The sequence below is a fragment of the Cydia amplana genome, chromosome 15 (assembly GCF_948474715.1).
Source record: "Cydia amplana chromosome 15, ilCydAmpl1.1, whole genome shotgun sequence".
NCBI lineage: Eukaryota > Metazoa > Arthropoda > Insecta > Lepidoptera > Tortricidae > Cydia > Cydia amplana.
In genome coordinates, this window is record NC_086083.1 from 15,058,449 (window position 1) to 15,130,537 (window position 72,089).

Below are 72,089 nucleotides of genomic sequence, written 5' to 3' on the forward strand. Positions count from 1 at the left end.
CTATTTTTTTATTGACACACATCAAACATAAATGTAGGTAGGTAGTTTAGCCAACTACTACTATCACAAAAAAAAATCCAGTAATTCAACACCTAGTACAAACAGCAAACAGTCACCTGCAATAATTATGTTACTTCGAAGGCCGCAAAAATATGTGACACGCTCTTATGGTTCTATTACAAATAAGATCGTGTCACATATTTTTGCGGCCTTCGCTGTGTAACATATTATTATACAGGTTACTGTACATTGGTGGACCTTATTACAAAAGGCATAGGGTCTACCGATGTACAGTTAACAGTGTGGGCGATGGTGGAACGTCTATGCAGCGTGTAAATAATGGTCGTCAGGCAGATCGGACACTTCCAGCAGCAAATTCTTGAAGTCAGGGAACACGCCTTGGTATCGGAACGCGCGCTCAAAGTCAGCTAGGCTGCAGCAGTACGTGAATCCGTGGTGTACGTTGCGCCAGTGTCTGGAAATAAGACATAGTATAAATAAGTTGTGATAAAAAAAATACCGCGGGGTGGCCAAGGGGTTCAAGGCCCGTTAGCCCGGATTACTAAAGACGCCGGTTCGAATCCGACCTTCACCACTGGAGGGCTTCGTCACTTTTTCTTTGATATATGACATCAATTTCAGTTTATAATTTAGTAAGCTTCAATCTTAACTTAAATAATGGATCGAAATTTTAAATGAATGTCACCTGTACTGCACCATCCATTCGGCATTTTTGCATATATCTTTGCACAGCTGGTAGCTATGCGCCTCCGCCAGCTTCAAATCAGGCACGTTCACTTGAATGATGACCAAAGAAGTCTCGGTGGTCGGGTCTTGGACTATCTGGATTGCAGTAAGGAAGATATTATATTATGTTATGCTGTTGTTTATCAAGGACAAATAAGTTTTTAAATAGATCAACAGTAATTGTAGGCAAACAGAATAAGTTAACCGCATCACACTCAAATAACCAAAGAGAGTTGCTTGCTTACCTTCCACAAGTACCTCGGAACCTGTACATCTTTTCCCCTGCTATGGAGAACCACATTCTTCTGCCTCGAGTACGCGTCAGGCAGCTCAAGGTCATTCGCTGTTCCAGTGAATACTTGAAGTGTCCGGTCCGAAGACGTCACCAGATTCCTGACACGGCGTTCCACTTCTTCCCAATTCTGTACAATAAAAGCTAGTCACAGATTTGTTCTTGAATTTGGACCCAAAAACAGTTCAAAGCAAAATGATGGATTGTAGACTATAGACATGAATGAAAGAAGATTGGAGAACTATTAGAGATAATAAATCCTTTAAATTTCAGTGAGTAAGAAAATTAGTGCTTGTGAAAGATTCTGCGCAAAATGTTCATTTTATTGATCGGATTTACATTGTTGGCGAAGTGGCTTATCTTCTTTGTATCAACATTCCACTTACCTTAAATATGAATTGAGTAGACTTCTACTGCATATTATGGCAAATAATGAGAGGGTGAGAATAATATAATAAAAAACTACACATAAGGAAGATTAACTGCTGAATATTCTATGACATAAAATGCCTACCTTGGAGTCACAAGTGCCCCAGTGTGGCGCCACATTCAGATGGGTGTACGTGGCACCCTGCAACCCTGGAGCAACGTCCATAGGATTTACCAACATCCTCTTCGCAAAACAACACCCGTCACCTCTGTGGAACTCCTTATTCAAAATCGCTGAGGTCTCTCCATTCTGATTAGCACAATCGTATAGACCATCCAAGTCCACTGGAGAACCATAGTTAAACCATACGGTATCGTTATTAGTTACAGAATTAGCTAGCGATGGTTGCATGTCTAGTTTTGTATAAATGGGGTTCTTTGAGTCCTGGTCGAGGCAAACTTCGTAAACCGTTTGGAATGTCGCTCTTGTCTCAAAGCCAACGTTCAATATTTCAGCTTTTCCTTTTGCACACCGTCGCCCTGTTCTTTTAGCGATTGGCTGCCACATCTCTCTGCACTTAAAGTCTGAGTAAGCGAAGTGTCTCCCAGATAAGTCATGCAAAAATTGTTGTTCCTTTTCACACGTCACGATCATTTCCCTTAAAGACATCGGTTTGAAGTATGAAGGGCACACCAATTTGATCTTTTCGTCTTTAGGTATACGCATGTAGACGCCACTGGTTTTAAAGTTAGGCACTTTATTATAGAGCGTTAACATTAATGGATCGTTTTTACTAAAGCGTGTTACATCCAGCAGGCATTCTGAAATAGAAATAAAGTTAATACTTAGGTAGTATAATAAACCAGGCTTAACTATTTAATAGGGAGTATTTTTCAAGCTTCTCTACACTGCGACGTTTACACTAGGCGGTTTTCGCTACATACGCGATGCGTCTACTCGTTTGCCTAATGAAAAAAAAAACTTATATCATAGATGTCGTACCGAATGACGAAATGACAAATTCTTGCTTCGCTGTTCCGTAGGAGTTGCTGACAACGCAAGTGTACCGTCCTTTGTCGTTGTCGTTGTACATTTCCAAGTCGTATCTGTACTCTTTGAGGCTTATCTCTCTGTCATCGTGGTACCATTTCACCTGTAAGTAATTAAACATGATTTAAAACAAGGTCAACTAAGTTTTACCAATTTAGTTTAAACCCTTTCTTGTTTTGGAGGTCAGTAAATCAATCCAGTACCTGCATACTCCTACATCGTATTAGGTTGTATTAGTTAAAGAAATAATATATTTTTTGTGTTTCGTTCTGATTTACAAGTAACAGTTATATAATGTCGCACTGTTTATTTAAAAATTATGTAGGTATAATTTTAATAAAAATTTCTTGTTTGCTGAGGATGGTTGAATAATAAAGACCTAAACATAAGAACCAGTAAAGCAAATCAAACTAACCTTAGGTTCCGGAACTCCAGTAGCAGTACAGTCCATGGTGGCAAGTTCTCCGTACTTGAAGGCTATGTTTTTCTCGTCATCAGGATAATCAAACCGTGGTTCGAAGCCGACCTCGACCCTGGTGGAGTCGCTCTGTGCTGGTCGGTCCACGGAACTGACTCGGCACGTGTACGTGCCTGAGTCTGATTCGGTCACGTCGTGCAGTACTAGATCAGAGGAAGGCAGACGTTCGCCGTTCTGAAATATTTATTAATTTAATGCGCTGTCACATAATAAATAATAGTACTAGTTACAAACGTTTCAGTCTCTAACAAAACGCGTCTATTACGAGAGATATAAGCGCAAGCGCGAGCAGGCGTCTGTTCCGTAGCGGTGCGCGATAACTACTACTGCTAGACACCAAAATTGGTGTGGGCCACATGTACCTGTAGCGAGCTGAAGAAATCGCGCAGTAAGCCACGCCTGACGCTGCTAGTTTCATTGGATTTCAAGTTTTGGAGACTATACATCTCTAAGGATAATTTGATAGTAGTTTTTTTTGTGAATTTCATCATTGATTGTTTCCGGCGAAGCCTGTAACTGATCTGTTTTGGCGAATTTTAAACTACTTTTGGATAATTTTTCATGTTTCTTTAGAAGTAAAAAAATACTTTCACAGGACTACTCAGTATGACTTTGGCTTTTAATTTCAGCAAAAAAAAATATACCTATCTCCGGAAAAAATCTGCATGTCTGAATATGGCAGAGAAAAAGTGTAATTTACCTTAAACCATAATATTCTGTCAGTTTTTTTATGCGGAACACTACAAGGGATCATCGCCGATTCTCCTTCTTTCAGCTTGAATTCATTGGTAATAAATCCTGGATCCAGAAAATCTGTAACAGTAATATCATAGTTTAGTAGGTATTTCGGCTTCTACCTGATGATGATGATGAATTTATTTATTCGTATTGTATAATTTTTCGGTCGTTTATAAAGATACCTATTCTAAGGTTCTGTATCCATTGGATTACGTCATTGTCGAGGGTAAACAGTAGGGTTTCCGTCGTATTTGCTGAGTGGGAGTTGCACTTTGGACTCTATCCATCAACATGGTGATGAATGATGATGAATGATGATGATTAATGCTGGTTGATAAAAACTCGTTCAGCGGTTTAAGCGGAAAGACATAAGAGACACGCAGACAGATAGTTACATTCGCATTTCGCATCTCGGTAATATCAGCAGGGATTTAAAAAAACGGACTGGCTAGATCGGTTGTTTTATCAGATTGTGTAAAGATTTGAAAAAATCGTGCTTCTAATACAAGATGGTGCAGTATGGCTCCGTACATATTCAAAAATGATTTCAGTTACCACAAAACATAGGTATGCCGAATTTCTACAGCTTACGAATTTGAGGCACAATTAGTATCTGCGACTAATACTATCAATAAATCTTTACCTATGATATGATGTATTGATAGTTGCGCCTAAATATTGAAAAGTAAACTTAATTGTTCTGTAGATGGAACTTCTTTTTTCCATTCTTCTTTCTCGTGAGAATTACTAAAACCAAAATTTTTCCTTACCAATTCTATGCGACTATTATTCAGGGTGTAGCTTTAAACAGAGTATTTGCATTGCCGGCATGAATAAGTGCATCAGGGACAAATTTAATACTTCAAATCCTAACTTTTAAGGTATTTCATGAGTGCTTTTACCTATAAACATTTCGTATAAATAATATACATAGTTCAATTGAACTTACCATCAACAACAACACCAAAATCTTCTTGTGTTTGCCCATAATCATTGGAAGCTTTACATGTGTAAACCCTGCTAGACGCTTTGTCAACATTCTTGATGATAAGACTGCCTTCTGCACTGATATCAAACCATTCGGAGCCTGGAAGCAAAGAAAGTTACAAGTTGATTAGGTACATATACAATAAAAGGCTAAAAGTAGCACAGCGGGTACCAACCAAGTAGTCGTACCAAATTCTGTACCGACTTTGACAGTGCAAGAATAAAGTGTGGAGGTGTCATTATAAGTGTCGCATCTTCACAGATATGAGGTTTATGGTGATATTTACACACTTTGCCTTTACCAGGCGTGGCTCACTCCGCGATTTCGTCGCGTCGCTACAAGTACATGCGACCCACACCAATATTGGTATCTATTAGCCATAGTTGTTGCCGCGCACCGCTACGGAACGGACACCTGTCGCCTGTCGTACCTAATATACGCGATTTGTTAGTAAATTAAGTTTCGAAATAAATTAAAAGTGGAAAAATTCACTGTCTTGGGTGGGACTTGAACCCACGACCGAGCTACCAAGACCGTACCCAATTCAGCGAATATTTCAACCATATATGAGCCCTAGGAGGTTTAATTTTGTTAGTAAATTACCTGAAGCAATATGGTACGGTCCCATTTCCCAGGTGATGTCCGGTTTTGGATTGCCGGTGGCATTGCATGGAATCAGGAGTTGCATGTCACCTACTACCCCTTGGAACTCTTTTGCCGTGTAGTAAATTTTAGGAGGCGCTGTGGGCCGAAAGTTTATTATATAATTATTATATTTCTCGGAGGGAAAGGTAGAGACCATGGATTTCCACTTGCTACGATCCTGACATACTCTTTCGCTTCCTTCATTGTCATAATATTTAATTCCTCAAACACGCTCGCCGGTTTAGGGTGCTCTTGACTTGTAGTATAATTTTACAATAATAGGGATTTACATTTGTTAGGTATGCTTTTAGCTTAAAGACGTATATCAGTCCAGTTATGTGTTTTCGTTTTAGAAAGCTTGCGTCACTACTGGCGGGTACGTGTCTAGAAAATCTGACTTTCTATTAATCAAATTGTGAAAAAGCAGACCATCAATTTTACTAATAACAACACTAACTGACCGTTAATAGGTCTTATGTCTTTCCAATAAAGTTAATGAATTGGCAGTTTACATTTACAATGGTGTACTCGTATTATTATTTGAGTGCTTACCTAAAACTTCAACTTCGTACGTAATATTCTTTGATCCTCTGGAGTTTGTCGCCACGCAAGTGTATTCACCACCCTGTCTCAATAGTATCCTGTCAAACTGTAGCCTTCCTGTAGCGTCGCTTGGCCTAAACAAATCAAAGTGTCCCTTTTAATTCTATTAAGATTTAGCTTCTATGTCTATTTCTTTGAAACGCTTATTGGCTTACATCATTTGAGGGATTTCAGCAGATTAACTAGTGATGTATGTAATAGTTTATTTTTTACTTGTTAAAGCACAGCTTAGTGGCTTGGTCTCTTGAACAACCACATATTTGCGACGATTGCTGAAGTGACCTTAGTTAGGGTGGAGTCGGGACACCCATAAAGTTTTTCAGTGCTTAAACTAAGACTTCTAGACCCCTAGCGTTGGCTTATTCGTAGGCCAAAAAATACGCATCGCCATTAAGCGTGGGAAAATGTAACCAAACATATAGGCACCTTTCCACAGAAGACAGATCTGGGGGACATCATAGGTGGGTATATGTTTTATTTTATAATTTTATTTACTCGTAGTTTTTATTACATTTTAATGTAGTTTGGTATAAGTTAAAGATATTTTAGATAAGTTAATTATAACTTGTTATAACTCAGTTTTTTTTTAAACTCACTCCAATCGGCTGGGCCTGACTTTAGCGTCTCTGCTGCGGTAGATCCATGTTAAGCTGGGCTTGGGAGAACCGTCCGCTCTGCACGGCAATGTTACCATTGAACCTTCCATCTGCTGCAGGAAACTGTTCTTTGGAGACTCGATATCGACTGGAACTAAAATAAAAAGTAATTAATAAAATTCAAGTAGGTACTAGGTACTTACTTAGTTTGTTATCCCTAATTTGCTCTTGTGACATCGTAGAAATTATGCATAAATCCGCACTTGGTTGTCTCATTTACTGAGAATACTTGCTACATACATCGAATTCAATATGGCGCCTTATGGAGACCACCAAGAGGTGACCAGAGAGCTGCCAATATTTCGTTCAGCGGATCAGCATTGCTATTCAGCGGGGAAAGTGCGGCCAGCGACCGCACCTTACGGCCATTATTTTTATTTATAAGATTTTTATTATATTTTACCTACTTGTATTTCGTTATACTACACTCACCATAAACATTTAGCTTGTATTTGATACTGTCCACTCCACGTGTGTTGCTCGCTTCGCATTCGTATTCTCCCTCATCTGATGAAGCAGCTAAAAACCTGAAAAACAATGGGAAATATTTTAAACTAACAATACTTTGTGAAAACGAATCCAAGTTTCTGAATAAACAAGATCGTGCGCGTAGTTCTAAAAACTCACGCACAGCTAAAAGATCTTCTCGTCCCCTACATGCGTGGATACAGAGATTATCCATACTAATATTATAAATGCGAAAGTGTGTCTGTCTGTCTGTCTGTCTGTTACCTCTTCACGCTTAAACCGCTGAACCGATTTAATTGAAATTTGGTGTGAAGATAGTTTGAGTCCCGGGGAAGGACATAGGATACTTTTTATCTCGGAACTCGCCCCTTAAGGGAGTGAAAAGGGGGGTGGAAATTTGTATGGGAAATCAATAACCGCTGAACCGATTTAGTTGAAATTTGGTATGGACATGTTTGAGTCCCGGGGAAGGACATAGGGTAGTTTTTATCCCAAAAATCTCCCTTTAAGGGAGTGAAAAGGGGGGTGGAAGTTTGTATGGGGAATCGTTATAAAGCAGATTGGGTAAAAATAAGCTACCCAAATTACTAACTCCACGAAGTCGCGGGCAAAAGCTAGTAGAAATATAAACTCACCTAAGCGTCCCATCCGCGAATATACTATATCTTGCAGTGCTCGGTATAGGCACCCCATTGAGCTTCCACGTGATGGTTGGTGTCGGCTCTCCGATGGCAGGACACGGTAATGTTACAGGTTCCCCTAGGTCCGTGGTCATAATAGACTGGCGTGGTCTTGATATTGACGGCTTATCTATAGCAAAATATATTAGAGTGTGGTCGGAAAGAGAAGAGTCGTGGAATGTATTTTTTTTTTTTAGGGTTCCGTCCCCAAAGGGTAAAAACGGGACTAAGACTCCACTGTCCGTATGTCCGTCAATCTGTCTGTCACCAGGCTGTAATTCATGATCCGTGATAGCTAGACAGTTGATTTTTTCACAGATGATGTATTTCTGTTGCGCTTTAACAACAAATACTAAAAACAAAATAAATGTTTAAGCGGGGCTCTCAATACAAAAAACGTGATTTGTTTGGCGTTTTTTGCGTAATGGCACTGAACACTTCATGCGCGAGTCCGATTCGCACTTGACCGGTTTTTAATAAGTTAATGTTATTACAGTCATAATATACAAAAGTGTGACTTACATTCCACAATCAAATCAATCTCATGGGAGTCCCAATGCATCACATTGTCTGCAACACATCTGTACGAGCCCGTATGAGTGGCGTCGATGTTTTCCAAATGTATGGTATCCGAAGTCTCATTCATGGGGGGGTAATCATTAGCAGCAGCACTTTTGTAGTACCAATGCATCCTTGGTTGTGGCTTGCCTTTAGTAACTCTAAAGAAGTAATAAGTTTTTGTAGAAATTTCAATTCATTGTACTGTTTTTTCAATAATCAACTAATAGTCATCGACACATTACAAACCCAATCACAATGAGGTTACGCACAAAGTTATTATGGTCACCTCCTGTCTCCATCATCAGACAAGCTAGGCTGTGCCATAATAATAAATTGTCACCCAACTTACATGAGTGTGTGAAGTGTCAGGGCTATAACCGCGAAAATCGAAGTTCGCAAATTGCGGGCATTTTTCTCGGTCACTCTAATTACGCCTTCATTGGAGTAAAAGAGAAAGATCTGTGGGCGTTTTTTTTTTGTTGTCCCCTACACTTTTTTTTCAAATTTGGGATTTTTTATGTTATTTCTACTCAGAATCACGAGCTCTTTCTAACCTAATAGGAGAAAAAAAGTGTCCTAAGGTTTTTATTTCCATTCCGTCACAATTTTTCATAGACTTTGTATGGCGGTCACGCAATGGAAAGATCGAAAAATGGAAATTTTGGGACACTTTTTTTTCTCCTATTAGGATAGAAACAGCTCGTGATTCTGAGGAGAAATAACATGAAAAATCCCAAATTTGAAAAAAAGTGTAGGGGACAACAAAAAATGCAATTTGCGAAAAACGGTTCTCGCGGTAGCCCCTCAGCTCAATCAAATGGGAAGTGGTTCTTAGCTTGTAAGATTTGATTACAGACAACGGGGCAAGTAAAACTATGTAAAAGCTTATAAAAATGCTAAGTATTATTTACTCAGGAAATAAGTGATTTATTTGCCATTAGTTAAATATACCTGAGTGAGCTTAATTTTTAAAAGTAATCACTCAAGAACGTTTTCATTGTACTTAACTCATCAGTAATTTATTAAATCAAATTAAGTTATTGAAAACACTTACTGGCATCTAATGTCAACTGCGGAACCTTTCAAAGCCGTGATTTCAGTTACTTCCTTGCTTATTTCTGGCGCCTCTGAAAATTTAATCGTTGAATCTGCCTCTCGCACACAATAGTTATTTGTACAACAAGTGATCAAAGTTTGATATTTCTTCGAGTGCTTATTTTGAGTCCCGTGCAAGCGAAAGATTCTATAATAGATTCACGAGCGTAGCGAGTGAATCTAATTTAGAATCTTGAGCGTAGTAAGGGACTCAAAAGCGCACGAGATGTAAATAACTTTGATCTCGTGTAGTACACAACATTTTTCACCTCAGCGCAGTGAGAACATACCTATTAGACAACTTGAAAAATGTAATCCTTCTTCATCACTTAATACCTGCACTCATGTTTTCTTAAGATATACAAACAATTAAGTTTAATTACCGCAATGGAACACAAAAACAAAACGTAATAATAAATTCCAGTAAAATAATATAGAAATAACAAACATTAACTGACACTTCAATCGCCAACTTTGACAACAATAAAAATCTTTGTAAGATACGGTCCGAATTGCGGATACGTACTATTTGTCAACTATGGTAGAAATTCTTAAAAGTAAAATAATTAATTTTGCGTGATGATCTGTGTATTTTTTGAGTTCGTTATTTTAATTGTACAATAAAATACCTAAAATATAGTATTTTATCAGGTTTTATGAAATCTTAAACTTTATTTTTATTTATTAATTATTAAGAATTCATACTCGTACGTGGTTTGGAACGATGCGGTCTGAAGTTTTTCGGGGGTCTATTATAAACCGTGAATATACCGTTCAATGTCGTTTTAACTTTTTTTTGTCTGTTTCTTTGCTAACAGTGTGAAAGGGACAGAGATAATAGAACCCAAGTATTTCGAACTTTTATTAGACCCCGCATGTTGAAATGACATTTGACAATCAAGGTCACTTGAATGTCATTTTGTCTCACTCAGTGAGCAAAATCGCATTTTGCTCACTGTTTTTAAGAATCAAAGTACCCTTGTTCGAGCTGCTGAGGTGAAAAATATTTATTAATAGAAACTTTATTGTAAGAAATACAACAATGTACATATGACGAAATACTACACGGTACCTATCCTCTACCGGTCAACCACAGGGCCAAACAGAGATCAGTACAAATATGTAGAATAGTTAAATATGTAATATAAATAGGGAACTGTAACTGCCGCGCAACAAGAAGTTGTGTCGTGCCGAATTCCTCATTTGGCCTCTATATTTGAGGGGTCCTCTAATTCCTCATGGATCCCATCATCAGAACTGAGTTAAGATAAAAATGAAACAAACTTGAAACGACAAAAATAATAATTTTCCAATTCGGTTCAGAAATTAACGAGTTCTGAGGTAACAAAGTAAAAGAAAAATCATATAAAAACTACTAACCAACACCACTAATCTGCACTGTGAACGGATAAATCTTCCTTTTCCTGGCATTTCTCGCCTCGCAAATGTAGTTGTCGGCCATGTTAGGTTCCATAGAACGGATAGTGAGAACGGACCCGTCTTCTGACAGTTCCAGGTTTCCATCTGGTTTCAGTGGTTTGCGACCTTTGTACCATGTCGCGTTTGCTGGTGGATAGGCTTCTACTTTGCAGGGTATTTTCACTGACTTCTGGTATTCGATGGTAATATCTAAAAGTAGATGAAAAGTGAGTAGATGTCGTCACAGCTAATTGTCCATAATAAGTGAATGTGTCGTGCCCACTGGCCAGATCATAGAATATGATCATTTTATTAAATGCCATGTTAGAATTGACGAATTCATAGCTACTTTAGGTACTTTACAAGATATTTTACTCTTTTTACAGTAATATTGGGAATATGAGGTCTAACATGGAATGAACTGCAAGAAGAATAGAAGACTATGGACAAAAAATATTTGAATAATTTCGTATCGATATCCAATAAATACAATAAAATGTACCTCTAGGAAAAGCCAGGACTTTAAAGTAGCTCTTTATTTTAGTTTGAACAGTGGTTCTGCCTTCGCCACTGCCGACACTGTTGACAGCTTTGCAAGTGTAAGTGCTGTTTTTTGTCACATTACTTATTTCCAACACGCTGATGTAGTCGTACGGCAGTTCTATGGTTGACTCCTAGAATTTAAAAAGTAGGTATAATCTTCAATTAGGCACCAAAAATCTTACTGATTTCCAGTAAATAATATAAAATTTCTAAACACCATCGGCGCATATGGCACGTTGCCCTTACCCTTGGCCTTAAATTCTTATCCAAATCTCAAGGATGGGTGGATACAAGATCCACCTTACTTTTCTTTGTCGAAAAAAATCTCGTACCCGAGATTCAGTTTGAAAACAGCGGCAGAAAACTTTTCCGGGTATAAATAATCTTACGTTAATGCGGGAATGAAATTTGTGTGGCCAAAATCCATACATTCACATTAATATTGTACATTTTATACAAGTCTGTTCAGCGGTGCGGTGGTTGTAGCTGGTTCGTAGAGGTAGAAGAACAGAAACTCCGTCTTGTAGCCACAAATATATATTTTATATAAAAACAGAAAATTAACACGTACTATTCGTATAGGTGTAAAAATGTGAAGGAAATGTTACTATGGTTTCTATGGTAAAGAAAGTAAAAAGTTTTGTTGGACTTGCCAACAAAGTCTAGTAAACTTACGAAATGCGACAGGACGACAGATTTGTCATCAGACTCCCAAATGACGTCGGGCTTGGGATAACCACTGATTTTGCACTTCAACTGCAGCGCTTTGTCGTAAACAGCGTTAACAATATCCTTGCACTCTACCACGGGAGCTTTTGTCTCTACTTTGGCTGTAATTTTTACAAACAATTTGTAAATATTGGTTTTTATATTGATATATTTTTGAAGATATGTGAACAGAGAAAAAGCTTGTCACTTATCGCTGAATTAATGACCACAACCACTTTGTCAAAAGCGAAACAATCAAGAAGAAAGGACTAAGAATAGCGTATGAAGACACTCTTGAGAATGCATCAGACTTGATAAAAAATTAGCATTAGAAAACTTAAATCTTACAAACAAGAAGTAGGTAAGTAATAATGTCGAAGATTCTATAAATAATAGGAAAATAAGAGATTTCTACAAATAATGAAACCCAAGGTGAAACGGTATGTAAAGTAGACTATTTCATTAATCAGGAATGGACCCTTATCTAAGCAACCCTCATAAGAAACGGTTCTCGTCTTTAGTTTCCTTACCTGGCCTAATTTCTTGCGGTTTGACCGGTGTTAAACTAATTCTCGTTATAAGGGCTTTATTGTTGAAATCATATCCGTTTATCTGAAAATCAATACGTTTGAATTAACAAGATTCAGAAAATTCAATCATAACTTAAAGAAAAACAGCGGAGATAGCCAAAAGGAGAACTACCTATATTTCGTCACTTCATTAAAGATAAAGATAAGATAAAAGATAGTTTATTCAAGTAGGCATAATTACAATGCGCTTATGAACGTCAAATAAAGCTAGGTAGACCGGCTCCAACCCTACACCTCTGCCCCGAGAATATTTAAATCCCACCTCAATTGGAGGAGGGTATCCCAATATGGGACCGGCAATACCTCGGCGGGATACATCTTTAAAAAAAAATATACATCTTATAATTAACATGCATTACGAGAAAATAAGGAAAAAAATACAATTTAAATTACTATAGAATTGAATAATTTTACGGTTTAGACTCACTTGTTTTAAGTCACTCGCGCGACATGCGCGTAAAATTATTCAATGTTAGCATGTCTCACAACAGTTTAAATACTATGGAATTCATGCAATTATACACATAAAGTGAATCATACAATACGTAGCATTTTACAAATATAATTACATTCATCTCTATCCGTCGGGTACCTAGTAATCGTCGTTCGCTATTTGACTGACGCGCGTCATGACATGACATCCCATTCTTTATTTTTGCGGGGTAGCGTCCACACGTCGGTCTATAATAAATAGGTTGTAGTATAAATTGATCTTACCGCAACTTTGAACATATGATCTGGTGGCATAATCTGCTCGGTGGTGTAAAACTGTTCGGTTTTATCGACAAGCTTCAGTGGTATTGTCGAGATCACATTGTCATTCATATCCAGTATCTGAACACTGTGCAGTGCAATGTTTCCACCGTCAGTGGATAATTTTATGGAGAGGTGAGATTTTACTCCTAGAACACACACGTATTTTATTAATAAAAATTATTCTTCGCCTCACTCTGAATCAACTAAGATAGTGCTTTGCCTTTCTGGCAGTGAAAAATTATATCGATAATTGATACCTATTGGGCTGCTTGAAGTTTGAATGACACGAAATTATGTTAGTTTCGGCCTGCAGGAATTCTAGATGAATTCAAGAACTACCATTACCATACCACTATCACCATCATCACCACCATTGGGTTGTTTAGGCAGCGTGACACTGAGTTGGTTTAATTTCGTGATATAACACACCATAAATTTCGGTACATTCAAATACAAATATGAATTCAGGGCAAAACTATCACATCAGTCACTGCTGACATCAGAAACAGTACCTCATCAAGAATTGCTTTATCTTAACTTATACTTAAATACCTGGCACAGGTCTCGTTACGGTATCCTTGATGTCTGAAGGGCTGACGGTGGAGAATCCATGCTGGAAGTGCACTGTGCTGGATCCTGACACGACCACATGCGTCTCGTCCTCACTGCCGACTTCCACTGTGTACACATCGGGTGTAACACCAACTACTTTCACTACCTGTAAAGTAATTAATTGCTAACTTAAATTAAGTTTTTCTTTTAATCCATCAACTTATTCCATTGTTTTAGGGTCACCAACGACTTTTCATCGAATTCAAACTGTCGTAAGGCATAAGAACATAACTAATTTTATGGTTTAATTCAGATATTAGTAGGTACGCAATGCTTGAAAATTTAGAAGTCCAGGCCAATTCCAACATACACTGACATCAAAATTATATCAAGTTTAGATATCACTGTCATCTCTCCGGAACATGATTGAATAATATGTAAGTTGTGATCTGTAATTTTTCATTACCAATAAAGGATGTCTATGTCTATGTCCATGTCGCGCGACTGACTGAAAATATGAGAGTTCAACCGCAAACTTTTCAACTATAAAACATGTAGCTGGTTGCCAATTGTGGAATTCAAAAGCATACCTAATCAAAACGTTTACACAAAAGGAAAATTTAATTGTAGATAGGAACGTACGGCTATTTCTTTAAGTCTGGTGATATTTGTAGTGGGCCACTTGGTGCCCCCAGAGTCGGTCACGCTGACCGCGGGGTTTCTTCCCGATACGGCAATCACTAACTCTTTTGTGTCGGCGTCCACGGGAATCTGAAAAATAAATTTTTACTTCTAAGGTATTCCTTACTTGTCCTTACCTTAGTAGTAGAGGGTTTAGGAACTCAGAACATAAGTCCCCTTCGACGAAAAAAAACTAAAGTAATCATAATAATAAATCAGCCCGAAATAATAAGGCCTAGTTTTTCCTCTGAAAGGACAGGTGGACATCGTATATCAAAAACGTCCGGGAAAACTGTCGTCTTTTCTGTGAATATTAAAAAGTTAACGATTTTGATACTGTTTTCTAAGACTTTTAGCATATAAATTTAAGAAGTAGAAGGTATTAACATGCCTGTAAGGATAAAGTAAAAAATGTTAGTCTTTAAAGTTGGATTATTTTATGATGTCCACAGAAAAGACGCACAACCCTAACTTATACTAAAAAAGTTTTTAACCCTTAGTGAGCCGAGGCAAGTTGTGACAGAGTTAGTTAAAAATAAAGTGATCAATGATCATATTTAATTTTAATTATACTCAATGTGGATAACGAATGTTCCGAATTAGATAAGCTATCTATAGTTTATTATACGAATTATAATTAAAAACATAATTCTTGGAAATGTTGTTGCTTCTTGTTTACTCTTTAATACGAGATAACAAATCGGCTTCGATCAACACGGAAGGGATGCGGCATTCGCACTATTTCCCCTCTGCCTAGGTACAAGATCAACTGATCTAGCGCGGGTAATAAAACTAGTTGCGCTCGGATTTTTAACTAGACCGAGTCCAGACGCGCGAGTGAACACAGCAGCAGAAAAAATGCCTAATTGCTCGGTTTTTTGTTGTAAAAAGAGGTCGGGGACATAAAAATTTACAAAAAGAAGGTGTTACATTTCACATGTAATATTTTTTTACATGTCATACGATTAATTACATTTAAACACAATTATTATGTTTTAGTCTCATGTAATTGCTGGATTTATCGATTTTGCTCGCCCAGTACAAATTGCGGATCGGTCGAGGGACAAATCCGACTTCTCATCTCTCAGAAAACAATAAAATTCTTTGACGAAAATGTGTTAGTGTGCGTGTTGTGACACTTGTAACTCATCCGTACACAAAAAGAGATCGAGGTGTGCAAGATTTGTCTGTGTAGGGTGTCATTTTCTATGTATTTGTGTCGTCATTACAGATTGGATTTTGTATGCAAGTGTGTGAGAAGTACGACTGTGTGCACGTTCCCCCCCGCGAAAAATGGCAGAATGATTTGAATGTCAAGATATCGCTTGGGCCTATCCCTTCCGACCTGTCGGAAGCCCGTGTTGATCGAAGCAAATCGGGGTTTTTGTTTGACATCATCAAAATAATACCACGCGTTTACATACCGCGGTATAATTTCCATTTGACAAATAACAATGGAGTGTCTCAAATTAAAAACAATTACGAATGTTACGAGTACAAGTGCGAAAAGTAGGAAATTTGCAACGAGTGGCGATAAATTAAAACACTGCCTAAGGGAATGTTTTAAACCGACACGAGTTTTCGTTCCTCATTATTTTATATAGGCTTATCATAATTTAAAGAAATTAACAATAAAATATCTTTAACTTCGGTTAAACAGAAACCGAAAGTAAACCTAGGTTCTGCAGACTGAACCTAGCTAAACATTTACCTGTTTAGTAAGAAATCGGTAAAATACTTACGTCAAAGGTATTTCCATAGCCTGGAGGAAAATCTTTGCTTTTCAGAACATTATTTCGGCTTTCTATAGTTTTTTGTACATACTTCAAAATCTGGAACCAAAAAATACCAACTTAAATATAAGTAAATACATATGTTGTTACTGAAAATAGTGTAGGATTAGTAGGTAGTTGAATATTTATGGTATTTATTGGTATCGAAAATCAAAACAATTTACTAAACCAGAAACTACGTCTCTGACACGCTGACTAATCCAGTAAATTTGTCGAATTTTGTAACGTGGCTCTTCTGCGTCAAATCCGGTAGTTCTGATTTTTTGTTGGTCCAATAAGTCTGCAAAAAATCAGAACTACCGGATTTGACGCAAACGCTAAATGTATAAATTTACTGTATTGTACCAAATGTCTGTGATTTGATATAGTAAATATAATACACTCATGGACAAATTTAGAGGAACGCGAAAAAAAAGTTTAATTACTAATTTTGTAAAGGAAACGGTGATTACGTGATGTTTTGCTTTCTGTTGAAAACGAAGTGTCGGACGCCTCGGTTCTCACCCGGACCCTCAACGTGAGTCGACCTTAACTCTTCCTACTTATTTTTACTTATTGCTTACCTCTCGAATTTCACTTTTTTCTAAGTGAAACACTTGTCCGTTGGTAGCTTTGGCGAGCTTCTTATAAACCAAGTATTGAGGTGCCTTCTTATTTGAACAGTATCCCGTGAGTACGAACACAATCTGTCAAAAGCAAATCATAAATATAACATTCAGGTATATTTGTAAGCTCTATCATGAACATTTTTTTTATATAACTAATAAAAATATAAACGGACTAAAACACGATTTTACGATACCATATAATTAATACGATTGATATAATCTAATGTAACCTAAAAAAAGAATATTATCCTGAAAGATTTAAGTATTTCTGATTGAGAGTTTTAATGGTCATAACTGCATCAAATCCTGTGCCTTGGTCTGGAGTTAACAACATAGGGTTAAATTGTACTGTAACTCCAGGTTTAACCGGTTAACCCCGTGTTAGTGGCTAACTCTGGATGGCGCCAGAAGCCCTTAATGTGCTAAATGTTATTTACTTTCGGAAAACAAATATATACCTACATTAGAACATAAATCTTTGTATGATCAAATTTTCAAAGAACACAATGCATTAAATAAAACACACGTCAGCAGTCATTTGAATATAAGTAACTCAAGTGATTCTTTATCTTACCTTACAGTCAACAGAGAGCGCTTTCATCAGCGCCGATAAGAGTTCATTCCTAATTTATTGTCATAATTAGTTAAGGTCAATTTAGAGAGGCCGTCTATAAAGGAAGATCTTCTACAACCCCTTTTATCGATTTTAAATCTTGTGCAACCTAATTATGAAGGTCGGCAGAGCAGGAGTGGAAGTTCGTCCTTTTTGTGTCAAATACGAGAGTTTTTGCCCTATGACGGTCTCTCCAGCAATACATTTTATATAATGCCGGGCTTCTTCACATTGACCTGACTTAGTTTTAAAGTGGACTCTAGACTCATTTATCGAGCCGTGGAAAGACAACGCCAGTTAGAAGAAAAAATGTTTGTTACCTGACATCCCATTTTCTGACTAAGAGCTTCAATTTCATCGTAATCGTTATAATCTTTGGCCGAAGCGTCAGTAAACACATATATGGAAGACCCTTCTCGGCTGTTCTGAAGGCCCATTTTGATCCCAGACATGGCCATCTCAGGACAATCACCACCTCCATACACACGTATACCAATTAAAGCGTTTTTAAAAACATTTCTCTCTTTAGTTTTGGCGCGCAGTTTGTTCATATTAGCTGTAATAAACCCAAGCTATAGCTTAATTTATTTTTTGGTTCAAATAAAACAATTTAGATAATGATTATTAATAAATAAATATATAAAAAAGTGCACAGAAGTCTAGTATAATTTGTTTCTATTATAAAGTTCGAAAGAACTCGTGATTCTGAAAATAAAGACCTATAATGAATTCAGATAAAAAAAATTACAACATCGGAAATGCCTAAACTGAGCAATTCGTTTAAAAAAATATTATTAAATTTACGAAATAATAAGTTTACAATGTAAAGATGAAAAAGATAAAAGTATGTAGCATACAACTCACCGGGATCGTTAAAAGTCACCAGCACAAAATCTTCAATTTGCGAAGAATTCGATCGCATCACGGTATCAAATATTGCATTTGCACCAATTTTCACTTGTGCTATATCATTACCCATTGAGCCAGTATCATCAATAACAAAAGTTAAGCTACTTTTGACATCACCTACAGTTCCATCTATTCCTAAAAGGAACAAGCCTAATATTATGAAATATATTTTCACTTCCATTTTGAATTAAATTCCATACTACGTTCACTGTTTAACAATCCCGATTTGTGATTGACACTATTTTTGAGCCTGCTTTTAAAGAAGACGATACACCAGATATCAGTATGGTTGTTTAATTAAATAACGACATAACTACTTTAAATGTGTATAGAAATTACGACTCTGTTACAAGACCATTACAGCCATATTACTTTATAATATGTTTACCGTATTTCAGTTTTCTTTAGACGACACTGACCTGAGATACCAAGGGTACAATCCTAATATCGTATTCATAAAAAGTTATTGCTATCGACTTCTTACCTACCAGACTGATAATATGTAGGAAAGTGACAGCTAGATAATTCATTTAACGTTGTGTTCAATGGGTTGAAGTTGTAGTGGTATATGGGGATTCCCAGAAATCATACGTCAAGGTTTAAACTTAATACATTCTAGATGGGTACTTTCCGTTAATTTATAAAAAAACATCAATTAAAAATTACGCGTAGGTACCTATAATGTATTATTAGGTTGTGTTATTTATTAAATGTTTTTATCACATGAATTTATAATGATTAATGACAAAAAAACTCGCAACATTATGACGAATACGTCAAAGTAGGTAGTACTCTAGTACTATTAGAATGAGTGGCGAATTTAACCGTGCACAAAATTCAAATTTTAGTTGGTGTTCGGCGCTGCACCAATCAGCGCGAGCGGTTGACGTTGATTGGTGCTCACGAAATGCAATCAGGTGTGGGCTCGCAAGCTCGCGAGATGCCTGATGACACGAATAAAAATCGTATCAAATTAAGATGAAAAACCGAATCGGCCTCCGGGCTTGGGTCAAACACATTTTTGAAAAAGGTCACTTCTATGGACAATGTGTCTACAGGAAAGACTCGAACGAGTTAAAATGTAAGTACTATAAAATGCGTATGAGTGTGACCCTTAACGACAATGCACTGGCATTATGTTTCTATTTGTCAGCATTTACTGACCCACTGCAAAGATTGTTTATTATGAAAGTATGTACCTATGCATGCCAAAATGCTTAGCGTTTCAAAGCAAGTTGATGCTTTTTGTCAACTTGACAGAACTCCAAACCGGGATGGTAAGATACAGGGGGGCAATTTAGACTGCGGAATAATATGAACTAATCGAAATATCTTCCATGTTCTACATTATTAACTAGAGTCAACACACAACACATCTTTTCGCTATGTGGACATATATGGCACTCTAGATAATAAAGTAAAACATGGAAGATATTTCGATTACTTAGTTTAAATTACCCCGCAGTTTAAATTGACCCCTTGCACCTTATGCTTTTATTTATTATTTATTTATTTTATGTTGCGACGACCTATTGTAGTTTGGAACAGTGGTTACGACATTACTCTACAAGTATACATATAACAAAAAAACTAAAGAAGAATATTCCATTCTTTTAATACAACAAGGCATTATAATTATATTGTCATTTTATACATAATACAAGCGTCTGTTTGTTTCAAAACTTACAAGTCAATAGAGTATACGTCAGTATTCGTATACCTCATAAATTAGCAAATAACTAACGTAACTTTCTCCTTCCAATGTTAATCATACAATTGAAATACTTTTTTCTATTCGTACAGTTATTTTTTACGTTCGATCTATTAGAGCTGAGGGGGCTTAGCCAAGAGAACAATCGTTAATAGAAAACGCCAATCAAACTTAAATAATGTATGGACCAATAACCATTGTCAGACATGTAGGACATGTCAGATCGTGGGGATCGTCAGGCACGCAGTAATTTTTTGAAGTCTGAAAATACGCCCCGGTACCGGAACGCGCGCTCGAAGTCAGCTAGACTGCAGCAGTATGTGAACCCGTGGCGTACACTGCGCCAATTTCTGGGAAAATAAAACAGTAATACATAGGTATGTAAAGAAATTTTGCCTTCATTATCGAGCTCGCACATATAATTTTATATAAATAAAAAAAAGAGTTGGGCATAGAATACTTCCTTGAGAGACTCCAAAAAATATTGTTTTGCTGAACAGGGTGCATAGCCAACGTGTCAATCGTTAACGCTCTGTAGCGTATCATAGTCATCTCTCTCTATCACTCTTCCATATTAGTGCGACAGTGACAGTTGCGTTTCGTTCGCTACGGAGCATAAACGATTGTCATCTTGTCTACGCACTAAATTTAATTGTGGATTAAAGTAATGAACAATCTTATATCTCTCTTATCTAAAAGATCTCCAGCTAAATATTAGCTTTCCCAAACTTCCACATTAATGAAATAATGTACAACTATTCAAAAAAATGATACTTAATTCATAGAATTCTTACCCAGTCTGCATCCATTTAACATTTTTACAAACGTCATTGCACAGCTGATAGCTACGCACACTCGCGAGGCTCAAGTGAGGCACGTTCACTTGAATGATGGCCAAGGAAGTCTCGGTAGACGGGTTTTGGACTACCTGGATTGTAGAAGAAACGGTGAAGTGACATTTTAGTGAAAATGTGAATAGATTACCTTTGCCTGTTTGTTTTTTTTTACTATTAAGCGACCATGGGAGGCCTACCGCGATTGAATTGAATTGAATATTAAACACGCAAATTTAAAACCATTGACATCGAATTTTCTGCTATACAAAGTTTTAATTCAAATTTTTGTACAGATATTGTGTAAAAACAAGATATATGCTTACCTTCCACAAGTACCTCGGAACCTGGACACCCTTTCCCCTGCTTTTAAGAACCACATTCCTTTGTCTCGAGAACGAATCCGTCAGCTGCAGGTTATACGCCGTGCCGGTGAATACTTGAAGGGTCCGGTCCGAAGACGTCACCAGATTTCTGATACGACGCTCCACTTCGTCCCAATTCTGTATAAAAATAAGTTTAGGCCTCGTGTTTAATTTTATTCTCGCATTAAATCAGCTTAAATATCAAATAAACATACTGCGGGAAGAAATAAAAAAAGCGGCCAAGTGCGAGTCGGACTCGCCCATGAAGGGTTCCGTATTTAGGCGATTTATGACGTATTAAAAAAAAACTACTTACTAGATCTCGATCAAACCAATTTTCGGTGGAAGTTTACATGGTAATGTACATCGTATATTTTTTTTAGTTTTATCATTCTCTTATTTTAGAAGTTACAGGGGGGGGGGACACACATTTTACCACTTTGGAAGTGTCTCTCGCGCAAACTATTCAGTTTAGAAAAAAATGATATTAGAAACCTCAATATCATTTTTGAAGACCTATCCATAGATACCCCACACGTATGGGTTTGATGAAAAAAAGATTTTTGAGTTTCAGTTCGAAGTATGGGGAACCCCAAAAATTTATTGTTTTTTTCTATTTTTGTGTGAAAATCTTAATGCGGTTCACAGAATACATCTACTTACCAAGTTTCAACAGTATAGTTCTTATAGTTTCGGAGAAAAGTGGCTGTGACATACGGACGGACAGACAGACGGACAGACGGACAGACGGACAGACGGACAGACAGACAGACATGACGAATCTATAAGGGTTCCGTTTTTTGCCATTTGGCTACGGAACCCTAAAAAGGATATATTAATGGCAAAAGAAAATTCAGTGTCTCTGATAGATTTTACGCATCGCATGCATTTTAGAAACCTTTCACTAAACCAATCTAAGTCCCAGTCCTCGTAAGTTATTATACTGCGCCACATGCTGCAAGCTGTAAAAATAGATATGGATACGGCGCAAGGACCAAGTAGGTACTGATAATACTCAAAACCGAAAATGCCTACCTTAGAGTTACAAGTGCTCCAATGAGGCACAACATTTAGATGGGTGTACGTGGCATCCTGTAGACCAGGAGCAACGTCCAAAGGATTCAACAACATTCTCTTCGCAAAACAACAGCCGTCACCTCTGTGAAACTCCTTATTCAAAATCGCTGAGGTCTCTGTATTCTGATTACTGCAATCGTATAGACCATCCAAGTCCACAGGAGAACCGTAGTTAAACCATACGGTATCGTTATTAGTTACAGAATTAGCTAGCGATGGTTGCATGTTTAGTTTTGTATAAATGGGGTTCTTTGAATCCCGAGCCAGGCAAACTTCGTAAACAGTCTCGAATATTTTTCCTATCTCGTAGCCAACGTTCAATATTTCAGCTTTTCTTCTTGCACACCGTCGCCCTGTTCTTTTAACTATCGGCTGCCATTTGTCGCTGCATTTGAGGTCAGAGTAAGCGTAACGTCTGCCTGATGACTGATGCAAAAATTGTTGCGCATTTTCACAAGTCACCAATATTTCTCTTAAAGGTATCGTGATAAAGCTCGAAGGGCACACCAACTTGATGGTATCGTCTTTAGGAATACGCATGTAGCCACCGTTGGTTTTAAAGTTAGTTAATTTGTTATCGGAGGTCAACATTAGAGGTTCATTTTTACTAAAGTCGTGCTTTACGTTTAGAAGGCATCCTGAAATAAAAATGTACAAATCAATTTATATTTAAACAAACCAGTCATACCCCCTGCTTTACGACTATCCTAAAAATCAATTCTAAGTCTATTGTTCTCAAATTGACCACCCACTTTGCAAAGACATCATTATTAAACGTAGTTTAAGGCTTTAGGGCGAGTGACAATCTCCGGACGAAAACCGGTTGACAAAAGCTAAAAGTAAGTATCTAGATACTTACTTTTAGTAACATCAAGCACGAATACGCATTGTATGAGATGAATGGCAAAACAGAGAGAGACTTCTGAAAAAAAAGGAATTCTTACCAAATGACGAAACAACAAACTCTCGCTGCACTGTCCCATATGAGTTGCTGACGACGCATGTGTATCGTCCCTTAACGTAGTCGCTATACATACCCAGGACATATTTAAAGTTGTTCAAGCTTATCGGTCTGTTATTATGGTACCATTGCACCTGTAAATGTGACAAATATTGAAACCTAAATTAACAAGTTCGACAGTTCTTTAAAGTAGAAGACAGACATCAGATTATATCTTTCAAACTTTATAAAAATAAGGATGATAAGGATTTCAGAGATTAACTAAGCTACAACGAGTAAAACTAGCATAAGTAGTAACTTGCTGAGAGCTGTTAGATAAAAGGTAACTTTAAACTTACCTACCTTAGGTTTTGGAAATCCAGTAGCAGTACAGTCCATCGTGGCAAATTCTCCGGGCACAAAGGATATGTCCTTGTTATAGTCAGAATATTCGAAGCGCGGTTTGTAGCCAACCTCTACCGTAGTGGAACCACTCATTGCTGGTCGGTCCATGGAGCTAACGCGGCATGTATACGTTCCCGAGCCCGATTCGGTCAGGACGCGAAATGCTAAATCAGAAGAAGGAAGAAGTCGACCATCCTGAAAAAAAGTTTAAATATGAATCATTAAAAGTCTAAAGATTCTGACGTGAAAGGTCCTTCCATGTGTATAAAATTGTATAAAACATCGTAGGTATGATATTTATACATACTTATACGATTAATGGGAAGCACCGTTGCTGACTACTTATTGTTTTTATCACCAGGTTCAGAATACCGGTAGTTTAAAGAAGAAGTTTGCCTTACTCGAAAAATTTACATGATAATCATATTGATAAAATTATAATGTTTAGGGAAAAATAGAAGATAAGATCTTACCTTAAACCATAGTAATCTGTCAGTTTTTTTTCGCGGAATATTACAAGGGATCATCGCCGAGTCTCCTTTATTCAACTTGAATTTATTAATACGGAATCCAGGATCAGGAAAATCTGTAGGTAACAGTATCAAATAAGCGAAAGGTAAAGATAGACAAACGTCGTTCCATCAAGGAAGGCTTTATGAATAAATCCAAATTTAAAACTGTTTTACCTTGATTTACATTTAAAACAATGTTGTGGAACTTACCGTCAACAATGACATCAAATCCTTCCTCTGCTTGTCCATAATCATTGGAAGCTTTACATGAGTAATACCCAGCAGATAATTCTTTAATATTCTTAATAATGAGACTTCCATCTTCACTAATCTCATACCATTTGGTACCTAGATATACGAAAAACAAAGTGCTTAAAGTTTATTGTACCTGCACAGAGGGTGAAAAGTTAACAGTGAACATTTTTGATGAAGGTTTTTTTAACTACAGCATTGAATTATGGTTTTGAGTAGGGTCAATATAGTGGAGACTGTCTTTAAGGGAAGACCCTCTATTAACTAACTGTAAAAATGTAAGGGCACTGCCGAAAAGAAGTACTTAGTATAGTAGATGAAATAACTTGTGGTATTTCGAATCCCGTGGCACAGTACCTGAAGCTATATAGTACCCTTCCATAGTCCACGTGATTTCAGGTTTTGGGTTTCCAGTTGCATTGCACGGAATCCGAAGTACCATGTCACCTACTACTCCATGGAACTCTTTTGTAGTGTAGTAAATTTTAGGAGTTGCTGTGGACCAAAATTTGGTAATCAGAACAAGTCATGTACACCTGAGAAGTAAAGCTAGGTCTTTAATTTGTTTTCTTTTTGTTAAAAACAGATCTTTCATTCGGTTGGTTAATTTCAGGATTCAAATCAATCTAAATACTCTCAAAGAACGTTAAGTTAATTCCATCATTTAATAAGCAAAATCACAATTGTTTAAGGAAGTTAAGTAAAGGTAATAAGCTTACCTAAAACTGAGACTTCATACGTAATGTTCTTGGAACTTCTGGAGTTGGAAGCCACGCAAGTGTATTCACCATTCTGCCTCAATTGTATCCTGTCAAAGCTTAACCTTCCTGTATCATCGCTTGGCCTGAATAGATGTAAAGAAGTTTATTGAATAGGAGTTATTATTTTAGACAGAGACACATTTTATACACGGGGAAGATTAATTAATGAAGGTCCTATACCGAATATAAAGTATATTTAGCAGAATTGAATCAAGCGTCTCCGTTTGAGCTTGGGTAAAAATTCTTTCATATTGTCTTTTCGGTGGTTCTCCTCTACTGCAGAGTCAACAGGTCGTATTTTTCAACAGACAATCGTGATTTTTTGTGAGCACATTGGATAATTACATGGAATTTGCCAGGGAAATTTTTCGAAATGGTGGAGTCGTGAGAGCGAGGATTACATAGGGCTCAGCTCAAAGAGACACTGGTCTATAACTTATTTAAACTTAGAAACAAATTAAAAGTGGAAAAAATCACTGTCTTAGGTAGGACTTGAACCCACGACCACCGGATCGCTAGGCTGGTACTCTTCCATTTGAGCTAGCAAGACCTTACCCAATAGAGCAAATATTTAATAATATATTAATACATAGCATCGTTCGCAGACGATTCTGCTTGATAAAAAAATAATTCTGTAACTTAAGTACCTAATTCGACTCGGCCCAACTTCAATGTCTCTGCTGTGGTAGATCCAAGTTATACTTGGCCTTGGAGACCCGTCCGCTCTACAAGGTAATGTTACCCTTGAACCTTCCATTTGCTCTATCAAACTGTTGGTGGGAGACTCAATTTCGACTGGAACTGAGATAGAAAAAAATATACAATAAAAAAGCGTAGAAAATATTCTTATAATTTATCATCTAATCGAGAAAGAATATTCACCATAAATATGGAGTTTGTAATTAATTCGGTCTACCCCGCGCGTATTCCTTGCATCGCATTCGTATTCTCCTTCATCTGACGAAATAGCCTTAAACCTGAAAAAAATATGAATAACTTATACTGGAGCTAATCATTCTAAAATGGTCGATGTGAAGTAGATAATTATAATTACCAGTGTTGGAGATTTATTACGCTTATACACTTAGAGAAAGGAATGAATATACAAGAATAAGTATGTAATTTACACTGATTATAGCAAAAAAAGTAAGGCAGGGACGAAAGTCTTATGTGGCGAAAGGTATGAGAACTTAATTTGGAGGGATTCAAGAGGAATGGCAAGCCAAGGGAAATATGGATACACTATGTGAGAGATAATATGAACAAAAAGCGTTTGGATGATGAGATGACGGGCGACTGAGAAGTATTGTAGAAGACACATATATCGCCAACCATAAGTAAATGAGACAAGGATAAGCGAACGTCGATGATAGACTCACCGTAGAGTCCCATCTGCATAAATACTATGTCTTGCACTGCTCGATATCGGTACGCCATCGAGCTTCCACGTGATTCTTGGTGACGGCTCTCCAACGACAGAACACCTCAACGTTACCTCATTCCCTAGGTCCGCAGTCAATACAGAAGGGTACGGTCTTGATATTGACGGCTTGTCTAGAATATGTTAAGAAAATTGGCTGGTGAGGTGATATGTTTATGGATCAATTATGTTGCTTCTCACATTTAATTGTCATCATTTGTACACCATTCGATTCTATTATATATACAGAAACCATTTTGCTACTCATAATAATGCATTGAAAGGTAAAGTAACAATAATAATGTTACAAATTTTATATTAAAGGAAAAAATGGAAAAAGTTACGCTTCGTAAGTTCGCTTTTACGGTATAGATCAAAACAGGGATTGTGGAGGATGCGGGTTAAAGTTCAAATATAAAATTTGGAAAATCGCTCGCAGACGTATCTGCTTGTTCAAAAATTGAATAATAATGTTATTATTTTCGCTTGCTATATTTCACCTATTTTATTCCTAGATTGAGGATCTATCTAATCTTTTTTATACTATACAAAGAATGAGTACCAGTCTTTGTATAGTATAAAAAAGATTTTTGATGTAATGCTTTTTTTAAAGATATTTATTTAAAAGCGTGGCTTACATTCTACAAACAGATCAATTCCATGGATGTCTTTATCAAGCACATTCTCTGCCACACATGTGTATGAGCCTGCATCGGTGTCGCTGACGTTGTATAAATGTATGGTATCTGTAGTCTCGTGTAAGCTGGTGTACGAACCAGCAGAATTTCTGTAGGACCAACGAATCGTCGGTGTTGGCTTGCCTTTAGTTACCCTAAACAAGTGTTAAAAATTAATATTTTTTTATATACCTACACAGAAGACGCGATTGTAAATATCCCCTATTTAGAACAAACCTAGATGAGATCAATTAAAATCTTCAGCAGGTGATTCTTATCTAGTATACATTTTAATTGACCGAGCGTTAGTACTCCGTTTCAACTTGCGCAAAACTGCTTTCGTATGTTGTCATCTAAATTCTTAACCGGTTCTCGTGAAATTTTGTGAGCATGTTCGTTGTTTTTTTTATGTCAATTCAGTTTTTGGAAAATTCGCAAAATTGCGATGGCGATGAGGTTCCTGTTGTTTACATCTCACAGAGCCACTTGTAAAGTTTATATGACTAAATTTAAAATTTTAAGACAGAGGAGGTGTAGTAACTGTCATTCATTCCTCTTCTCTGCTATTGTTATGAGCACCTACTACTACACATTCATCTCTTTTTTTCCCTCCTCGATCTGGTCTTCCTTTATTTTTTGCTTTTATGGTAGTTACTTAATTATGTAATCGTCATGTCGTATCAAATATTGTCGTCAAAATTAATTTAGTAAAAACACTTACTGGCATGGAATGTCCACTTCAGAGTATTTTTCAGCCGTGATGCTGGTAATTTTCTTATTTATTTCTGGCGCCTCTAGGAATGAAAAAAAAAATTGGATTAGATTATTTAACACTAAACGAATAGACTATTTTACACTAAAAATAGACACGTAACGTAGCATCTGACTTGTGCGTGAAAGGGAGGTCGTACCTACTTAGCTAAAAATTTCACCAAAGATTTATGAGACATTTTGGCGATGCCTCGATTTTTACTGGTAGGTAAGGAATTTTGAAAAAAGCGTCTTCTGACCCCTGACTCAATGCCAAAAAAATCTAAATCGCAATAACTTAGATCTAATAAAACTACTAACCAACACCACTAATATCCACACTAAACTTGAAAATTTTCCTCCTGACATCATTTCTGGCCTCGCATATGTAGTTGTCGGCCATCTTAGGTTCCATAGACCGGATAATGAGGACGGACCCGTCTTCTGACAGTTCCAGGTTTCCATCATGTATGAGTGGACGCCCACCTTTGTACCATGAGACTGTTGCTGGTGGTGAAGCTTTTATTTTGCAGGGTATTCTTACTGATTTCTGGTACTCGATGATAGTATCTGAAACATACCTATGTTACGATTAAGTCGTCACTTCGTCAGGTTGTACAGTCATCAGCATCAATAGTAGCGGATGAAACAACGCGCCAAAAGTATCCGCCACCCTGGAATACTTTTTCAAATAGAGATATAATCACTTTAGTTCGCGTTTGAAAGTATTGAATAATAAAATAAATTTATTTCGGATATAGGTAAATCCATAGAACAGCTGTTAGTTACATTTAACTTATAAATAAAATAAGTAGTGTTAGTAGAATTACATTCTAATCTTAACCTACATACCTACTTGTAAAATAGGTATTTTACAAATAGGTATTTTACAAGTGTGCAGTTTTGTCCACTGCTGCAGCAGAGGGGAGTCCCACCTATCCAACAACGCTATCATGATACTGTTAGCTACAGTTAAATTGTTGTACTTCTTTCTCTTTTTAGGCTCCGTAAATAAACTGTATAAAAGGAACCCTTATGGTGCGACTCTGTCCGTCCGTCCGTCCGTCTGTCATATCGCTAAAATATCTCTACAGCTACTTTTTAAGCCATCGATTTGAAATTAGGAATAGTAGTAGTAGTACTAGTAAATCACAAAACAGTTTCACATGAAATTCACGTAAATTTAAGTATAAAGGCGAACTTATCCCTATGGCATCAGTTCAGGGAATAGTCATGAACAACGCTAACTCTGTCGGGTTACTCGTTCCCACGATGATTGTTGCTTTAATTTTCATACCAAGATTCATGATAATTATTTGAGCATACTTATCATTTTAAAATTTCAGCGTAATTTAATTACGATGTGATCCTACGACGACGGCTATGTTCTTGTGACTCAAAACACAACAAAACTCATAAAACTCATAAAAAAAGTTATAGGTACCTAATACGAGTCGCTTGAGTGAGCGTCTGTTGCATGATAAAATACATCATTGGAGTGATCATCTGAGTTACCTTAGATGGATAATACGCAACAAATCCATCCTCATTTGATAACTCTGATGAAAAAAAAAACTTTGTTTTGTTTCAAGCGTTGCTAAGAAATGTTATCTTTTCCTAGATCACTTTTTAATTCTTTTTTATTTTTTATCAAATTGTGTATCGACATTTCTCGATTTTTTTGTTTGGATGTGAGCCTCTTGGCTTTTTTCAGTGTGTTCAATTCAATTCAATATCTTTAATGTCAAAAACACTAAATTATGTCATAATGTTAGGCTTCTTTTTTCAATACGGATATGACATAATATATATTCGGTTGTTTGGCCAGTTTCCTATTAATGCGGTGGCTGTAACCTTCTAGGTGGTTGTTTGTTCGGTATTATTGTTTGCAACTATCCAAATACTTCAGGTGTGATTGCTGTTAGCCAGAAATCTACATACACGTTTTTTGTTATGTTTAGAATGGAATTGGGTTGGTTATCTAGAACTGAAACCCATTCAAAGTCGCCAGTTCAAAATCTATTTTAAGTGTCGTATGTTCATTACTGTGTAGTTTGTACTTTAGAAAGTTGAACAGCTGAATGTATGTTTTTGTAGTTTTATTTGGAAAAAATGCTTTTAAATGAATTATGGCGCTAGGAATTTTGATCTTTTATCAAATTGAATATCAACAATTCTCCATTTTTTTATCCGATTTGAGGCTCGGTTTGTTCCAGTAGGTGTACAAGTAAATTGCACATGCATCATATTGTTCATTTGCCCCATCAGCATTTTGTTTATATAAAAGTTTCGTAATTAGTCAATAAGTACCTATTCATTCCCAATATATTCACGTTCGCTATTCTATAAGTGTGCACACCTATCAAGTTATATATTAGTATAATAAATAGTTTTATATCAAGAAATCGTCTTTCGTGTTCCAAATTACTATCAAGATATTTATCAAGTAAATGTTAGAGTTAGCAAGTACTCTAACAGTAGGTATAATGTCAAAATAATAGGCTTATGTTTTAGTACCTACGCATATAACAACATGACGTGATATATGTTCGGTTGTCTGGCCAGTTTCCTATAAATTCGGTGGCTGTAACCTTCTAAGTGGTTGTTTGTTCGGTATTGTTGTTTGCAACATCTAAATACTTCAGGTGTGATTGATCTATATACCTACACCTTTTTTGTTAAATGAAATTGGGTTGGTTATCTAACTTATCTAGAACGGATGTAAACGGATGAAATAGCGTTCAAAGTCGCCAGTTCAAAATCTATTTTAAAGTGTCGTATGTTCATGTGTAGTTTAGAATTTTGAACAGCTGAATGTATGTTTTTGTATTTTTATTTGACAAAATACTTTTATGCCAAATTATAGGAATTATGGCGCTGCTCGTGTCTGAATAAAAATATCGTTCAATTCCGCGTGTATTATATAAAGCTGTGTAAAAGGATTGGGAGTGACTTTAAAGGTGCCATCTCCATGGAATCTAATGATCCGGTTTACGACTTCAGAGGCTTGTTTGGAATAGAACACGAGCATTTCATCATGAGAGCCATCGTCTGAAATTAGGAAATTTTCCGCTAATAACTCGGGCACAATTATGTGCTTTATATTTGTACACTGCAATTTATCTATTTTTTTTCTTTTTGTGTATTAAACATCTTTTTTTTAATGAAAATAGGGGATCGATGAAACCTAATGGCCTCTTCAAAAATGGGCAGGACAGGCTCTAGAGTCTCGCGTACTTTTTTTTGCATAATTCCAGCGCCCGGGCACATTGTGTACAAATTTTCTGTGACACGTATGTTTACTTTTATCTGCTTCTCTTAAAATTCTTTGAACTTTTGAGTCTATTGTGATATTAGACGTGGTACGAAATTCGATTTAGCTGCATATAAAGTTTTGAGTACCAGTTTTATTCTTTCTTGTTTGTTGTGAACTGGTTTCATTTTTCATTTTGTATTGTCATCGCTCAAAACAAAACTTAATTTTTATTTACGAAGGACATCTGAATGCAGCAAAATACATTGAAATATTGGAGCTTCTACAAAATCAATTAAACCTTCTACCAGAAGAGGAACGAAATAATATCATTTTTCAACAAGATGGTGCACCTGCCCACAACAGCAGAATTGCCAGGGCTTACCTCAATGAACATTTCAATACCTGGATAGGTACAAACGGGACGATTAGATGGCCTGCAAGAAGTCCAGACCTGACGCCCATGGACTTCTTTTTATGGGGTCATGTAAAAAATGTTATTTATGAAACTTGCTATGAAACCGTTCAAGAGCTAAGGGTTGCGGTAGAAAATGTTATTAGGAGCATACACCACAACACTTTGATGAAGGCTACAAGAAATGAATTTCAACGGCGACTAATTTTGTGTAGACGGAACCACGGGGCTCATTTCGAACAATTTATCAGTTAAATAATTTAAGTGTAACAAATTGATAGTAAAATAAAGTTAATGTTAGATTTAACGATTGTTTTTATTTTTAAGACCAAATGTTTGTTAGAGAAATTTTATCCTGAATATTAATACTATCGATTAGTATAATAAAATAGGGTGTGTGTGTTTTTTTTAATTTTAGTTGGTTCGAGTCCCGGGCGAGGCAAGCGAGTTTTAGAAAATCTTTGAATGCAGTTTTGTTTCTTTTTAAAAATAAAGGAATGTCTCCTTTAAGTAAAATGAGCTAGCTCAAGGATTTAAGGTAGTTTCCCTCCAGAGCCCGAGTTAACTTTCCACACTGTATTTAATGTCAAAAACACATGTCAAAATATACAAAATAAAAATACATCACTTACACTAAATTATGTCATAATGTTAGGCTTCTTTTTTCATTACGGATATGACATGATACAATGTTCGGTTGTTTGGCCAGTTTCCTATTAATTCGGTGGCTGTAACCTTCTAAGTGATTGTTTGTTCGGTATTGCTGTTAGCCAGAAATCTACATACACCTTTATTGTTATGTTTAGAATGAAATTGGGTTGGTTATCTAGAACTGAAACCCATTCAAAGTCGCCAGTTCAAAATCTATTTTAAAGTGTGTAGTGTGTGTGTAGTGTAAGTTCATGTGTAGTTTGTACTTTAGAATTTTGAACAGCTGAATGTATGTTTTTGTAGTTTTATTTGGCAAAATGCTTTTATGCCAAATTATTGGAAATATGGCGCTAGGAATTTTGACCTTTTATCAAATTGAATATCAACAATTTACCATTTTCTTATCCGATTTGAGGCTCGGTTTGTTTCAGTATAATATCAAAATGTTAGGCTTATTTTTTTAGTACGGACGGATATGACAACATGACATGATATATGTTCGGTTGTTTGGCCAGTTTCCTATTAATTCCTAAGTGGTTGTTTTTTCGCTATTGTTGTTTGCAATATCCAAATACTTCAGGTGTGATTGTTGTTAGCCAGAAATCTAAAATTGTCTGAAATTGGGTTGGTTATCTAGAACTGAAAACCATCCCGAACGAATCAGTTATGTTGGCAATAGTGCTATGTACGAAATCAAACGTATTACTTTCTTACAAGATTTCGCTTCAAGCCCATTCCTTGCGACGTTCTTCTCGCTGCTTTGTTATAATGAAAACCATCCACCTTTTTCGGCCTCTGGGTAAACGGATGAAATTGCTTTCAAAGTCGCCAGTTCAAAATCTATTTTAAAGTGTCGTATGTTCATGTGTAGTTTACAGACAGTACTCGACATCATACTAATGCCCAATATAAATGACACGCTAAGTGTTTATTTAAAACATAGTGAAAAATGGAAAATAATACGATAGAATTGGTCATACTCCTAAAGGAAAAACGAATTCTACTGGTGTCGCTGTCGAGGCTTCTAACCTCCGTGGTGACCTGACATAGACCGACTAGCTGACTGACATACATATTTGGAACGACGGACATTTTATAATCAATTTCGACATGACAATACAAGATGAAAAATGAAACCAGTTCACAACAGACCAAGAAAGACGATGACGACCAGACCGTTCACCGGGACGGTTATAAATTTTTATATTACAGGAAGAATAAAACTGGTACTCAAAACTTTAGATGCAGCTAAATCGAATTTCATACCACGTCTTATATCACAATAAATAAATAAAAAAATCAATGAATTTTAAGAGAAGCAGATAAAAGTAAACATACGTGCCACAGAAAATTTGTACACAATGTGCTCCGGGCGCTGGAATTATGCAAAAAAGTATGAGACACTCTAGAGCCCGTCCTGCCCATTTTTGAAGAGGCGATGGACACCCTGAACGAGGACTATTAAGTTTCATCGATCCCTAATTTTCATTCAAAAAAAGATGCTTTATACACATAAAGAAAAAAACAACAAGTACCTAGAGAGATAAATTGCAGTTTAAAAATATAAAGCACATAATTGTGCCCGAGTTATTATCGGAAAATTTCCTAATTTCAGACTACGGTTCTCATGAAGAAATGCTCGTGTTCTGTTCCAAACAGGCATCTGATGTCGTAAAAGGGATCATTAGATTCCTTGGAGATGGCACCTTCAAATTCACTACCAATTCTTTTACACCGCTTTATATAATACACGCGGAATTGAACGATAATTTATTCAGACACGAGCAGCGCCATAATTCCTATAATTTTGCATAAAAGCATTTTGCCAAATAAAACTACAAAGACATATGTACATTCAGCTGTTCAAAATTCTATTGAGACGTTTAACTTGTAAAGAACAACAGAAATCAAATAAAACTTACCCTTTGGAAAAGCTATAACCTTAAAGTATCTATCCATTTTTGTTTCAACAACGGTACTGCTTTCGGCACTACCTACACTATTTGCAGCTTTACAGATGTAGGTGCCGTTATTTCTCATATTATTTATTGTGAGCACGCTGAAGTAGTCATACGGCAGTTCTTTTATAGATTCCTACAGATATAAAAAGTTAAATTAATTAAAATTAACTGGAACACAAATATAACTAATAATAATTGCTACCACATTTGTCCAATGAACCAAATGGTTTCTCTTCGAATCGAGTAGAAGTCGTATTTTTTTTCACATTTCACTTCCACCCTCTCAAAGCTCAGCATTTAGGGGTTTATACAGTGAAAACTTGAATAAACAAAATTTAATTTAAGTGAATTGACTATACAGTCAGCAAAGTTATTATTATATCTTACATCTCTGCATCACTTACATGTATGTGCAGGTGTGCTATTAAGATAATGGTTTTGCTGACTCGGACATGCCAATGTTCACGGTGTAACTTTAGAATTTATAACATAGGATTCAATTTGTAAAAAAGCACAAATAAATAAATAAGCGGTTTTGACATATTTACAATATTAGTGTTGGTAATTGCATAGCTGTTCCAAATTTTACGTATTTACGTCATCGGCTTCTGAGAAAAACGCATTTAACTGATTTGCAAGACCGAAGTGATCCCATAAGTGTTCCGTGAACAAAGTTTTGTACGGAACACTAAAAATTAAGTAGGTAAGACATTTTCTTTACGTGTACTAAACTTACAAAATGAGAGAAAACAGCCGATTTGTCATCAGTCTCCCAAATCACGTCTGGCTTTGGATAACCACTGACTTTGCACTTCAATTCCACTGGCTTATCGTAAGCAGCATTAACTTTAGCTTGGCATTCTACCACAGGAGCTCTTTCGACTTCAGCTGTAATGTAAGTACAAAAATTTAAAAAAAATCTGTGAGCAAATTCATATGACCATGATGGCGGCGAAATGCTCGAAGCATGCGTGCGCCCTTGGGCGAATCTTGTAAAAGCAACTGACCATTTGAATAGGAACTTCGGAAGAATTAGGAATTATTAAGAGGAAGTGTATGTAAAAGAAAAGTTTTATAGGCCTTGGCTTATTTTTAAAGTTTAAAGTGAGCGAACTAGCTCAGAAAACTATCTTGTTTTTCAGGTTATACTGTCTGGGATTATAATGTACGTAAATCGCAGGCAAAATTATCTGAGCGAGCGTCGTACAATAATTTTCTTAGCTTTTATAGTTCCCCCAAAGTTACCCAACTTAACCGACCCTTTTACCCTATCCACTCTATGCCAGTTCTTGGGATGCTCGGCATGCTCCCACGAACTGTGACAAAAATCCGAAATAAGACATCGTTACAAAGATGATGATTGATGAACAATTAAAGTTACAGGTAAATTTATCAAAAATGGTGTGTATGAATTGAATCAGTGACAGCAATAGCAAGATAACCAGCAAAAATTGGTATAGGATCAGCTTTATTTCTTACCAGGCTTAATTTCCTGGGGTTTGATGGGTGTTAAAGTGATTCTCGTTAGAAAGGTTTTGCTGTTGACATCGTAGCCTTTTATCTGAAATCCATCGTGTCTTATTTAATTCAAAACCATGAACTAGCTGACCCCACATTCAATTTATCAAAATAAAGATAGATACAAAATTAGAATCCAATGGGAAAGCAAAAAACTCATTGGTTGAGTTGGGTCATATATAGCAATTAGTTTCATGTATTTCCTGTAGACATACCAAAAGAAGTAAAAAAAAATACTAATTTTCTGTATCGCAATAATTGCTTATCCACATAGAGTCTGGCTAGCCAAAAATTGTTGACAGATATTTCCTTGTTGTATCACCAATTGTCTATGATTAAAAAAAAACGCTAAAAGTCAGTTGTCAATTTATATATGTCATTCATTCAAATTATTTTCAGTTTATTAGGGGTTTATTTTAAATAATATTAATAATGTCATTAATATTTATACTGAGTGAGGTCCGCAAACTATTATTTAAGGTCGTAAATAATTACGACAATGTGCGAAGTCGACGTGTAGCGTTGTATAACGAAAAACAATGCAATGTTTACAAGTCCTAACATATGTAAACAAATTAGGAGGTTGGTGCTCTACAAATATTTTGATACTTAGCATTGAGCATATTTGGCATAGTACTTATGTAATTTTTTTGGTGATGGATTAATATTACGGTATTATCGAGCTAGGTCTTATTTACAGTACATTTGATTTTTCGCCTTGTTACAATGGTATATGGTGAGCAAGTGTAAACATAGGTATGTGTTTATCGTTGACTGTACTTTACATAGTGGTGTAAATTATGGGAGCTGACTTTGAGTGCACGTCAACGTATATTTAACATATATCCTTAGGTACCTTACGTATGTGCACAGACAATCAAAAATATTTTCTAGTATCAAAACTATAATTCCTACTACACAAAGTGTGACCAGCCCAAGATTTTTTGAATTTCCCGCCAAACATCTGTGTAATATTTCAGTAGCCAGACTCTAACACAAAATGTCCACGAAACTATTGTCCCCAGGAAACACAAATTTTGTTTTTAAATTCTATGTACCTATGTTCCTTCCAGTGGTCGAAACTGTCATTGGTTGGGTGTCAATTGTTGGAATTAAGATCAAACATTGGACATTGGGACGTTTACAGACCTTTTCAATTGATGCAAATACCTATATTATCTTACCGCAATTTTGAACATGTGATCTGGTGGCATAATCTGCGCAGTGGTATAGAACTGTTCAGCTTTATTAACGAGCTTTAGTGGTGTTTCTGAGATCACGTGGTCATTCATGTCCAGTATCTGAACATTCTTTAGCTCCACGTTTCCACCTTCAGTTGATAATTTTATAGAGAGGTAATTACGTACTCAGGCGCCTTCTTATTTTCGTAACAAATGCCGGTTAGTACGAATACTATCTGAAATGAAGGTAAACCGAAATGAGGAATCCGTACTTATTTAAGTACGTAGGAGTGTAAGGACATTACACTGCCTGTTTGCAAGCCTTATCATAAAATGACTATTTACTTCTTTTTTCACTTCTTGAATCACATATTTGAATGAGCAATTCTTGTATATTTTTATTATATATTTATATATCTTGTATATTTATATATATATATATATATATGTCGGCGACGGATGGTCCCGATGGCGGTGGGCGCGTGGGGGTAGTACCTAGATGTATTACTTCACAGCCAAAATAGTAGGTATGCTACCAACGCATGAAATAAACATTCGGACTCATTAACCATACTAGTGCCTACTATTATTTCAGTACTAAATAAACAATCTTACGATGGAATCGTATTCAATAAAAATAAAAAGATCACATGAAATCGTTCAAATCTTTATTTAAGTCAAACTACACCGGCTCCAACCCTACACCTCTGACCCGAGAAGATTTAACCCGGCAACAAACTCGGCGGGACACATCTTTTCAAAACAACACATAGTTTCTTTATTTTACAAAAGTAAGCTTCTAATGGCACATAAGAAATCAAAATAACACTTGGAATAAAACACTTAGCTAAACGGTTAAACAACGTGAGAATCTATAAGCTTTCAGAATAATCCTTCAGGTGTAAGCCTTCAGGAACGTAGCGAATTAGGCACGAGCTTGGCTAACGTCCGATCTCTAGCGCGGTCCGATCAAGAAGAAGGAAGCCAGTTCCAGCGGCGGAGCCAACCGCTCCCGCCTCCAATTCAAGTTGGTAAACCTGCCTGACCAGTCTACCAACATAACGACAAAAATGCCCGCTCGTGCCTACGTTCACTCAAGATACTACGTCATCTTGACGTTCCAAAGCCTTCTACCTGTCATTTAGTTCAACAATACGCCAAACATTGCTAATCGATTTTATACAGGCGTCTAACTATGAACTGTAATGCTGCAATACGTCTTTCTGGTGTCTCGCTCCGACACGGCCGTCCTGCGCTACACACGTCCTCGTGTGTGGGTGTACGCATTTGATTCTGTAACAAAACATACAGCACAGTATCTCATCGCTCGGTCATTCCTGACCAACAAATTGGGTCTCACTCAAATTACTATTAAAATCAAACTTTGTTATCAATCAAACCAGAAAAAATAATTGTTCAAAATTACTTTAACAATCCTCAATTCTCAAGTCAAAAATAGTCCATCGAGCAACGACTAAATAAAAATAATCATCAGTAATCATCGCCGCTATCTAACGGATACACTCCAATAATCATCGCCTCCATCTGGCGGATATTCTCAAATTTATGTGAAAACAGAACAATCCCAAACATCAAAAACACAAATCACAACAGCTCTAATTCATTGCTCGACAGTATCACTACTATTGTCGTCAATATCAATTTACGGGGAAATTATCTGGCATTAAAAAAAAATTGGTCATATGTGATCTAAGTTTTTGTAAGACATCTTAAAATAAATAACATTCTGAATTGATAGTTCCAATTTTACTCATATGAACACAGTACATAAACGGGAATTCATTTTTAACAAAACAACACCAGTCCTTCGGTGCATTGCCAGTCCTTCGGCAGATACCAGACCCTCGTCAGAAGTAACCATCTCAGCTGCGTAAGTGCTACTCCTCGCAAAGAGCATTCTGCACATAAAAAGCAGACCACGTGCACCTCTTACATGCTCCGGCACTTCTGATGCGGTCACTAAACAATACCCATTCCATCGGGCATACTTTCAGTCCATCGAAAGCAAAACAGTATTGCCCAGTCCATCGGGCGTGCCTTCAGTCCATCGAAAGCATGACAGTATTGCCCAGTCCATCGGGCGTGCCCTTCAGTCTATCGAAAGCAAAACAGTAGTGCCCAGTCCATCGGGCGTAATTTCAGTCCTACGAAAGTACAAGCTTTCAGTCCATCGAAAGCACAAAAAAAATGTTAAGAGTGAATTCCAAAAAAAGAAAATAAGAACAGGTCTTTAAATCATCTGAACATTACTGATCAAAATCACTAAAGATAGCTTTCTTCCTTAGCTTTAATAACAGAAACTCGCTCAAGACTTCTATGCAGAAGTAAAACATCTCAAAATAATCCCAACGAAATGGGAACTGCTCACCAGCTTAATAAAGTATGATGCACGCGACCAAGTCAAAGGTGGTGGTGGTGAGGTCCAATCCAAGCACGGAGGCTGATCCTTTCCGCTTGCCGTTGCTGCGGCAGATTGCGAGAGACACGATGTGGTTCAACATAGCTGGCTGTTACTGAAATCATCATTTGCACGGTATCAGGTTTATCATGTATGCAGGCTAAACTCAAAAGGTTTATGAAATGCAAGGTAGCGGACACAAAAACATGTTTCCAATGTATACGGGACTTCAAAAATTTCAGAATAAAATTTAAACTTCAATGAGTGCGCTTTAATTCATTCTATGAACAAACAAACACGTGTTCCAAAAATAAGTAACACGGTAAAATGGGCCAATACGAAAAGTGACAGCATATTAGTTACGTTCGTCTGTTATGCTTCGCCATTACACTCAAAATAAAATTCACTAATAAACAATTAGAACGAAACCTGTCCTTTTATTTCCAAATCTCCAGCACAGAAGATACTGCACAGCCGCCTCTGTATCACAGGCGCAATGGCGTCCGCAAGCTCGCTCGGCTCCGGCTGCAGGACACTGTAACATTAATTTTCATATGCGTAGCTCATGTTTCCATAGTATACACGATTTGTGATCTATCACGGCATTACGAGCAATAATTTTTCGCAATTTTATTAATTACTAAACATTACAGGGTAAAGATTACATAATGCTTGCATTGGCAAATCAGCAGGATCAATTTCTAACGGTGCATTGTATTTTTATGAAAAAAAAATATTTTTTGAGGGTAGATGCACAAGTGAGCGATGAAATAATATCACGTCGCGACAGCCAATATTTGATTTTAATTAACAATATGGATTTCACATCAAAATAACTTAAGATCACTTAGATTTCAACGGATTTTAAAAATTAATTGTATTTTCAAATCAATTATTGAGGGTAGATTCACAAGTGAGCGATGAAATAATATCACGTCGTGATAGCTAATACTTGGTTTTAATTAACAGTATGGATTTCAAATCAAAATAACTCGAGATCGCCTCGATCTAAATGGATTACAAAAATTAATTGGTAAAGAAACGCGGCGATACCAGAGATGACGTCACGTGACGACCGCCCGCTATGCTCGACTGCCTCAATCATAATTCACAATTTCACAATAATTCTCACCAAATAACAATGAATTACACTCACCATTCAATCAAGGTTAGACACGTGAGCTTACCATTACAAAGTGTCCAGATTATGGAATGTAGGTCACCAGAAATACACCACGCTCCCAGGTGGCTGTGTAAGCAATACATGAAACTCCGCATCTATCCCACTTGCTGATGTCGGCGACGGATGGTCCCGATGGCGGTGGGCGCGTGGGGGTAGTACCTAGATGTATTACTTCACAGCCAAAATAGTAGGTATGCTACCAACGCATGAAATAAACATTCGGACTCATTAACCATACTAGTGCCTACTATTATTTCAGTACTAAATAAACAATCTTACGATGGAATCGTATTCAATAAAAATAAAAAGATCACATGAAATCGTTCAAATCTTTATTTAAGTCAAACTACACCGGCTCCAACCCTACACCTCTGACCCGAGAAGATTTAACCCGGCAACAAACTCGGCGGGACACATCTTTTCAAAACAACACATAGTTTCTTTATTTTACAAAAGTAAGCTTCTAATGGCACATAAGAAATCAAAATAACACTTGGAATAAAACACTTAGCTAAACGGTTAAACAACGTGAGAATCTATAAGCTTTCAGAATAATCCTTCAGGTGTAAGCCTTCAGGAACGTAGCGAATTAGGCACGAGCTTGGCTAACGTCCGATCTCTAGCGCGGTCCGATCAAGAAGAAGGAAGCCAGTTCCAGCGGCGGAGCCAACCGCTCCCGCCTCCAATTCAAGTTGGTAAACCTGCCTGACCAGTCTACCAACATAACGACAAAAATGCCCGCTCGTGCCTACGTTCACTCAAGATACTACGTCATCTTGACGTTCCAAAGCCTTCTACCTGTCATTTAGTTCAACAATACGCCAAACATTGCTAATCGATTTTATACAGGCGTCTAACTATGAACTGTAATGCTGCAATACGTCTTTCTGGTGTCTCGCTCCGACATATATATATATTTTTTTTTTTTTCGGGGATCTCGGAAACGGTTCTAACGATTTCGATGAAATTTGCTATATTGGGGTTTTCGGGGGCGAAAAATCGATCTAGCTAGGTCTTATATCTGGGAAAACGCGCATTTTCGAGTTTTTATATATTATGTTTTCCGACCAAAGCTCGGTCTCCCAGATATTATAATTTATTTGACACACAACACATAAAGTTAAGTAAAAAAAGCGGCCAAGTGCGAGTCGGACTCGCCCATGAAGGGTTCCGTATTTAGGCGATTTATGACGTATTAAAAAAAAACTACTTACTAGATCTCGTTCAAACCAATTTTCGGTGGAAGTTTACACGGTAATGTACATCATATATTTTTTTTAGTTTTATCATTCTGTTATTTTAGAAGTTACAGGGGGGGGGGACACATTTTACCACTTTGGAAGTGTCTCTCGCGCAAACTATTCAGTTTAGAAAAAAATGATATTAGAAACCTCAATATCATTTTTGAAGACCTATCCATAGATACCCCACACGTATAGGTTTGATGAAAAAAAAAATTTTGAGTTTCAGTTCTAAGTATAGGGAACCCCAAAAATTTATTGTTTTTTTTCTATTTTTGTGTGAAAATCTTAATGCGGTTCACAGAATACATCTACTTACCAAGTTTCAACAGTATAGTTCTTATAGTTTCGGAGAAAAGTGACTGTGACATACACGGACAGACGGACAGACAGACAGACAGACATGACGAATCTATAAGGGTTCCGTTTTTTGCCATTTGGCTACGGAACCCTAAAAAGTACTTTCTGTTTATTTATTTATTTGATATACTACCTATATCAAAAAAAGCGGCCAAGTGCGAGTCGGACTCGCCCATGAAGGGTTCCGTATTTAGGCGATTTATGACGTATTAAAAAAAACTACTTGCTAGATCTCGTTCAAACCAATTTTCGGTGGAAACCTCATATATTTTTTTTAGTTTTATCATTCTCTTATTTTAGAAGTTAGGGGGGGGGGGGGACACACATTTTACCACTTTGGAAGTGTCTCTCGCGCAAACTATTCAGTTTAGAAAAAAATGATATTAGGAACCTCAATATCATTTTTGAAGACCTATCCATAGATACCCCACACGTATGGGTTTGATGAAAAAAAAAATTTTGAGTTTCAGTTCTAAGTATAGGGAACCCCAAAAATTTATTGTTTTTTTTTTCTATTTTTGTGTGAAAATCTTAATGCGGTTCACAGAATACATCTACTTACCAAGTTTCAACAGTATAGTTCTTATAGTTTCGGAGAAAAGTGACTGTGACATACACGGACAGACGGACAGACAGACAGACAGACATGACGAATCTATAAGGGTTCCGTTTTTTGCCATTTGGCTACGGAACCCTAAAAAGTACTTTCTGTTTATTTATTTATTTGATATACTACCTATATCAAAAAAATAGATAAACGTTGCATTGATTTTGCAGTGGCAAAGTATGGTCCGCCACTGTAATCGTGTACCTAATTGTTAAGAATTTGACAGATCCAATCTGTGTTGCCAAGTTGATGCAAAGTGATGATGATGATCGTGATACTAGGTACCTGACACCCCATTTTCTGGCTAAGCGCTTCTACTTCATCGTATTTCTCGTAGTCTTTGGCTGAAGCGTCCGTGAACACATATATGGTAGAACCTTCTCGGCTGTTCTCAATCCCTTGTTTAATGCCCGCCATAGCCATCTCGGGACAGTCGGGATTTCCCCGCAAAGTGATATCCCTCAGTTCTTTCTTAAAATTACTTCTGTCTTTGGTTTTTATCCGAAATTGGGTTGCTATAACAACATTAACAAACAAAACATTACTATTACCAGTCGCTTAGCAAATAATGCTCACCGGTCTGTAACGAATAGGCAATCCAAACATTTTATAGTTTTAGTAATATGTTCATATGGTATTTGCCATTTCATTTCCTACTTGTACGAACCAGGTACGAACTTTATTTATGTACCTAATTGTGTAACCATTTAGTACCTACTTTGAGTAGACCTAAACAATACTATTAGCTAGAAAATACGTACCTACATATGTCTTCGTCAGATCTGTATGACAACATATGTGGTTAGTGGACAATTTTTTTTTTCATTTATTGAAGTTCTAAATATTAAATGAATCGCAGAGTTTCATGTTTCTTAACTGCTAAGCCAATAATGGCTTGTTTACAGCTAGAGTTCGGACTAAATGCACTACATAGGTACGAGTATGTTATAATAATACTGTACACATGTTACGTTAAAATTATAGATTTAAAGTTAATCTGTCAATATATGACGGGGATCAGTATCAGATGGGGTATAATTATTTAAAACACACATTTCTATATCGGTTTAAATAAAATTGTTTAGCGTTAAGTATAATAACTTACTTGGATCGTTAAAAGTCACCAGAACGAAATCCTCAATCTGCGAAGAGTTTGAGCGCATCACGGTGTCAAATATTGCATTTGCACCAACTTTTACTGCGTCTATATCATCCGTCATCGAGGCGGTATTATCAATAACAAAAGTTAAACTACTTTTCTCATCACAAACACACCTATCTATTATTAAAAGAAACAGAATAAATAGCACAAAACTTCCCTTATATCTCATTTTTATACTACGTTAATACTTTATTTGTAAAAATTATTTAAAGAAGACAATACAACAGATATCAGAGCTTGCTCAGTAAAATAACATTTTAAATGAAATTTCATATTTATTACTAGGTACTTAATTTTTAAACTTGCTTATACAGAAGAAACCAGATATCTGTGCTAACTTAATGGAATAACGCCATAAATAAACAAAGTGTTCGTTGAAATCAGGACACTATTATGTGATCACAGAGGTTATATTGCTTTGCAATCAGATAAAAAATAGGTATTGAAGATTCATTTAGACGACGCTGACCTAAGATATCAAGGGGACTGTCAATCACCCTATATCAACAATACTGAATGTATGTGTCATAACAAGTTATTGCTAATGGCTTCTTACTTACGATGGTTGATAATGAGTAAGAAAGTGACAGCTAGATATATTTTAGTTTTATACGTTTTAGTTGTTGTTGTAGGTACTTGGGATTCCCAGAAATATATCTGTAATAATGTTTTTATTTTATCTATATTTCTATATTTTATCTACTTATTTTAATAAAATTTAAACAACAGCTTTGCCCTATTTCATGATAACTACCAATTAACGAAAAGTGCAACTAGCATCACGTGTCTGGTTGTCAGCATTTGTTGACCCATTCTAGTTATATTTTACGTTGGTAGGTAGCTTTAAATACTCCCTATATAATATATCAAAATGAGGCGAAGAAGAGTATTTTTATCAAGGTCAAATTAATTTTAGAAAAAGGTCGCTTTTCTTATTTGAGTCTCAAGTGATGTACTGAAAAAATATTATGTATCGCGCCTGTTCTGGTACAGATTTTTTTTTCGATGTCTACAGAAAAGACGCAAACGAGTGAAGCATACTATAAAATGTATGAATATTTATTTGAGAGCCTTTTTTGAAAGACACCTAGTCTTCAGCGTAAGGAAGAGATTTAAAGAACATATCTTGCTTTTTGTCTTTTTTCCTATTTTGTTGGACAGGCAAACTTAACATTAATTAATTAATTTACCTAATACTCGTACATGGTTCAAGTTACAGAGAAAGCGAACGTCTTGTCGTATACATTACCCATCCGATACCACAATAAATGTATTATTGCAATGAGATATTTAAATCAACGGGTATTTCGCTATACATACTCGTACATGAGGATCAAATCGGTAGCTCCTACGGTAGGCTCAAAAGGAAAGGACCGACGCGTAGAGTTAACAATTACTAACGACCCGCCCCGGGCTGCGCACGGGTTAACAAATTATGCACAAACCTTCCTCAAAAATCACTCTATCGATATAGGTGAAAACCGCATGAAAATCCGTTCAGTAGTTTTTAAGTACCTATATCATGAACATACAAACGCACAAATAGACGCGGCGGAGGACTATTTTATAAGTTGTAATGATTTGATTTTGCAACGAATGATGCTGCAACATAGTATTTAATGAAAAGTTACATGACATAAGCGTTATCAGTAGGTACCTAGAATCCAGACACGTGGCGAGGACATAACGAACTCTTTATGTCTACAAATATAGGTCAAATGCTATCAATAATGCATCCACTGTGTAAGTTTGTTGCAAGCAAATGCAACAGAATAGAGGAAACGTTAAGGGTCGGATGCACCAAACTGTTTGTCATAGTTAAAAAGTTCGCAAAATTTTATTGTATGGAAAGTTTCATAGTAAAACCGCCGAGGGTGACGTTGATCAGTCTGTTTAGTGCGAATGGTGCAACTGGCACTAAGGCTCACCTATTATTTATTGTACTAGTAAATAGAAATGTACAAGTTGCAGAATATTCTCAAAAATACGGGAACATTTTTGCAAGTTTCTGGAAACTTACACTAGAATTTAATGTGAGTTTCCAATCAGAACAATATTTTTAATAGTGTACTAATTATATATCACATATTAATTAGACAGGCAGTAGAAATATCTAATAATGCCTGTATATCTATTAAGGTTTTGACATGTTTTCATTGTTTGCTAAATTAAAATTTAAGGAAACGTTCCCTATAGAAATTCGGCAACTTCAGAAACTTCTCTTTGGCGGGTGACTGGTACAGTTATTGGCCACTTCATAGTATAATTGGCCACTCTTAACAATAAGGCTTCAATTGGCTTGTTTCTTTCTGATTGGTTAGGAGTGGCCAATAACTTTACTATAGCAGTCACGTAGGTACACAGACAAGACATCATCTAGACTGAGCATAGTAACGCTACCCCCTCTGCCACTTATACGGTAGTTTTACTCCATCTTCGAGTCAATCCCGTGCCGTGATTGGTCCGTGTCTTTGAACGGACCAATCACGGCACGGGATTCGCTCACCTCGTCCCCCCGCACCCCCGTATTTTTGGCAGCATCGGTATCATGAAATAATTGCTCTAAACTCAGTCTAGAGGATTCCTAGTCTATGCGTAGGTACAATGCTAATTGAAAACTAAAATGAAGACGATAAAATTGTGTCTTTTAATAACGGTCCCTTACTGTTAGAGTCAACATCGATAGGAGCGTATGAGACTAAAACGCATGAAAAAGAATAGGTACATTATATTACCTATGGCGTTACAAAAAGTAAATTGTTAAACAATCCTTTATAAACAACTTTGGATGTTAAGATTGTTAAGCAAGTAAATTGTGGTAAGTAGATACTTTTAAACGTAAACTCTATGTATATCTTAATGTGTAAAAATATCACACAGTGGTAGATGTTTTGGCGCATTTTTCTACCTGCTACTCTTGACGCTGGCTGAAACTAGGCGCATCTCTTTTTCTGGTCATCTTGTCACTATTCCTTAATTTTTTTCAGAAACGTGCATGAATAATTTAATACGTAATTCCCAGAGTTTTGGCTGCCTGACAATAATATAAAGTTTGTTTTTGTTCAAGCATTTTGAACTGTCTAATGGTTAATTTTTTGAGGCCTATAAAGTCGCTTTTCGTATGCACTTACCCTTAAGAACAAATCATTAAAACATAGGCCACTTAGGTCACTTAGAATTGACCATTCAGTGACATAGTACAGTCGTTACAACATGTCGTTCCGACACTTTGCAGTGATATGTTCACTTTTAATATGTGTATATTCAAAATCTTTCACTTTGGTGGTAGACACGACTTATTCTATGCAGGATGAGATCAGTATGATAAGGACAAGAATTAAGCCGCTGGTGAAATCCATTGGGAATACAAGCTCAATAGAAAATTTTGTCGTCGTACCTTTTAACGATCCGGGTAAGTGAAATTTTCTCATTTTTAGGTACTTAAAGAAATACGAGTAGTTTGCAACCGAAACCAAAATCAATTACATACATGCAATAAAAGTGTATTATTATTTGGTTATTTTCAGACGTTGGCCCAGCACAAATATTTACGACAGAAGATTCATTCTTGAAAGCCATAGATTCTCTACCGGTGTTCGGTGGCCATGATATCCCCGAAAATTCCCTTTCTGGCTTAGAAAAGGCTTTGCAAGAAAGCAGACCTGAATCAGACATCTTCTTGTTCACCGATGCTTGCGCGAAAGACGAGGCCAAGTTTGGTGATATTGAAAGATTATGTCGTATAACACGGAGCAAGGTACCAATATACCGTGTTGTTTTCAAACTCCGTTATTTTCTAGGGTGCATTCCTGAGCTTAAATTAAGTTACTTTCACAAGTTTTGTAACATACAAGTTCACACTCCTCTTTCTTTCCTATGCTTATGCTTAATATAATTATAAATATTATAATATTGGTAACTCGTGATGACCCTGACTCTCGCGATACAGGCGCTGCCTAGTGCGGGTTTCAGTGCAATGTGCCTTTGTTAAACTTTTATTGTCAAATAAAGATATTGTTATTGTTAAGACACCGGTATTCTAATTAGCTCCGTTTTGAAAATAATCAATAATTACTATTTTTCTGATAAGGCCCCTACGAGCGTGTACACTTGCCTTAGGGCCTGTTTACATATTGATTAGTGTTTAGTTTGAGTTAATACATTTTCTACTAAAAGGAAGTACTATACTAGCTGAGATAATCGATTTTCAAAATGATATAAATTGATAGGTATGTCAAAGTTTTGAATTGTTTGAGTTAAATACCCGTGTTGGCCGTGTTACAACAACGCTACATGCATCATTTTAGTATTTTCTATGAAAATAAAAATAATTGACGTTATCAGGCAAAAGATCAATTTATATTAATGAATGTAACGGTCAACTATCAACCATAATTATGTTATACATACTATTATTGAATTATCAAAACGTGTTTCAGGTCATCGTTTTTATGAGTGGCACTTGCCCGATTTCCGAAAGACACAGGGTAGGGAATTTAGAAACGTACAATCAAGTAACGAAAGTATGTTTCGGAAACATTTTCCAGCTGGACCTAAACAACTATGGACAAGTAAGTTTCCTTACTACTTTCTAGTATTGCTTACTGTTCCTGATGTGTTTATAACATAGGGTGACTGTTACAGTTATTAGCCGCTACATAGTATTTAATTGGCCTTTCCTAACAGATCAGAAAGAAACAAGCCAATTGAAGCCTTATTGTTAAGAGCCCATCAACGTGCACACTAGCGCCACTGCTGAATAAGCGTGATTATTTAAATTTAACGAAATATATTTAAAAAAGGGGGCCGCTACGGACTGTATCTTGTATTCTTGTATTAAAGTACCTTTTGAATACATCAAACTAGTTTCTATGTTGCTGGATTCGTCAATCTATGCGTCCAAAGTTTTAACGGCCGTTTTTGTGATGAGTTCATAGATTGACGAATCCAGCAACATCGAAACTAGTTTGATGGATTCAAAAGGTACCTACTTTAATACAAGATACAGTACGTCTCAGATACAAGATCTTTCGTTAAATTGAAATAAGCACGATTATTTAGCAGTGGCGCTAGTGTGCACGTTGATGGGCTCTTAAGAGTGGCCAATAACTATGTAGTGACCAATAACTATAGCAGTCACACTGCAAGTTACAAATCTTAAAGGTAGAGGTAAAAAAATAGGCTGGTACAGCCAAAAATAGTTATCTTTTAGAAAACCTTTAGGTAGCGGAAACTAATTTAACTAATTTTACAATTTTATAATATATTTTTTCTACTCCAGCACTTAAATGTGTCAATTAAATGACTGACAGTGATATCTAAAGCAATGTCATTTGAATGATTTGTCTATAGGCTCATAAGATGACTGCTAGCAGTCATCTTATGAGTATAATACAACTGCTTTATTTTTTTTAAAGATACAAGTTCCGATCATCTTGATTGAAAGAGGTATGTTTTCATTTACAATAATAACTCTTTTTTTTTTAAATAATAACTCAATTTTTTTTAAATAATAACTCTTTTTTTTTTAATAATAACTTTTTTTTTTTTTTTTGCTGCAGCTGTCATAGAAAAAGTAATGTATGCAACAGCTCATAATTGGTTCTTAAAATTCTCGGGTCTTTTTTTACAAAACTCGACTACGTCTCGTTTTGTAACTTCGACCCTTGAATTTTAAGAACCCTTATTATATCACTGTTGCATAAACTACTATTATACCTACCTCCTTTTGTTTTTTTCTACAATTCTTTAATTATTTTTCCAGGCTTTCCAATTTATGAAAGAAATCGTAAGAGACGGATATAACGATGTGAAGACGTTCGAGCCATTTACTGACTACCGACAGCTATCGGTGAGTTCCTTTCCTTTTCTTTTTCCAATTAATCAAAATCTATTTATGATATTTCCTCCATTTATCGAGAATAGAGGAATTTATGGTTGGCTCCATTATCATCTCTTTTATTTATCTCATGCACAAGCACTATTTAGTTTTAATTTTTTTCCCATAAATAACTATTAGATAAAAGCTTAATGTGCAGTGCCCTACCACCCTACCAGGGCGCGATGTGTTCTACAAATGTTATTGTAACAACTTTAATAGCTACCACGGTTCGCAATAAACGATTCTATTCTATTCTATTCTAAAGTCTGATGGCAGGATCTTAGAGAAATTCATAGATCTTTTCAAATATAATAGGCACACTTCTAGTGATTTCGGTATTTTAGAGAAACTAGTGCTTTTTCTCTCGGAAGTTTCCATTAAACCATCATTATTATTATAAACTGAAAAAATTTATGTAAGACCCAAACGGAGATGGCGGGACAACCTTGATGCATTCTGTGTGGAGTGGCGGGAGTGTGCATTGGACAGAGTCAAGTGGCGGGAAAGAGGGGAGGCCTTTGCCCAGCAGTGGGACACACCAATAGGCTAAAGAAAAAAAGATTATATAATAATTTATGTAATATTTTCTGAAAATAATTTAACTTTTGTTCTAATACGTACCTTCATTAGACTGGTTTTATTGTCACGCGGACCGTCCGTGCGGATCGCTCCGCACCGGACCAATATGTATTAAGTTCAGGGAGCGTTGTAGAGTGGTCCGCGCGGACGACCGTCCACGCAGGCAGCTTTCTCATACAATTTGGCAATCCGCACTGACGGTCCGCGTGACACTAAAACCAGCCTTATTTTTAGTTTCCAGTGGACAGCTTAACTAGAGACGTGATCGTCTCCGTCTCCGGAGATTTTCCTTCTCTGCAGCTCTTTGAAGAGAGTGGACACAGCCCTCGGACTGAGAGCCTGATCGAAACTAGACAACTGCAGGTAAACCCGTTTTGCCGACAGTTTTTTTTAATAGCTTCTTATATTTTGTCTACGTGATTTGGTAGCTACCACCCAACCTACCAACGGAGCGGCAGCTGACGTTCACGAGATTACATTATTCAACCCTTATCGCCCAGGAACAGCTTGTTCATAAATAGACAATTTTTATATAGATTTGCCATCTGGTAACTTTTTTTCCACTACTCTAGATTTATTTACGTTTATTATACTTTGGAGATACATACCTTTGTTATTAAATAGTACAGCATAATTATATTTACCTAAGTGTTAACTTGCAAATCCTCGTTTTGCAGGTTGTCAGAATTGTAGGCCCTCACCGAGGTCTGTATCAAGCCTCAGTGAGGTGTTCGGGAGTGATATCTGTCACCATTTATAAGAGATCGGAATGTCCCTTGGCTATTGGTTTCTCACCATTGTACCCAAGAAGTATAGAGGAGACAACATCATCACCACTACCAGGTATTCTGCTCCTCGCTTTTGTATTTCATCTAAACTCTCGTTTCTCGCTTTTATTTTATTGAATATGATGGCACACTTAAAATTACTTCACTACGATTGCCTGGATTAATCTTCTGAATTTTATTATTGTAAGCCTAATTTACTTTACTTAAAACTTAGAATTAGGTAGTTTAGTATCTATATTCAAACTCAGATTTCTTCTTAGTGTCCAAGTTATTATAGGTTGTAAGAATACATTGTTGTTTCAATAATATTATTTTCAGGTCGAGAAAGTTTTATTTTCGTCCTTGTACCAATGTCATATGAGTACAAGCTAGGTAGTTTAACAATCCACATGTTAAACAAAGATAGCCAGAGAAACGTGAATTTAATGGAAAGTGAAGTAAGCGCCCGAGTCTATATCAGCAAGGCCTATTTCGAGCCTGGGTGTACATTTAGAATGACTGTAAGCATTTCTTTTTATACGTTCTGTATATTTGTGTTAAATTAATATCAGTCATGTTCATCCATGCCTACGTTAGTAAAAGGAAGGGATGTGGGGTCAATTTGCCACAAGGATTTATTTTCTTCTTTTCTCGTAAGAGATCCAATTTTATAATTATCTATGTACCTACCTATCTTTTCTGTTTAGGTGCGAACTCTGGTTTTACACAATGCTTGTTTTACTATAAGATAAGAGTGCTTATAAAACTATGACATACCTATGAGTCCAATGTTTTCGTCTCATTTTTTTTTGTATCCTACTTTTTCCCATTTTTATTTTTTTTACTAGGTAAGTGGAATCGATAAAATTTCTTCAGAACCAGTGCGGATTATCAGCAAAACATTAGAATCGCAAAAAGAAGGTAATACCTCAAAATTAATTCACTAATTTATGAACTTTTAAATTCTATAATTAAATTTGCAAACTTCTGATTTACCAATTTTTTTTAAATTTTGACTTTCCTCGCTAATAATTTTAGGTTTTATATTTTTTCTGATGTTCTTTTACAGTGACAAGAGCATCTTGGTCTGCAGCCATCATTGATTCTATAATCCCGGAGACCTCTTTAACGGACTACAAGAAAAACGCAACAGTTGCGTGTAAGGTCACTGGATACCCTCAACCAATAATCTGGTGGGAAGACAAAGATGGACAGAAGATGACAACTGAGGTATGAAATGCTTTTCTTACCTAGTGCAGGAAATAATATACAATTAAACTAACTGAATCTAAGAAATAAAACATCACCGCATATAAACCTGCAATTATATTGCCAAAGCAGTATTTGATTAGGTCAATTACTAACCATAGCTGTGGTAGCTGTGTATTGTAATTATATATTTTTTATTTATTCCTTTAATACAAAAAAATATTTATTTTATTTCAGGATAGTCTGTTGCAGTATCCAGCAACATACATAAGTTACGTTTCAGTACCGAATATAAAGGAAAATCAAACATTAACATGCAAAGCTAGTACTGATACTGGGAGTGATTCTAAAAGTACAGATCTTTATGTATACAGACCATATGTGTTTCAAATGATCAAAACGCCTGAAGGTACAGTATCGTGACAAGTGTAAGGTCATTTGACATTTGAACTGTTACTTAATAATATGTTACTTAATGAAACACGCAATATATTAACCGAACTTAACACACTCGCTATATTTGCGGGCTTCATTTCTAAAATGTTGTGTCATTTTTAGATATAACTATAGAATATGAAGCAGAAGGAAAACTGTATTGCGAAGTTAATGCTTATCCGGAAGCAGAAATAAAGTGGTATCACAACGACAAGACTGTAGTATTTACTACAAATGAAGCTGTAGATGATGATTCTACTTTTAATAGTTATGATGAAGTAGAATATTTTCAAGAGGATAATGCACTGGTTATTAGAAATATGACTTCAAAATATGTGGGTACATATACTTGCGATGTAAGAAACGGTGCAAATGCTGTATCATATCCCGTCGAAGTCAGAATATCTGGACTTGGTACGTTATTTATCAAACTTTCAGACAATCATTTGTAATTTAACAATTTAACTATTTCTTAAGACAGATTTTTGGTTCTAATTGTAAATACATCAATGTGTTTATTTTTCAGAAACACCTGTGTTAGAAACGACAGAAACAGAATTGACTGCACATCTTGGCGACGAAGTTGAAATTGTTTGCAGGTTTGAATGTGATTCGATTAAGTAACAGTTATTAATTTTATTTAAAATAAGAAAACAAATAGATTCTGATTTCTGTTTTCCTACTAATAGCTATAATTTACTAATTTAAATACAGCTGGGGTTTTTTGTCATGATATAAAATTTGAATATATGGCTTTTTTATGGAGGTTAGAGTCAAATAACCTGTGGCTACATCTGATTATAAAAACGCTTATAGTTTAACTGTTTTCAGTATTTCAAAAGGAAGGCCTTACCCAACAATAACTTGGAAATTCAAACCTGTAGACGGCTATGATTTTACTGATTTACCTAAAGAGGTTGAAATTGAAGAAGGAAAAATAATCATAGGTGAAGCGAAGTCTGAACATAATGGATTTTATAAATGCGAAGCCATCAATGAGCAAGGGAAAGATTCCCGAGAAATACAATTGAAAGTTATTTGTAAGTTTCGACTTTTTTAAACTGCGTCGACCGTCCAGTGGCGCCCTCATTATGGGAATTGTGTTTTCTAATAAACGAATTTACCTATCTCTGTATAAATCAGTAGGTAATGTAGGTATATTAATATTTTGTCCTACTGATTCGCCAACTCTTGGTCTTTGTCACATAGTTTTTGTTTTGCTTTTTTTTGCTTTTTCAACTAAACGGCAAATGATGGCCACATTTTTCCGGTCGACGATGTCTCAAGGGATTCTATATAATTTTCACGTTATCACAATATTGTTGCTTTTGGGGTATAGCTATTTGTCTTTTTAAATACAACAGACATAGTCAACACAAACAAAGGCAATAAAATTCAAGGTGACAGAAGAGAGTCCGTTGTTCTAAGATAAGATTGAGACAATATTAATATAATTTTATATTATATATGTGTTTCCGTCCAAACAATAAGGGAGGTATACAAGCTGAGTTCAAACCATAAACCTTTAAATTTGTAGATGCCCCTAAAATCGAAGACGCAGAAACAACTACACAAGATGTGCTGCTGGACAAAATGGTCACACTTGAGTGTTCCGTGGATGCAGAACCTAAAGCCACAGTAAGGTGGGAACGCGGTGACAGCACATACTTTCCTGATGAGACACATACTGTTGAAGGGAACAGTCTTAAGTAAGTATTATCATTATTATACATCTTATCATATACCTTTAAACGAGCAATTCTTGCATATTTATTTATTTATTTATATATATTTCGGGGATCCCGGAAACGGCTCTAACGATTTCGATGGAATTTGCTGTATGGGGGTTTCGGGGGCGAAAAATGGATGTAGGTCTTATCTCTGGGAAAACACGCATTTTCGGGTCTTTATATGTTTTCTGAGCAAAGCTCGCGCGGTCTCCCAGATATTGTACCCCGGGAAGTAGTGTGCAAATTTTGGTATAGGGTGCAAATTTTGGTATCCTTTGATTATATAGCCTAAGGAGATGTGATAACGTAAACTCTTCGAACAAATTTTTTCACCACTTTTAGCGGGGGGCGAGGTAAACACCTACAGCACACCACCAAAAGATAAGTAACTCAACAGACACAGATTATGCTATTGCGACAAACGCACACTACAAAAAAGTTCAACACATCAAAAATTACAAGCACACAGACAGAGTTTTCACATAACTATGCAGCATACATACGAACATGATAGTGATGGGTCACATCTGAAGAATGAGTCAAATCAGTTTGATGAATGAACTGAATTGTCTTATACTACTACTATTTATTATAAAATTGTAAAAGTGAAAATTCTGTACATTGAAGATATTAGGTAGCCAATAAAATGATTGTTTGTATGTATGGCTGTCTGTATTTATGTGTCTTTGTGTCTTAGCCAGCACGCACAGCTAAACTGTGGAATGAACTGTCGCCCGCGGGATTTCCGGGCTGATACATAGGTAAAGATATCGTCCCATAGAAAATTTGAATTTCGCGTCTTTTTTTACTGACATTATTTGCTTGATCAGCTAAATTAAACAAACTGCAGTGATTGAATGAATGAATGATTCATTCAATCATTCAAATGTTGAGTCGCTTTTTTGACTTTGTCACATCCCTTAAGACCGATTCGTCCCCGTACCACTGTATTCATGTTTACATTTTTCTGTCGTTTATGTATCGCAACGGTTTTTTCTTCAAATGGAGATTGTGCTTCAATGTACATTTAATAGTTAGTATAAATACTTATATATGATAGGAAACGCGATCTTGTTGCGAATTTGAGCTATCAGATCGCCTTTTACACGATAATACTGCACAAGTCATCATTTTTTAAGAGAAACGTCTCGCGACACGGAACGATGCAAAATGGCGGTGAAGCGACTTCAAGTAGTTTTATATAACGTGTTTGAACAGTTGACCAATGTACTTTGCCGGAGGGGGTCGCCCGTGTATCACATCTCCTTAGGCTATATACTCAAAGTTGGTATCGGATGAATTCAGTTGGCACAGATGCATTATAGGTAAAGCTAAGCTAATTTAAGCCGGTAGCCAACCGCCACCCCCTGGCATGTAGGCAGGGGGGGCAGTCAAAGTTACACGCCGCCGCGCTTCAGAAAAAAAACATAGCAGCATCTATATACATAACACCTCGAGCGTGGTGTCATTTTCTGATAAATCGGGGACGAGGAATTCATTTTTGAGACATTGAATACATAGTTTAATAGAAAAAAAGAAAAATATTGACGAACATATCAAAACCGGTCTGCTAATTTTTTTTATTCAACTGTTACTATCTTTGATTTTCCTGAATTTTGTGTACAAAAAAAATGGTGCCTTAAAGAACACTTATCTAACTTTAAAAAAATATAAGCCTTATTATATAAAGTTATCATAGGTACATCTATCAAAAAAAAAATCGAGCATGGTACGCGGCGGTGCCTAGGAACTTTTCCAAACGTCTAGTCTCACATAATTTTTTGCAAGTATTAAGTTGTTTTTTATGAAAAATATAAAGAATACATACTTAACTTACTTATTGACTGTCGCTTATGGTCTGATGCATGAATACAGTGAAACCTCGATAGCACGCATCTCAAGGGAAACGCCAGAAACTTCGTGTTAACGAGGATTAGTCTTATGGAGGGCATTCACTTAAGGAGCTTCTCGTAGGTTTTTGTTCGTCTTAAAGGTCAGGTCAGACTATACAGGGTGGATTTTCTTTTTGGGTCAGTGAGGGCAGCTACCAGATCCCGTGCTGCTACGAGTAAACGGTTTTAGAAGACCTTCCCTCGATTTCAAATTAATGAAGATTGGCTTTTACAGATTTTCGAAAAAACGTACAGGCTGCGAGAAAAAGATAATTTTTGACAAACTTATTTTTTGATGCCAATATATTCCATTCATATTGAGGATCAAAAGCTTGTATGGAACCAAAAAAAAGCAGCACGGGATCTGGTAGCTGCCCTCACTGACGCGAAAAGAAAATCCAGCCTGTATTTTGTTCGCGTTGTAGAGGTCAAATTTCATTCTTCGAGTTATAAAGGTAAAATATGAACTGAATAGTCGTGAAGGGGCTCATTGGTTACTTCCTCTTAATGAGGTTAAATGTTTTGAGTTATGGAGGTTTTGGGCTCTGAATATACGGTTAGGTTAGAAACTACCTAAGTTTGACTTATCTGCAATATAAAGTTAAGTGCTGAATATCGGAACAATCACACCACACAGCACAGTATCAAACAAATAAAATAACTAGTTTAAATGCAGCAGAGTACTCGTCGTATCATCCGAGCGCGAGACCGTACGCCCGCTCACGCTCAGACACAATTCACGTTACCGCGCGGTATATTAATTTATATTACAAAATTTCTTTAATAAATTGTATAAAACTACATATTTTTAGAATCTGCATGAATTAGGCTTTACAACTATATTTTTTTAATACGATGTTGTACATATATTTTAAAGTATTATGTGCTGAAACAAAACATATTAGCTGGCGTTGGGAGATTTTTTCATATATCTTGCAAAATTTATATGAAAAGGTGTACTTTTTGTACTAAAAATGAAATACATCTTTGATTTATCAGGAAATGACACCAAACTCGAGGTGGTAGGTAAATAGAAGCCGAGATGATTCTTTACCTAAAGCGCGGCGGCGTGTAACTTTGACTGCCCCCCCTACCTACCTGCCAGGGGGTGGCGGTTGGCTACCGGCTTAAATTAGCTTAGCTTTACCTATCATACATCAAGTGAATTCATCCGATACCAAAATTTGCACCTTCCATACATTGGGTGACACTACATCCCTAGGCCCTAGCTATTGACAATTTATACAATTAAATTAAGTCATGAAGGAGATACAATATGAAGTTTCAAGACGTCACTTCAGATAAATTAATCGAATGAGTGAGTAAAAGCAACTACTTAATAACTCTTTTAATTTATTTGCCTCTTTTTAAATTGCAAGATCTTTTTCAAATTCAATTACATAGGTAGTTTACATTACATTTCATTAATTTGCTAGTACATTTAAAACAGACATCATTTAAACAAAAATCAATGTAATTCGTTTAGATTGTAGCTTCTCTGATTAGTTATTCCATACCTAAGTAAGATATATCTATCACTCCTCTTTTCTACTATCCACCTGACCTGTAAAGTTACCATCAAATATAATTACATATAATGACGACCAAAATTGCTAAATATATCGACTCACATCCTTCTGGTTATCTATGGTAACAAAGGTGTGTTAAGATATATTTGGCCACTTTGGCCGTCACTATTTCCCGCTGACTGTACCTTAATATTTGTTTTGTTTGAAGGTTTAAGGCGCGTTACAACGACTCGGGCTCCTATCGATGTGTCGCAGAGAACGAGGCTGGCAATGCCGAGAAAACCGTTATCGTTAATGTTCTTGGTAAGAAAGTTACTAAAATAAATTTAATAATGTTAGTTATGCTGGAATGCTTTGCCAGCCTATTTTCCAAATGAGACTAAGTAAGACCGTATTATAAAACATATTAAGAGAGAGACACTATGACCAATACAGATAAAGCAAACAAGACTAATAAATAACGAGTGGCGAAAATAGAATGTTCCGAAATAATACATAAACGTGAAACGAATGAGATGAGCGATGATGGTATACCCTAGATAGCACTATTTTAAAAAAGCTACTGTGAAACTATTGGATTTCTTTTTACACGACTGCCCCAAACAAGGAGTGTTTTCTCGTCAATAAACAAACACCTACACAATATGGGTAAAACAGACAGCCCCATGTGCAGAGCGTGCATAGAAGAAGAGGAAACAACAAAACACATTCTCCTAGACTGCACAGGTAGAAGTATACAGGAGCAAATACCTAGGGACTCCATGCACACTGAAGGAGGCAGTTAGCAACCTGAAGACATTGCTAGGCTTGAGGAGCTGGGGTGGTTAGAGTAGAGCTACCTCGTTTTCACGCAAAACAGGCACAATGGTTGTCGAGTTGCGGAAAATGCCCAGAATAGTGTTGTGAATAACGCTCATTTCGAGGCTTAAAGAATCGAACCCTTAAGGCTCTCGAGGCTTAACCCCTTAAAAGCGGCAAAGACGATTTCTTACATCCATACGCGTAAAATAAATAAATACAATTATCAAATATAGTCAGTCTTCAAGGCTTACGAGTCTTGGGGGCTCGAGTCTTTAAGCCTAAAAATAAGCGTTATTCACAACACTGGCCCAGAAGCACTAACTAACCTACTTTTCACGACAATTTTCATTCCAGTTCGTCCATACATCACTCCAGTGGCAAAAACCGTCACCGTAAGGACTGGTAGCTCCGTAACGCTGCCCTGTCGCGTGGAAGAAGCGAGTCCACCCCCCAACATCACTTGGAAGTTCATAGGGTCGGATAACGTGATGCGTGAACTGAATAGGTGGGTATAGCTGTCCTAGTAAGGCCCATGATCTTACCCGTAGTACTACATACCCCGTAGTACTAAATAGCTAATAGGGGGTATTACTGCAATGTTCTACCGCCAGAGTGCAGCAATAGCGCCTATCGTTAACCATAGAGTAGGTAACTTATGCTGTGCCTTAAACTGTTTTTTGACAAGTTTTCGTAGACATTAAAATATGACATTGATAGGTACATCAAGGCGGTTTCTTTCCAAAGGGCCTACCAGGAAACGTGGAAATCGAAACTCAGCTATCTGCCTATTTATCGCTATAATTTATAACTTTTATAAGCAAGAGTGATAGAGAGGTTAGATAACAAGATTTCGACTCTGTCGTTTGCGGTAGACACTTAAGATTATGACGGATTTGTAGAAGTTGCGCCCCCTACGCAGAGTTTTGCGTAATATTTCCTATTACTGCAACGTAATTTTAATAATTTCAATTTGTTTGATTCGAATTCGAAACAAAATATATTCTACCATCCATCCGGACATAAAGCGTTTCCGCCCAAGCTGAAACGGAGACTTTCGCTAACGCTCAGTCAATTAATTAGTTGACCCTAAGCTATATTCTTGCTAAGATTTGGTAAATATACCATGTTTTTCGCTTTTCCAGGACAGAATCCATATTTTTGTCGGAGCACGTTATAAGCAGAGCGTCGAGAGCGGAATCCGGGAAGTATATTTGCTACGTCGATAATGTCGCGGGTTGGGACCTCATCGAAATAGTTGTCAATGTAAAATAACCTGTACAGCTATGATGATTAAGTACACTTTTAATCGTTTTTTAAGCGTCATTCTCACACTTATATTATTTTTAGAAAGTAAGAACCACGATTACATGCAATGAAAGCACTAAATCTTAAGTCCTCTTTAGAATTAAGACATAAATAAAATATGTACCTACATTGTAATAATTATGAATGTTTTTTTATTTAACGCACATTTTGAAATAAAAATGTGCTACAATTATCATAAATAACAATTAGTAACAATTAAGGTAAGGTACCTAGTACCTACTTATCAGTAGGTAGTACAATATTCTAATTTTATGTATAATTAAAAATAATTTACAATAATATCACAAATGAAATAGTGACTAAATAAAAAAAAAATACCTAAGTCTAACTAACAGAACCAATTATAAATATTATAATACTCGCTTATTCATTATAGTGTATTTCGCAATCAATTTTCTGGCCTTTGATTCATACAATAACATTTTTATAGTACGTTTTAAAGAGCTTTCTAACGAAATTTTAATAAGCCTTGTAGTAACTAGCTATTTTTGTGTTCTACTTACGTCCCAGAATAAATAATAGCGCTAGGTCTAGAAGATTCACTCTCTAACAAAACGCGTCTATTACGACAGCATGGGCGTCCGTTCCGTAAGTGTAAGGCCTGAGTGGACGCTCGAGTTGGGCGTGCAGCGGAGCGGGGCGTGCGGCCTTAGTGCACGCTGCTCAAATCACTTGGGAGCTCGACGCCACGCTGCACGCCCCGCCGAACGCTCCGCTTCGAGCGTCCACTCAGGCCTTACACTAATGGTGCGCGGCAACTACTATGGCTAGACACCAAAATCGGTGTGGGCCGCATCTTGTAGCGACGCGACCAAATCGCGGAATGAGCCACGCCGTGGCCGAGCCAGCGGAGGCGGTAGGCTTTTGTCTTCCCGATATCTTATCTTAAATAGTGATACCCATAACGCCTTGGTTTGCGGGTTGTATCGTCCAGATCGTCCTTAACTGGCTGTACTGGGATGTGCCCGAAGACCGCCAAGTGCCCGTTGTTTGTGCTTTTCGCCTTGACAGTGATTTCGCCGTTGGGTAAATGTTCCAGTTTCAGTGCCTGCGAAAGAATATCAACATGTCACATAACCTGCACATAACTGACATACTTAGGTACTGATTATTATGACATTAACTTAAGTAGATACTTGTTAAACTTTTTCCATTATTATTAGGAATGAAATGAGACAAAGTCAATTTTTTGGTAGAGAATTTTTTAACTTATCATAACTAGGTTGGCAATGTTGAGAAATTTTACGTTGTTAATTAAACAATTTAGACATGCTGTTTATTTACATGCCAAGAGAAAATAAGTAACTTTGGTCCTTTTAGGAAAAAACATAAGAAGACACGGACGTGGACATGCGATATGCAAAAAATCTTTTTTTTTTCGCTTTTTTAAGTACAAAGTATGAATAATATACCTTGAGATTATCCAACCAGGCCACGTGATTCCCAATATTATTGCCTTTTTCGTCGTAAACCCTCAATTCAACGTCTTTTCCTGACGCAGAAACTAACACGTAATCGTTGGATTCGCGTTTGTTGAACTGAAAACGAAAATCAAATCAAGTTAGGTTATAATATACCTACAATCGGCCGGATTCGAACAATGCTTATAAGAAGCCACAGCGGTACGATACCGATCTGTCAGTGTAAAGAGTGAAGATTTTTGGTTGAAAAAATACTTGTTAGAAAGGGGCAAATGGCGGTTACATGTTATAATTATAGCTTTTTATAAAACGAGACCCAATAAATTGGTAAAACTTTTTAAGGCAGTGATATTTCGTATGTAAGTAATGTAACTTTGAAGTCTACGTACTTTTATCTCGATTCTTCGCGATGAAGGTAGTAGTGTAGACTTTATAACATTCTTGGCGACTTTTATGCTCTCCCTTATGTACTGGAAGGTCTGAAAAATACAGTTAAGGAAAAATTATACACGGAAGTCACGCAACCGTGCTTTTTCACAGGTTGTTGTTCAGTATAATTTAGAGTAAGGTAAAATAGAAAATTTAATTCACGGAAATTACAAAAAAATTAGATCTTTTATTTTATTTTACACACGATTTAAAATTTGATGAAATTGTCTCAATAGTGGTCAATATTTAGAACTAAACGCTAAACGAAATCTGATTGATTTAAATATAAACTATTTGAGAGTCCTCTTATTTCTTTTTTTTATGATTACCTATATTGGATCAGATTTTATGTAATAAGTACTTACTCACACATTTAAGTAAATAAAATACATAAATGTAACGTTCGAAAACACCAGGAAATATTTTTAAATTCAAACAGGATAAAATACGTTCAAAGTGTTTTATATCCAATAAATACCTTGTCTAGTTGACTGTTGCTTATTCGAATAAGTTCCCCGCCGCACACCACTGTTATGTCGTTATAAATATCGTCTATTTGGGAATTGTTCGCTTGGTTATCTTCGGTTAGGATGAAAAAGATCTGAAATTCGTTATAAAACCTTACGTTACAAAAATGTGGATAGGTAGGTTACCTATATAATAATTTTATTTCGCCATTAGGTAACTTGTAGGTATTAGGTAAAGCCTGACCAGGAATATAATATGATCACGCGCCATGTTGCGGAATTTCACTGATACTATTTTTTTCATACTATACACAGTGAGTATTATATTCTTTGTACTATACTGAACTGTCATCCTAATCACCCTAGCACCCCTAAGAATAACAGCGCCCTCTTGACAATGATTATATATTTCTGGTCAGGCTATACTTAATGTTAGTACAAAAGTCAATGCAAAGATGGCAGAAGAAATTGACTGCTATATTAAAGGCGCAGGCGTTACTAAAGAAAAGTAAACTTGTATTTAGATCTTCGTAGGATACATCTTGACTATTAATAGGTATACTTACTAATTTTAATAAGGTAAGGATAGTAAAATCTATTCGTCTATAGTTTGCAGCCCAGATCCAAATTGTACGGTAATTTCATCGAAACTAGTTGGATCTACATTGCAAACTCTTTTACAAACTGACATTTTAAAAACTTGTCTGTGTATTTTCAACCATCTACATAGTTGATTTTTTTTTCGAAAACGATTTTTCTGCTCTACACAACACAACCGAGGTTTAAACCCACAATGTTTGAACGCCACACACTTAGAAAGCTTATGTGAGCGCATACACTTCATTTTGCGATTGTCTAAAGTCAATTTTAAAAAGAGGCACCAGACATTGTAATTTAAATTAAGATAAGCACTGAATAAATCATTTTTTTCTGATTCTCACCTTGCTCTTCTTACTCCGACACAGTGTTTTGACTTCCTCAAACCTGTTGTAGTCTTTGGCTAAAGAGTGTGTAAAAACGTACAGGTACGAGCCAATCTGGGTCTCTTGGAGACCTTTCACGATGCCTGACAGCGCCATCTCTGGACCAACGTTGGCGCTTTTGACGTCGATCAAGTCAAATGCCTTCCTGACTAGTCGAATGTCTTGAGTCATAGTTCTAGTGATCTCTGAAATTGAATAAGGTTCTGTTAAAAATCAGTTTGTTACAAGCTCTTGTTTACAAAGGGTGCATGAGGTAGCTTCGTAAGCTACTAAACAAGAAGCGCTTTCTACTGTTACAGTAAAGGTTCCGTCACAAAGGCGCGTTTTCCGGGCGGGGCGTGAGCGGAGCGTGAGCGTTTCATATGTAAAAGCGGCGCGCCCCGCCCGGAAAACGCGTCTGTGTGACGGAACCTTAACGCATCTTGCTTACTGTTACAGTAGAAAGCGTTGCATTAGCGCAAGTGTTGCTAAAGTTCAGTTTTTATAGATATTTGCCATTTTGAAAATTGTCGAGCTTCCGAAGTTATTTCCAATGCACCTGAATTATATGCTTTGATCTGAACTCGTTTCATCATGACACAAGAGCTAAAGGTGCTGAAAATGTTATCGATATGCACTTTAATCCGTTATGTCGCAATATATTTAGATATTACTAAAAATCCAGGCCGCTAGCTAAAATTTTAACTCAGTTCCTCAAAAAGTGGTAATTTACGAAGTTGTTTATCGTGTAAAAAGCTCGATCTTATTACTGTTACTATTATTTTATGTCTAAATTTACTTACTTTTAATCCTCCACACCAAGGGTTTGTATATCAACTACTTTTTTATATTTTATACTCAATATTAAGCCAAAAAAACTTGTTCTTAGGCGTATAGGTAACATTCTAATGCTTATGCTAAACAAAAGATCGAAATCCATAAACATACCTGGTTCATTAAACGTGATCACTAATATGTCATCAATTAAAACTTCGTTCAGAATCATATTCACCATATCTTTAGCGTATAATTTCACTTTTAACATGTCACCCGCTGAAACCACTGAATTGTCTATCACAAACGCTAGACTAGCCTTTTGCTCACATGTCACTTGAAAAGTTAAAAATAAAAACGTTAACAAGAACAATTTTAGCGACATTTTTGACGATCTGTATGTCAATGCAGTGATGTCTGAATAAGTTATGTAGATTTATATAAGTGTAACATACCTAAATGGGTAACCCAACTGAATCGCTGACGTTCTTGGACTTACCAGCGCAAGTGTCTCCGATAATTAACCTTAATTGTACAGCAGCAGAGTCTAATTTAGTAGTTTATTAGATTAAATATAAGTTATTTTGAATAGTTGCTCAACTGATAACGGAGTCGCGGAATCGATAGGGCCCCATGGTCAAAACCTCAAGACAAATAAACATAATGTACATAGTACAGTCAGCAGCAGAAGTTGCTAAGCGGGCGAGGTGTTCACAATGATCTTGACGCGACTTTATTGTTAAGAGAATAAGAGCGTGTAAATGTAATTTTGACCGATGACTTTGCTTCATCGGTCTATTATTTAATTGTTAAATAAAGTACATAGTACAGCCAGCAGCAGAAGTTGCTAAGCGGGCGAGGTGTTCAAAATTACATTTACACGTCTCTTCTAAAATTCTTTTGTATGTCCGGATGTTCTCCTCCAATTTTCGCATTTCTCAACCAATTCTCGTGAAATTTTGTGAGCAGGTTTAAGAATTACTTAGGTTTTTTTTGTCAAATCAGTTGGGGTTCATATTTCATATTTATTTATTGCAACCATGGTATTTTTATCGATATTACAACTCACAAGCGACCAGTTATCGTAAGATAATGTTTTGCTAAAGATTATTTAAATATTTATAAGCTTTAATTACTTATTTAAATAACTTGCAATGTTCTTATGTGGATACGTAATAAACTATTTAAGTTTTAATATTGTCTTCGATTACAACGATAGGTATACCGGTCTACTCATGAAATGAAACTATTTCAATGAAAGCTGTAAGGTGAAGCGGTTCGAAACGTCGGGATGTAGGTAGGTAGTCTGTGCGGAAAGAGAAGAGTCGTGAAATGTATGGGGTCCAATTTCTATTCCATTCTACGACTCTTATTTTCCGCACATACTCTACTTTAAATTGATCCATTCCGTTATACGCTAAAATACGAATACTATACACCTACGCTTTAATTTGCGAACCATTTTTGTACAACTGGTCGGCGCCCGATTGTGCTAGGATTACTGGGATCATTCCGGTTTCCCCACGATGTTTTCCTTCACTGAAAACACACACACGTATGTGGGATTACCACGTACCATCCCACACTGTTAACTGTAAGTACATCGGTGGACCTTACGCCGATTGTAATAAGGTCCACTGATGTACAGTTAGGAGTGTTGCTGTTTGTATATTAAGCATGAGTAAAAAATCATGTTTCTAATAATTCTGAGAAATATTGACGTAGATAAGAATGTGTTATCTTAGGGTCAAGCGACGCGGCTGATCCGCTCGTATTGTAATGTCAACCGGGCCGACCTTGAATAGATATGACCAATATTTTCAACACTTACTAAAACTAAATAACTACTTATAAATATACTAATATAAGTAGTTATTTATACTAATGAATAACTTAAATTACTATAGTCACACGACACGTCGCCAAAAAGCCGTTACCTTACAATTAAAGTTAAGTTCTCATTTATAAAGCACATGTTTGAATTATTATGAAACTTTGAGTGTCAGTCATCGCAGACGCTGCAATCAACCCCGCAACACCTGATTTTACCTACCTGACGCTGCCACAGAATAAATAATAGTACTAAGTACAGAAGACTCACTCTCTAACAAAATGCGTCTGTTACGATCAGCACAGATATGGCCGCTAGGTGGCGACAGCGCCACGTGCGGCTTATGGCTTTCCCCAAAATTGACTCCATACTGGAAGTCGCGCAAGATGTAGGTATGGAGTCGCGCGCGAGAACGTAACTCATGCTAGACCGCCTGCTATAGAAGTCGTGACCAATGATGATGATGAGTGAACATTTACGTAATTTACCGGTATATTATTATGTCTGGTACTAGTTTTCGTTGCTTAAAAATTATAAAACTGCTCTTATTTCTTTGTATTGTGGTTTCTAGCAACAAAAACTAGCACCACTAAAACTAAAACTAGTATCAGACATAGATACTTAATTGTTCATAACCTTCGATTTTATTATTTGTTATGGAGGCGGCTAGGCCAAGCGCCTACGCTTTCGATAAAGGCAAGTCAGCTGTCGCTTTTGCTCTACTTGTGAGAGAAGGTGTTTCATAGGATGTTTAAAAATGAGCTATCCCTAACATGGTTTATCCTCAACGTTTCTTTCAAATAGGTATTGCCTATCCTTTCAAATATATTAAAAGTAAAAGGGGAGCCATTGCAATATACTAGCAGTCAATGATACAACTGAAATTAGTGACAAACTAATAGTTTCAGTTCAAAAAGTTTTAAACTTCTTTCTTGTATGGCTGGGCCATAGAAGGATAAAGATGAGAGAATGAAGTAAAGCATCCATAGGCTGCGGTATCGGTTAACAACGGGCCACGCTTCTTTGCTGCCATTAAGTCCTAACATGTGATTATTAAGACATTTGATTCCAAACAAAGGATATTACCTAAACATGGCCAAGGTTTTAACACATTGTTTCTCAAAACGGGTGATTATCGTATCGACACAGATCACTCAATCTAGACGGAGCATATACCTACGGCGATATGTGCTCACGAACCCTGCATTGCAAATCGCAGAGGCACTCTTATCTTTTATTCTGCTACTAGATTATGAGAATCATCCTTCGCTTGCCCTTTTCCCATCATTTGGGGTCGGCGCAGCATGATTTTTTTCCTCCATTCCTCACTGCTGTTCGTTATTTCATCATTCACCTGTTTTCTTTTCATATCGTCTCTGACATAATCCATCCTCCTATTGCTTGGTTTTCCTTTTTTCTATGGCGACTGGCGGGATCATGCACATAAGCCGTGACGAGTGGCAAAAGACAGGGGAGGCCTTTGCCTAGCATTGGGACACAATAATATGCTATTAAAAAAAAAGAGATTGTAGGCGCTAAATGATTTGTTGTAATAGATGTAGTATAGATATATACATGTACGAGTAGATACGCCCGGCCAGAAACAGGCGGGCTGTCGATCGCTTGTTGTATTTTTCAGCTCAATTCCCTTGGCTTAACCTGTGCCTAAAAAGGAGAGTGGGGCATAGTAGATCACTTTTTTGTAAGAGCTATAGTTGCACCATTTGAAATTGTATCGTTTTACCCTTGATGAACAATTTTGCTCCACTTTTCAATTGAGCGAACTACACTGTTAAATCAACAAAATAATGTAAACTGCGGGAAGTGGCGTAACATTTATTAAAACTTTATAGCACAATTTAAAATAATACCTATGACATATTAAAGCCGTCATAATACTGAATATGTACAAATAGTATCTAATCCATGACAATTCTATAGGAGGTAATCTATGCATATCGAAGAAGATCTTAAGGCCATAGGTAATGATAACTTAACCATTCATATTCATGATGAGTTTAGAATTTCAGTTCGAATCGTGACCGCAGACTAGGGACCTTGTCTATTGATAGGCATTCAGTCAGAAAGCCATTAGTAAGGTATCTAGCAGTAAATACTAATATATTCTCGCTTCAGTCAAGGAATCATTAAATAAGCAGATGACGCTTTTTTTTAAACTTATAATAATATACGTCAAATATTAGATATTGAAACGATATAGATCAGATATGTCACTGTCTAACAAGTGTCAAAAGTGACGTTTTTGTTTGAAGAAACGTAACTTTTGACACTTCTTTGACATTGACATATCCGATCCATGTCGTTTCAATATCTAATATTTGACTTATCTTATTGTTGGAATACGGCTGTATTTAAGTGCAGTATCCGTCCAGGCCCCGTAGACAACATGCCAATCGCTAAAGGTGACAGTCCATTTCTAACCGCAGCTGCACTACTGTTCACTTTACTATGGAAATTGACAGTAACAGCGGCGCGTTCAGTACCAGTAGTACAGCTGCGGTCAGAAATGGAATGTTACCCTAACGCTACGTAGCGAACGGAACGTAACTGTCACTGTCGCACTAGATAGAAGAGTGATAGAGAGCAGGGATGTTGCGGATGCAGATTTTTTGACATCCGCGGATGCGGATGCGGATGCGGATATTTAAAGGCTAACATCCGCGGATGCGGAGGCGGATGCGGATGTCAAGATTAGGTATTTAGAAAACGTCAAATATTACATTTTTAGTATTTTTTTAATAAAAAAAAAACAAAACGTTTAGTATTTGAGCAAGAATATAGGTGCGTTATATTTAATAAACAGTAACTTGGCCGACTTTTCTGGATCTAGACGATTTCGTTATAGGTAATGACGAAATTACCTAGCACTTACGCCGCCGCTAAGACGTTCCTGTACCGACTTGTTTGACATCCGCATCCGCATAAGCTCCGCATCGATTTTATGCGGATGCGGATGCAGATGCGGATGTTGAAAATAATGCGGAAGTTCCGCGGTTGCGGATGCGGATGCGGATGTTCGCAACATCCCTGATAGAGACTACAGAGAGACACAAAGCGATTCGATGGCGAAGCGCATCAAGAGGCTAGGCCCTACCGCCAGTTGCTGATAAATGCGTTCAGGTCGACCACTCTAGCGTTTACATTATGGCACCCACTCCGTAGCCACTTTAACACATTATAATGTCAAAACAATTAGGTACTACCCAATGCCACCATTTTGAAATTTAACAAAAAGGTAAGATGTTGCAGAATATACGCAAATATCAGATGAAGCGCGAATGTATAACAAATGCAGGTGCGAAAATTATCGAGCGGTTTCGTAAATTGAACTCTGACCGCTTCAAATGTTACCACTTATAAAAATAGCAAAATAATGTCTTCACTATTACAGTTATTCGTTATATGCAAGTATAATTTCATGTTATTTGCAATGGTAAGTTTAACCCGTCAATATGTATGGTTTAGACTTCACATTATAAAAAAAAAACCATTTATTTCAGATCATTGATCCATAATGCTGTTAGTGGTAAAAATGTTACAAACTGTGTTAATTACTAACGAAAATATATAATAACAAAACAACGCAAAACTAAAATCTTGTAGCAAATATAGTTCGTTTTTTTTAGCATTAGAAATAAGGTAAACAATCTTGATGTGTCGTTTAATTGAAAAACACATTTTAAAAAGAAGTTACGGCAAATATGTAACAATTATGAATCTAATACGATCATTTATATTCTTCTGCTTTCGTAAGTGATAGTTACTGATTTTTAAAAAGCGTTTTTCAATTAAAAGACATGTCAAGATCGCTTACCTTCTTGCAAGTTCTTTCTAATGCTAAAAAAAACGAACTATAGGTATAGATGGCAGCTTCAGTTTCAAAAAATCAGAAAAAATTATAATGTTACTTACATTAGGTTATTTACTCCAAATAAGAAAGCTTTTGGTAGATTTTCGACTGAAGTTATGGTAGGTAATGCCGTTTCCTTTAACTTCACTAGATAGTAAGAAGACTCACGCTAGACCGGGTCGGGGCCGGGCCGGAGCTTCGACGACGCACGACGTGATCACCGATCAGCCGTCATAGAAAATGACGTAGGGTGGAATCACATCTGTCAGCATCGAGCCGCATTTTATATATGAGGAATCGCTCGTTAGTATGAAGATGCGTACGCATGCTTTCAGCTTTCCGATGCGTACGCATCTTCATACTAACGAGCGATTTCTCATATACAAAATGCGGCTCGATGCTGACAGATGTGATTCCACCCATATCGGACGCCTCGGCCCGGGCCCGGCCCGCTCTAGCGTGAGACATCCTTAATTAAGTGAAAGGAAACAAGGTGGTGCTGCGACAATAATATTAGGAAATAATTTTATTTATTTATTCGTAATCGATTTGTCTTTATTGTCGGCGAGACAAAGGCTTGGTTTTATCAGGCGTCAGGCGTGTCTCACTCCGCGATTTCGTCGCTTTGCTACAGGTAGCTAAAAGTACATCCGTTCGGCCCCAATTTTGGGGAAAGCCATAAGCCGCGCGTGGCGCTGTCGCCACCTAGCGGCCATATCTTTGCTGATCGTAACAGACACGTTTTGTTAGAGAGTGAGTCTTCTGTACTTAGTACTATTATTTATTCTGTGGTTTTATTGAGTTTTATCTGTTTTATCGACTTACGAAAAAGTACCTTACTTGGAAAAAATCCGTATTCGGTTACAAGTAATAAAAAAAAATTGTTACTTTTTGTAATAGATATCTGTATCTAAGATCTGTCGAAAATTTCCATTGCCGCTAAACAGGTTAAAATCTTTATAGTCTAACAAATGAATGTTGATGCTCACATTTACTGTCCATCCGGCTCGCGGGTCACGGCCATTTTGATTGATTTAAAGTTTACGAGGCAGATAAAATAATACACTAATTTCTATAGATAGTTGAGAACGGGTTGGTAATTCGATGTATTGTTTTGGTGCTGGTTAATGTAGTTGATTGTAAGTATTTTGGTGTGCTTTGTATCCTTAGCTGCCACTAGCAATAATGTGTATTTATTAACCTTTTGGACGCCAATGACCGATATCCGCACCGTATGTTCAACGCCAAAGACCGATTAATCGGTCATATATCACAGAGCAACATAGACCTACGTGCATATGCATAAAGTTCAATTTCAGTTTTGACACTTCGGTGACGTGGCGTCAGCGTGACAGATTTTGTGTTTGACACGGCGTCGAAAAGGTTAAGATTACGTGATATTAACGGTGTTGAATAGTACATTACATATTATAGTACGGCCCTTCTGAGGTGAACTTTTCGCTTCGAACGTTAATCTTTCAAACAAAGGCCATTGTCTCTATTATCGCAAAGCCGCTAGCTCCAGACTTAGCACGTGCCAGTACAACATTCATATTGAAAAACAACCGGCATCGTCATAGTATTAAGGTTCAAATTTAATGTCACTGATATTCTAGATATTACGTTTTGGTAGTGTAGGACGATAGACCGCCCCGAAGCGATACGGCACTCATATTATTTTGATACTTAGTGTGGTGTTAAAAATGAAACACGGTTATTTATGATAAAGCGTTGTATATTTGTTATATAACAACATCTAAGGTAACAATGTAAATTTAACATTAATAAGTTTAACATAGATATAATCAACATTTTTCCGTGTAGGTATATAAACAGTTATACGTACTACTAGATAAAATCGTGTCATAAAAAATCAGATATAATCAATTTCTTTCTTATTATTAATTATAAACCTTCAACAATCAAAAATAATATATTACAAGTGAAAATGATTGTGAACCACGTTTCATTTTTAACACCACACTAAG

General features: G+C 36.5%; 3 protein-coding genes across 3 annotated transcripts; 1 reads left to right on the forward strand and 2 right to left on the reverse strand.

Annotated features, from left to right (window-relative positions):
• Window positions 1-321: 321 nt before the first annotated feature.
• LOC134654838 (hemicentin-2-like) lies at window positions 322-26,222 on the reverse strand. Its single transcript, XM_063510308.1, has 37 exons — window positions 26,047-26,222; window positions 25,358-25,482; window positions 24,996-25,133; window positions 24,597-24,734; window positions 24,348-24,460; window positions 23,833-24,069; window positions 23,474-23,624; window positions 22,488-23,167; window positions 21,414-21,590; window positions 21,049-21,182; window positions 20,536-20,604; window positions 18,499-18,731; window positions 17,955-18,190; window positions 16,977-17,099; window positions 16,363-16,452; window positions 14,582-14,710; window positions 13,940-14,105; window positions 13,349-13,533; window positions 12,572-12,653; window positions 12,009-12,163; window positions 11,293-11,464; window positions 10,752-11,000; window positions 9,331-9,403; window positions 8,238-8,434; window positions 7,671-7,845; window positions 7,000-7,094; window positions 6,508-6,661; window positions 5,861-5,985; window positions 5,267-5,404; window positions 4,625-4,762; window positions 3,638-3,750; window positions 2,875-3,111; window positions 2,412-2,562; window positions 1,554-2,230; window positions 993-1,169; window positions 707-843; window positions 322-475 (listed from the first exon to the last, which is right to left on the reverse strand). The coding sequence occupies exons 1-37, from the start codon at window positions 26,154-26,156 to the stop codon at window positions 322-324; spliced, it is 6,633 nt and encodes a 2,210-aa protein (XP_063366378.1). The 5' UTR covers window positions 26,157-26,222.
• A 21,168-nt stretch (window positions 26,223-47,390) lies between these two features.
• Window positions 47,391-60,292, forward strand: LOC134654839 (hemicentin-2-like). Its single transcript, XM_063510309.1, has 17 exons — window positions 47,391-47,609; window positions 47,725-47,954; window positions 48,637-48,768; window positions 49,962-50,048; window positions 50,892-51,020; window positions 51,335-51,500; window positions 51,764-51,945; window positions 52,273-52,345; window positions 52,494-52,654; window positions 52,871-53,042; window positions 53,192-53,482; window positions 53,595-53,667; window positions 53,900-54,108; window positions 54,606-54,777; window positions 58,428-58,522; window positions 59,375-59,525; window positions 60,163-60,292. Exons 1-17 carry the CDS (start codon window positions 47,411-47,413, stop codon window positions 60,290-60,292), a joined length of 2,652 nt encoding a protein of 883 aa, XP_063366379.1. The 5' UTR covers window positions 47,391-47,410.
• A 934-nt stretch (window positions 60,293-61,226) lies between these two features.
• Window positions 61,227-64,968, reverse strand: LOC134654889 (hemicentin-2-like). Its single transcript, XM_063510350.1, has 6 exons — window positions 64,574-64,968; window positions 63,605-63,831; window positions 62,675-62,797; window positions 62,157-62,246; window positions 61,759-61,884; window positions 61,227-61,394 (listed from the first exon to the last, which is right to left on the reverse strand). The coding sequence occupies exons 1-6, from the start codon at window positions 64,782-64,784 to the stop codon at window positions 61,227-61,229; spliced, it is 945 nt and encodes a 314-aa protein (XP_063366420.1). The 5' UTR covers window positions 64,785-64,968.
• Window positions 64,969-72,089: the final 7,121 nt, after the last annotated feature.

Excerpts from the sequence above, each read along its gene's own strand:
- LOC134654838 (XM_063510308.1), bottom strand. The coding sequence starts at position 26,156 with ATGGAAGGTTCAAGGGTAACATTACCTTGTAGAGCGGACGGGTCTCCA. Across the intron at positions 11,001-11,292 it reads AGTCCTGGCTTTTCCTAGAG|ATATTACCATCGAATACCAG; the intron begins GTACATTTTATT and ends ATCTACTTTTAG. Across the intron at positions 5,405-5,860 it reads GTACGAAGTTGAAGTTTTAG|CGCCTCCTAAAATTTACTAC; the intron begins GTAAGCACTCAA and ends TTCGGCCCACAG.
- LOC134654839 (XM_063510309.1), top strand. The coding sequence starts at position 47,411 with ATGTCGTTCCGACACTTTGCAGTGATATGTTCACTTTTAATATGTGTA. Across the intron at positions 51,021-51,334 it reads TCGAAACTAGACAACTGCAG|GTTGTCAGAATTGTAGGCCC; the intron begins GTAAACCCGTTT and ends CTCGTTTTGCAG. Across the intron at positions 51,501-51,763 it reads AACATCATCACCACTACCAG|GTCGAGAAAGTTTTATTTTC; the intron begins GTATTCTGCTCC and ends TATTATTTTCAG.
- LOC134654889 (XM_063510350.1), bottom strand. The coding sequence starts at position 64,784 with ATGTCGCTAAAATTGTTCTTGTTAACGTTTTTATTTTTAACTTTTCAA. Across the intron at positions 63,832-64,573 it reads GATCACGTTTAATGAACCAG|AGATCACTAGAACTATGACT; the intron begins GTATGTTTATGG and ends ATTCAATTTCAG. Across the intron at positions 61,885-62,156 it reads CGCGAAGAATCGAGATAAAA|TTCAACAAACGCGAATCCAA; the intron begins GTACGTAGACTT and ends TTTCGTTTTCAG.